The 72,089-nt window shown below is 32.8% G+C and overlaps 2 protein-coding genes and 1 long non-coding RNA gene across 4 annotated transcripts; 2 read left to right on the top strand and 1 right to left on the bottom strand.

Moving 5' to 3' along the window:
- The first annotated feature begins 14,868 nt into the window (after window positions 1-14,868).
- Window positions 14,869-16,458, top strand: LOC120078348. The gene is made up of 2 exons (XR_005481988.1): window positions 14,869-15,026; window positions 16,027-16,458. It is a non-coding gene; the product is annotated as an uncharacterized LOC120078348 (long non-coding RNA).
- A 16,590-nt stretch (window positions 16,459-33,048) lies between these two features.
- LOC120077112 (cold and drought-regulated protein CORA-like) lies at window positions 33,049-33,806 on the bottom strand. 2 transcript variants are annotated; one of them, XM_039030998.1, is made up of 2 exons: window positions 33,642-33,802; window positions 33,049-33,521 (listed from the first exon to the last, which is right to left on the bottom strand). In XM_039030998.1, the coding sequence occupies exons 1-2, from the start codon at window positions 33,751-33,753 to the stop codon at window positions 33,283-33,285; spliced, it is 351 nt and encodes a 116-aa protein (XP_038886926.1). In that variant the 5' UTR covers window positions 33,754-33,802; the 3' UTR covers window positions 33,049-33,282. The 2 variants fall into 2 exon arrangements, with proteins under 2 accessions (XP_038886926.1, XP_038886927.1); XM_039030999.1 differs by having other exon boundaries at window positions 33,070-33,509; window positions 33,642-33,806.
- Window positions 33,807-46,128: 12,322 nt separating this feature from the next.
- Window positions 46,129-47,355, top strand: LOC120077372 (polyneuridine-aldehyde esterase-like). Its single transcript, XM_039031257.1, has 2 exons — window positions 46,129-46,377; window positions 47,287-47,355. The coding sequence occupies exons 1-2, from the start codon at window positions 46,129-46,131 to the stop codon at window positions 47,353-47,355; spliced, it is 318 nt and encodes a 105-aa protein (XP_038887185.1).
- Window positions 47,356-72,089: the final 24,734 nt, after the last annotated feature.

Here is a 72,089-nt window from a genome sequence, read left to right as displayed (position 1 = left end):
GCATGCACCCTAGAAATAGGATATGATAGTATGCGGTCAGTTTGTTTTATGTGTGCATCATGCATCATCGCATAGACAAAAATAGAGGCTTAGACATAAGTCCTATTGACTTTTTCATATACATCGCATGCGTCCTAGAAATAGGGATTATGGCATTTGCATTGACAGATGACATGCTGTTGTTTGTGTGTAGCATGATCGTATAACTCTCGATTTCATCAACTCTTCGTTCGAACTCCATCGCATAGGAATTTTTCTTTATCAAAACACCATCCAACTTATTTGTTTTCACCACCACAAGAGAATCAAAGTAGCTGTCGCATACTTACTCAGTAGTTCTTGTGTTCGACCCTGGACTTACCAGCAAACCTAGTGAGGCTTATACTTGGGTCTTATTAGGAAAACTCTCATGTGCAACGCATAACACATCACCGCAAATTCACACCATAATCGCATCATAATTCACAACGCATCAATGGACATGGGAAGCGTTACTTCAAACGGAGCGTTGCAATGCTATATACAACGTCGCAACGATACCCTGTACACTAACATTCTGTTTTTTGGCGTCAGGCTAGTGTTGGACCAAGGAAAGGGGTGAGTGTTACGACGCTGAAGTAAGGGCATTTTGGTCTTTTTGCTCATTTGAAGCCCAGATGCTCAAATCAACTCCAATTTGCTTTAAATTAACCTCGTTTAGCTCCAAATACTCGGTTCACTTCTTGATTGGTCGGTACCTAAAAAATAGGGCAATAAACACATAAAATCCAATAACAAGCCCGAATTAAGCTAGGAATAATAGCTCTTTTTGAGCTATCAAAAAACCCCCAAATTAATTCTTGCTCGTCCCGAGCAAGGTTAAAACACACAATCAAATAATCATGAATCACATGGTTGCTCTAGTTGCAAAGTTGCTACTTTGTACTTAACATTCAATTAGAATAGATCGCAATCAAGAACGAAATTCAATTGCAATCAATCAATTAAACACGATTTCAAGAATGATTCTTAATCTATTCATGCATGAGTGAGCCTAGAGTTTTGCTAGTTAAGCTTGCATGATCCATAAAAGTTTTATAAGGTCTTCATTCTGTTTTCCCCTACTCTGGCTTGGTTATAAACCTCAGACATACCAAACTTGCAAAAAAGAAGGCAACGCTAAGACAAGGGTGCCTAAACACACACACAAAAAACATAATGGGCATTTATTTTACCTAGAGGCTAGCTTTCACACCCCACTGTCAAGAACCTATCTACTCTTTTCTCGTGGGGTCCTAACTAGATACGGCGGAGGTAGCTCTTTTCACCTTTATCCATGCACTCACACACACTATTTTTTTTTATTATTATTTTGCAGGCAAGCTAGCTATTGCCTCATATTTAATTTTATTTTTCTTTCAGAATTTGCAACTAATTTGATTTTCTTGCTTTTTATTTTTTTTTAATACACAATAGATCCTATTTTATCCATTTTGTCTAGTTTTTCTCTAAAACAGGTAAGGTTACTCCTAAGTCAAAGGTGGACCTTTCGAGGTGACAACATAAGCACAAACCAGATAACCCAATTCTAGGCATGCAAAACTTTAATTTCGCAAAACAATGACTTAAAGATGAATGAGAGGAAAGAATTTTTTTTTTTAAATTGGCTAAAAATCATGATCATGCTTTCCTAACATTCTTTCATGAAAATTTTAGTACAAGAAGAGTGCGTCATAAACCATCATAATAACAATAGAGTAACAAAGCAAACAAAACAATCAAAGCACACAAAGTATAGTTTGAGCACAATGCTCAAGGACCCCAAGCTAAGATAAAACTACCCAACAGGTACCCCAACCCCAACTTTAAAATGATACATTGTCCCTAATGTATCTCAAGTAAAGCTAAAAAATAAAAAAGAACAAAGAAACAGAAAACATCCCCTGAAAACACAAGCGCATATAGGATGGTAGTGGTAGTAGGGCTCGCCTCTAAAAAAGATGATCTTCTCTTCTAGGTCATCCCTACAAAACAAAAACAAAAAATAAAAAATAAAAACAAAAGCAAAAGAAACCTACAAAACAATAAAGAAGTTAGCAAAAACTATAAGAAAGAAGAACTACAAACTAAAATAATAATAAAAAAAAAAGAAAATAAGGAAAGGAAAAGAAAAATACTGTCAAAAGCATGAGAAGGAAGGCTAGCCTCAATTGAAGTCTAGTGAGTCTGGTTCCCTCTGAAGGCCGCTCTGAAAATCGATGCTAGCGTAGTAAAGACAATTCTGGTCATAAATGTAGTTTACAATCTATTCCATACGCCTCCCTCAGCGAGCAGTCTTCTGAAACACCCTCAGGGACTCAGTAGCCACCCTAAAGGCCCCAGTGAACATCCTCAAAGCCTGCTCCCTAAAAGACTCCTCTACTACTGGCACATCGTATTAATCCGAGGGATCAACACAGAAAAGATCCTCTGCTGCGGGAATATCCTCTTCATCCTCATCGTTTTCATCCTTCTGATCTACTCCACGCCCATGGAAGGCGGCTACTGATGACCTACAAATGGGCACCCGACACTCTATCTGTTGGGGTTGGTGCCCTAAAGTCTCGTGTCCTGTTGTTTATAAATAGTTTGTACGAACGCTTGTGTTGTTAATATATGATATTTACTTCACATCTTGTATTTTTTCTCGGTTACTTGTTTTATTTGCTTTACCACAAACCAATAAACACCCCCTGGGTAGCTTGGATAAAGTTGAGAACCAGTATTTGGGTTAATTTGAAATGTTCAAATTGACAAGAGGAAGTTTGATTATATATGATATAATAGGACTGGTTAATTATATATGATATAATTGGCTAAATGTATGAGATACATTATTTTGGAGGAAATTAGATATAAATATGATTTATATCAAGTANGATATAAATATGATTTATATCAAGTAGAGGAGAAAATACTATAGTAGATATGTGATATCAAACTATAGGTTAAAAATATAATATGATTATATTTATTAAATAATTAATTGGTTAATTATATGATAATTAATCCAATTTTCACGTTCGGACATGGGTTAGTGGACAACGCCGGTTATTGTAACCGATGAGTTAAAATGAAAAAGGTTTTCATTTTGATCGCCGATCGTTCAATCGCAAAAAGAGACAAGTGAAAGCACGTTGGTGTTGTTCTAAGCGATCGCTTAAGAAAATTAAGAGATTATACGATAGCTCTTCTCCGCCTAAACGATCGTCCACCTCGCGCTAAGCGATCGCACACTGTCGCCAACACGATCGGATAGCTTCTCTAAATGATCGTATAGTATGCCGATTTTACTAAACGATCGTGTACCTTTTCCTAAATGATCATTCAGTAAATCCTACACGATCGTGTAACTCCTCCTAAATGATAAGCACTTCTACTATGCGATAGTGTTGTTTTCCCTCCCACTTGCTTATCGCCTATACGATTTGTGTTTCCTCCTTCCTCTATCAAATTCACCAAAGCCCACCCTTTGGGTTTTCACTCTGAGAATACCCGGGGCTCTTTAGTGGTGGTGTCGTCCCCGTTGCGGTCATGAGTTTGCATTGTTCGTGCTGCTACAGTTGACATTTCCGCTGGGCCTTGGTAGATCTCGTGGAGGTTTTCCGCTGCGTTGGAGTTTCGAAGTGTGAAGATTGTCTTCAACTTGTATAGAACTCCGTCCCTTTGTTAATTTGTTGTTCGTAGCATGCCGATAATTAGATTTGTTTGCATAACTGTATGTGTTGAATGTATATTATTGTATTTCGGTCAGTGTGAGATTAGAGCGATCCGAATGCGCTCATGGAACTCGACGATATAAGATCCTTCACTATCCTCTCCTCACCTTCAAGGATCTCCACCCAGGAACTCTAGCACAGCTTGGTAATCAAGCTCGGGTGCCCTAAGCTACTAGTGGTGTAGCAATGCCCATATCGGTGGATCAAGGCCCTAATGACCCATCTTACATTAACAGACATACCCTGAACTAAACAGTGTAGGAGCTTGGCTCGATCCTTAGTGACGTCAGTGAGGCATAACACTGGCATCAATCTGGGACATATAAATGCATGCCAGATTTGGCTAGAGACAGACATATCCGTCCCCCTAAATCTGACTATAACACCTCTCGACCTAGCCGACTCTACTCCAGGTCCACAAAGAGTCTAAATAACCTCCTGCTTCAGGAACTGTTGGAGCAGAATCTTCTATACTCATCGTTGAAGTCTGTCAACCCGAAGACTTCATTGATGTGAATGGACGAAAAGGGAACCCTAATGCCTCTAACTAACAAAAAAATCCCTATTCTCGTCAATGTTAGCATAAAACTCCCTAACTATGGGTACAACCGCCTCGCTAGGACGGTTAGCCAAGGCTTTCTAACCTCTCCACTGTATCTCAGTAGAGATATGAGGGTAGAAATCGACTTCTATGGTAAAGGCTCTCTCAGGGACTATGCTCCTAGAGGAAACGACATAATGATATCTATCTAGGGCCCCTTATGAACTAAACCTAGGGTGCTAAAAAACTAGCTCAGTGTCACACCCACCCCAACTAGTGCTACCGTCACTCCTCCTATTTTTTCTCCTAGGACTCATGAAATTCTGACTAAATGAAAAAGCTTGCAAAAATTGGGTTCTTACATTGGAAAAATCCAACTAAATCTTAAAAAATCAACCATCCCACACAAAATATATAGCAACTAAAATCAATTTCACCTGCACATTAAAAAAATCCCACAAGTATTTCAATTTGAACACAAATATCATCAACTAGATTTTCACTAAAACTAAAATTAAGCTAGATTCCACTCAATCTAAGAGATTCAACATGTACAACAAATGTATAGAAGAAATAAGCAATGGAAGGCTGAATAATTTACCTCAAATGAAGAAATCCCAAAGATTTCCCAAGAAAAAGCCCTAGAATTCGATTTGCGTGTGAAACCCACGAATTGAAGGTTGAAAAGTGAAGAAAACCATGAAGATTAGATCAAACCCAAGAAACATTGCAAGATGTTTATGATTTAGGTGAAGAATCGATGAAAGGTTGGGAGGTTGAGATAGAATAGCTAAAAATCAAAGGAGAAGGTGAAAAGGTTAACCCTTCTCACGACAGAACTGCGTTTTAAGTTCTACCTCGCAGCGTTGCAACGCTGCAATCATATCGTCGAGACGCTGCATCCTAATTTTTTTTAGATAGAAATTAAAACAAAATAAACCTAAGTCTACTTAAACAAACAAAAAAAAAAAGATAAATAAAAGAAACTAAACTAAAACTTCAAAACTAATTTTAAAAACTAATCTAAAAACAACTGAAAAATAGAAAATAACAATTAAAAGAAATTTTTTCACCTGGATGCCTCCAAGAAGCGTAAATTTTTAACGTTGGTTGCTTGACGTGACCTGCACCCTGTTAAGGTACAAAGAAATTCTCGTATTTCTTTAGTTCTTCCTTGGATGAGTCGATATGGCTCGGTAAGGCCATAAGAGTTCCCATCTTTTGAAAAGAGCCAAATAGGTCGAATTTGGAATTTTTAGTTTTTTTTAAGAAAAAATAAAAAGAAAGAATCAAATGACTCAAATGACCCAAAAGAGTCGAGATGAAGAAAAGACTCAACAGACTTTGGAGAACAAAGAGAACAAAACTAAAAAATATACGATATACCAGGCAGATGAACAGGGCGAGGTTTCTCAACCTCAAACTCCATCACTTAGAAATTGACAATTTTAGGCTCAGATTCTTCTAGTCCTCACAAACTGGATCTAGATATGGCATTTTATCCTCCAACTCATCTTCAATGTTGACATAGGATACCTCATCACTACACGCCTCGGTATTGCCATATGATGTGAGTAGCAGGGATTCACATCCTCTCTCAACTAAATCAGAAGATGGAGTGACCAAGTCTCTCAAACTCGGAAGATCAGTTCCAACCTCAGTCTGAAAAAAAAAAAGCTCTCCTGCTGGAGGTCGTGTATGTCCTGCTAAAAAACAAGTTTGTTAGTAGCAAGTTGTCTAATCACATCTTCTAGTGACATACCTGAGTCGGCAATGTGAGCTTGCATCGACATATCAGATGTGGCAAGGTGTGGATCATAGTGACACTAGTTTCATCCTAGGTTTTAATAGCCATAGGATTCATCCCATCTAAGTCCACAGAAATCGCCATCCATTTAACTAGGATACTCTCCCATGGAATAGTCTCGTAGCACAGGGCTCCACTGTAGGTTTGGACAAGCTTGCCTCTACTGTGGCTTACCTCCAACCAATTGACAAACCAGAGAAGTTAACTCAGCAAGTTGATCTGGAAGGTCAAAAACTTTGTCACTAGATCGAGATGCTCCATTCGATTGTCCCCATCCTTGTTGATGATATTTGTTCATGCTTACAATACTGACATAAAAAGGAAAATAAATCAAAAGCAAAAAAATACTTTAACTAGAAACTAACTAACGAAACGAAATGGCTCCCTGACAACGGTATCATTTTGATAGGACCAAGACTTACGTCGTTAATAAGCCCTAGACTTGGTCAAAAGAAAATTTGTAAAAACGTAGCAACCATGGTAAGTCTGAATCGATCCACAGGGAAGCACAATTTGTTTTGTTAAGCCAATTTTCTAACTAGAACGGTAAATGGGGGGATTTGGTGTGGAAAAGATAAATACATAAAATTGAAATAAAAGGGTAAATGTAATCTAGGATAGGGGTCTATCTAATTTCTAGAGGAAGAGAGAGTATCCTAAGAAATTTCTATCATGGAAATCAATAGTTAAACAAACATTCCATTCTATGCATGCACGAATCCTAAATTGATTTGACTTAATTAATCTCTACAAAGGCCGACAATCAAATAAATCAAAATCAATCAAGCATCCTAATTATTAATTAAGGTCGAAAATACCATACCCTAACTAAACTTTATGCTCTTAGTTCTACTAGGTTCTCAGCGATCATATAGAATGAAAAGTCATATACATTAAGAATTAGATTCAATCGCATCGATTCAGGGTTAGGAAAAGCCATGTTCAATTAACCAAATTATTCTTCGAATCTAGATTAAACATGCATTACCAAGATTCAAGGTCAGCCTGTAAATCTAAGCACTCACATCCAATCTTTTGCTATCACGGTAAATTCAAGTATAGACGAACACAAGGAAATGCGCGAGCTTGAAATTAACTAGCGAAGACATGCAATTATGATAGGGTTATCAATCCAACACACAAATGCAAATCTAATTATACCAAGATTAAAAAAAAAAACATAGAATTGAAGAACATCAAGTTTAATTATAGAATTCTCAAGAAATTAGACATAGGTCTCTTGTTCAAAGAAGTTAGATAGAAATTACCTCTTAATTAGACAAATCCAAGATAAACATCCAATCCATTGATTACAACCCAAAATAAATAGAAAAACTAATCTAAAGATACTAAAATTTGAAGGGAAAAGAAGAAGAATGAGAATCAAACTCGGCCTTCATCAATTCAGACTCAAAAGTTCAACACCCTTGACCTAAAGTCGCAGCGTTGCAAGCTGACTTGTGTTTGGGACAAAGAAGACGCGCGCGCGGACAACATGGGAAGTGTTACTCCAATCGGAGCGTTGCAATGCTGTCCTATACACCAACATTCAATCTTCTGGCGTCAAGCCAACGTTGGACCAATGAAAGGGGTGAGCATTGCGACGTTGTAGCAGAGGCATTTTGGTCATTTTGCTCCTCTGAAGTCCGAATGCTCAAATCAACTCCAATTTGCTCAAATTAACCCTGTTCAGCTCCAAATACTTGGTTCTACCTCTTGATTTCTCGATACCTAAAAAATAGGACAATAAATACATAAAATCCAATAACAAGCCCGAATTAAAGTAGGAGTAATAGGTCTTTTTGAGAGCTATCAATATACTATACTAAAAAAAGGATAGGATTAGGGTAAACAAAGCATAGCCTAAATAAAAACCAAAACATCATGGAAATAAATTATACTTAGAAAAGGATGGGACTGGGGTAAACAAAATAGATCTCAAATAGAAAACAAAACATACATTCATGAGTCATGTAAATACACTATACTCAAAAAAGGAAGGGGTTGGGGGTGAATAAAGTAGAGCAAAAATAAAAAACAAAATATAGATTCATGAGTCATGGAAATACACTATACATACCCAAAGGGAAAAAAAGAAGGGGTTGGGGTATACAAAATAGAGCCCAAATAGAAAACAAAAGAAACAAACAATCTACCATCTATACACGTTATTTAGTGGAGGAAATTTTTGGGTTGAGTTGATCAAATTTGTTTGGGTCATTGGATTGTTTTAACACACTAATTTCAATATTGTGTATTTTCTTTTCATTCTCAAAATTCAAATTCTAACCAAATATTATTTCACAAAAGAAAAACGACAACAAGCAAGTACAACACATCCATTCAACCATTTAATATTCTTCTGCAAAGTATAACTCATGCATTGCCTTCTTCCAACCCAAAATCCAAATCTGAAATTCGAAGCTCAATAATCGTAATCGCAATAGACCAACAACTAGAGCTCCAAGCAAGGAATCCATATCGACAATGGCGATGATGCTACTCTCTGTAATAACCCTTCTTTTTTCTTCATCTTTCTTCACCTATTCGAATCGCTATTCTTGAAGCCGAAAAGACTTAGATCAAAGGTTCATAAGCAAGGAATCGACCATCTTCACCTTCTTTTCTCCTTGGAAAATTGCTCGAAATCAAGAACATTATAGCCCTAAAATCACAGTTGGGAGCTTGAAGTTGCTAACCAACTACCGAGGAGAGATTTTATTGGCAGAGATATACCCAACCATAATTTAAAAGTTATCATAGATTTTGCTAAAAACATGGAAAAATATATATGGTCGTACTTAGGCGTTAAATTTTGGGGTAGAATTGGAAAATTAAAGAGATGGACTTTACACATTATGTTTTGATCATAAATCAAATAATTTCTTTTTTTTTCAATTGAATGTTTCATTTTGGCTATTCTGTACAATTTCTCGTTATTTTATCTTTGTGCTACATTTACAATTATCTTGTATTATATTTACTATTATTTTGAGTGTAATTGTAGAAACCAACCTTTTTTAAACATCATTTAGCTTTTATGAGTTAATTAGCTATAATATTCTTGATAAAAAAAAAAAAATCAAAAGTTTGAATTCCAGCCTTAAAATTTAACACATTCAAATGAATAGGCGTTACATGAAACATGTGGACCTATCTACTTAATAGGAATATAAAAATATGAAACAATTGAAGGACTAATGTAATATTAGAAACAAATATCAAAATCTAATAGATACTAGCATTTTTTTTTCTAGTTTGTTTTGTTTTTCTTTTATCGATTTATTTAGCAAGAATTATGTCATGAAGTCTTTTCTGCAACTGTAGTCAAATTTTGAGGGGAGAAAAATTTTATTAGATGATTTTGAGTTGATTTTTGAAATGAAATAAAAATAATAATAAATCATTAACTAATGGTCTAAATATTGACCAAGTGAATTTTAGGCGATGTTTGAAGGTGATTCTAAAATAGATAAAACCACTTCCGTCATTTTCAAAATTACTATGAAATATATTTTAATTTTTCAAAATTAATTTTGATGATATGAAGATGGTATAGTGTAAAATTTAATATTAAATTAATTTAAAGTAATTAGAAATATATTTTAGAGTGATTTAAAAAATGACAAAAGTGATTGTGATGATTTTAAAAGCATTCCTAAACGTGTACTTAGAGTTTACAACTATTAGTTTTTGGATTTAATTAAATACAACTCCCAAACTTTAGGTATATAATTGATTATTTCTTATAAAAACCAAAGTGAACATAACTTAGTTGTAAATAATATGTACTACCTCTCGTTGGCATTTCAAAATTCTCCTACCCCATTTGTCGTATTAAAAGAAAAATTAAACCCTAAAATTTCTTAATTAAGTGAATTCATTTAGATCATCCATTAACATTAAGTTTTGAAACTATTAAATGCAAGAATTAATGTTCTTGCAACTAAATAAGTAGTCTTGTTTAGGAAAATAGGAAAACAAGCAAATGAAAAGTCGTTCAAATATAATAAACGATGGCAACCTATCTATATGACTCCTATGTTTCTCTTTAAATACTTGTTTTATTCTATTTTCTCTACTTCTTTTTTATACACTTTGGTGGAACTTTTGTAGAAGAAAACTTATTTACGGCATTTTAAACTTAATGATTTAAAATAGAATCAAATGAAAAATAGCTTTAAATCACTAACAAATGCATTTAATTTGACTCACGTATGAAAGTTTAAGTTTTTTTTTTTTTTTTTAAATTTAACAATAAAGTTGAGATTTAAGTTGATATAATTATTATATAGAATTTTAATTGATACAACTACAAAGTTTAATGATATCAATTGTTTCTCATTTGTCAAATTAAAATGAATCAAATGTTTCAATATACATTTTATAGAGACAATTGCAAATATTATTGAAATTAAGCTCAAAATATTAATAAATATAACACAATGGAAACAAATTTATAGATATGACAGAATTTATATTCAATTCTCTAAATCTATCATGATAGACTATATCGATGATAGGAGTCTATTAACGATAGAGTCAATCATTTATAGATTTTGCTATATTTGCAATTCCTTAGAATTTGTTGTTATACACTTAATTATTAACCCTGAAATTGCTACACATTGTAATTATCCTATTTTATATTAGGTCTAAATCCTAATTTGAAACCTAAATATCCAGATTTATTTCATTTTTGTATTGGAATTTTTTAAATGTTTATTTTTAAGGGCTTCTTGGGGATTTGGCAAAATAAGTTTAAAAAATTAGGCTCATAGCCCAGACTTACAACTTTTGTAAGAATAACAAAAAAATAAGCTCAACCCACATGATACACTTGATAACATGATAGACTATTGATATACACTTGATACACTACTGATATACATCTGATACACCTGATACTCTTGATATACTTAATACACTACTAGTATAAGCCTGATATATTTGATACACTGCTGATACACACTTGATATACTATTCAAAGATACTTGATATACTATTAAAATACAGTTAAAAATGACTAGTTATTTAAGTATTTAAAAAAAATCATAAAAATGATTATAAAAAAAAAAAAACACTTTTTACTCTAGTTATTCTCAAACTGTCAAAATGAGCATGCTAAATGGAGTGTTAGTAAGCTTTAGATTGAATATCCCCGATCATTATACATTTGTACTTAAAAATGAAAGAAACAACATCATTTGAAAAAAAAAATACAAAAGGGATTAAAAAATGTAGCAAATACAAAAATAAAAGTGAGTATATAATAACTCATATTGCTACAAACAAAAATACAAAAAATATACAAATCAATGAAAAAAAATAGACAACTGATATACTTTAATCGTAGTATATTAATTGACTGATACACAAAAAACATAGATTTGTTAAAATAGCAAAATTGAAATACGGGATAAACTAAAATTAAAATTTGAGAATTTTGTCATATCTACAATTTTTCATATGTTGAAGATATGCCTCTAATTGTACATTTTGGATTTTCCACCCATCGCAAATTCTCTATTTTTATTTTCAAAAGTATGAAAAAGCAATCAATTTGGTCCTTTATTTTATTCTGCTAAATTACAAAAATGACCCTAACTTTGTCCAAGTTGAAAAGTATTTCCATATTCTTTTAAAGATTGATGGAGAAATTTCTAAACTTTCATAAATATCTCATCACGACTATTATAATAGAAATTTGTTAAAATGTTCGATAAAAATTGAGACTTAAAAATAATATTGAATGGAATTTAGGCCTTGGAACATCGATCGGGTGTGCACAGTAACCATATTATTGTGATGGCGTCTAATTTCTATTTTAGGTTTCATACATACATACATATAATTTTTTTTCTTTTTTTTTCTTTTGGCAATGCATACGTACATTATATGGTTGACAATTTGGACATACAAAACCACACCCATTTAAGATACCACCCACTACCAATCTACTGTTAAAAGTAACACAAAAATGTGCCAAAATGAGTTTACTCTTTAAGGTCATATTTTTCTCTCAAACTTGGTTGAGGGAAGTTGGGGCAAACATAGAATTTTATCTCAATCAAGCTCAAATCCAATTAAATATAGTTTCGATTACATTAATGCTACATATATACTAATTAAGTAATATTCATTTGCCAAACTCTACCATACCATTAAAAAAAAGTCACTAATTCATTATATTTTTTGATATATCAAAGTTTGGTGCAAAAGAAATAAACTTGGAAAAAAGTCACTAATTCATTATATTTTTTGATATATCAAAGTTTGGTGCAAAAGAAATAAAGTTGGTGGGTTTATCGATGCGGTGGAAAGTTGAAAGGATGAAATTGTTGCAGTATCTGGCGAATTTAGAGGAGGTAATTGTTGCGGCGGCGACTATGACAGAGTACTGGCTGAAGTAGTTGATACAGTGATAGACGACGAAGATAGAGTGGAAGGAAAAGTCGGTGATGAAGTTATTTAAGCATCAGTGATATTTGTCTTGATATCTTTAGTTAGTACAATTGTTCAACCACCAATATATTATCTTTTCGATGTACTCTTTCATTGGAGTTTATTTTTGAGAAATAAAGTAACAGATAGATAAAGAAATATGAACTTTACACTTGAATGTTACTTTGTTAAAAAAAAAAAATACAGATACATAGAAATTTAGTTCCATAAAAACATTTCAATTATTTTATATATTTATATTTGCATTTGATAAAATATCATTGACACAATCAATAAAAAATTAATCAATTAGTAAATTGAAGGTATAAAAAATAAAGAAATGAAGGTGAGCTCATAGGAAAAAATTGTACTACTATTATAGTATTTACTTCTTCAATATATATTTTATATATTTTAACACATTATTAATTAATATATTAATTTATTGCATGAACTCTATATTGTTCTTAAATACTCCCATTATTATAGAGAGGTGGTACCAACATGAGCATAGTTCAACTGACATAGTACTTATATTATTGATCTTGAAGTCAGAGACTCGATTCTCTTACCCACACTTTAATTACAATACCTTTGAAAAAAAACTACCACATAAATTATTTTTTTTTTTAAAATAGTTGATTTTTAGTCTATGTTACGAAAACGAAAATTAAAGAACACAAAAAGGAATGTAAAGATAGAGAAGATCGACCCACAGATATACGTGGTTCACTAACAGTGTGTTAGCTACGTCCACGGGTAGAGGGAGAACAATATTATTTGAAAAAATGTTTTCAGAAATTACATCAAAACGGTGCCTCTAGGGTTAGAGAGTTTATATAGCGTACTACTCTAAACTCTAAGGTCAAAATTGTAAATAACTACAAATAAATAAATATGTCGAAGCGTACTTGGTTGTTTGAAGCGCCAACAAACAGATTCAAAATATTTCAACAGTCTATAAAAAAAGATCGTAGGATTAACTGCATCTGATAATTGTGTTTAAAAGAAAATGCTACTCGATTAGCATTGTAAATTACTTATCTTACCAAAATATATATTGAGATTTTATGATAAAAACAACTATTTGTTAAAGTTAACTTTTTTTCATTTGTTTCAAAAGTACTTCTTACTATCAAAAGTTGTAATACTACTCTTTAACTTTTCATATATTAGACAACTTTTCATATATTAGATGGAACAAGAACATAGCAATATTACAATTACCTAAAACAGTTGACAATCCAGAATTTAGGACATTGCTATATCATTTGATATTTCAATTTCTATTCAAAATTCTAAAGAATTTATACTCTAATGAGTTTTTTTTTCTTTGAATGAATGATACTTTATTAAGACATGTGAGAAACATACAATATCAAAACAAATAACAAGAAGAGATGAGAAATTTAGCCCAATACTGAAAGATGATAAGCGTTTGTGAAAAATTTTGAATTAGTAGATAAAAGGCCTATTTAGATTGACTTAATAAAAAATGTCTTTGGTAAATTCATTTTCATTCAAAACACTTGCGATAAAAATATTTAAAAAAAAATATTCATGTGTTTCACAATTTTAAAGAGTATTTTTATATATACGTTTGTTTGTGTTGTGTATATATTAAAAGTGTTTTTTTATAAAGAACGACAAGAAAACACTAGAAACTAATAATTTAAAATAATGACCATTGGTTTGTCATTTGGGTGGCTGAGTGTATATATTATTAAAAGTATTTTTATTAATATGTGTATATATTAAAAGCATTTTTATTAATAGGAGTAAGAGTAACTTAGGCTTCTCGATCTAACTTTATATTTTTAGGTTTAAACATTACTTTGGTTATTGTACTTTTAAGTTTTTAACTTTAGTCCCTTTTGATCATTGTTCTTTCAAGATGTTCATTTTGATTCTTTCCTTTCTACTTTAATTCATTTTGATCCCTATACTTTCAAAATGTCCATTTTGATTCTTATACTTAAAAAGTGATCGTTTTGGTTCCTTCATTTTATTTTTTTATTTAATTTTTATTTTAACTATTTTCCCTCTCTAATATTATCTTCACTCTCTTAATTATTTCCTCTTAAATATATAGAATGTTTTTTTTTTCTTGTGTGTGTGGTAACTTGATGACTATTTTAGAATCAAATATTAATCATATTAAAATATGTTTAATTCTTTAAAATGTATTTTAGAACGTAAAGAACTAAACATTAAAATTATTAATTATTGAATAGTTTCTTGAAAAGTAAACCTAAATAAATGGTATTCACTAAAGTATGGGGCAGTTGAATTATGCTAATCTCTCATTCTTATAAATAGGCACACACGAGAGTGCAACTCAACTCAACCACCATCACCAAAACTTAGTCTCTCACTAAAAAGAAAATGAGTTCTTCTAAAGCTTTTGTTTTCCTCTGTCTTCTCTTCGCCATTATCGTTCTCATCTCGCCGGAGATGGCAGCCAGAAACCTTTCTCCGACTTCCATTGACCACATCAGTGAGATTTCATTTTTCATTTCATCATCTGCAAAAGTCTCGCTTCTAAATTATATATATATAAAAGATTGAATTTTATTTTTATTTTTTGGTTTTTGAAAACTCTGTTTGCTTTCTTACCATTTTTTTACCATAATTTTCATATGTCCTAAACTAAACACTTGATATTATAGTCAGTTTTAAACAAATAAATATATATATATATATATTAAGTTCTCAAAGACTTTTGAGGTTATTTAAAACACTTCTTAAAATGGTAGATAACAAAGCAAATAAATCAATAGGTGGAAGTAGTGTTTATTAAACTTATTTTTCAAAGTGAAAAAAAACTAAATAATTATCAAACGAGATCTCAACGTTTTTATAGATTTTTAGAGTAAAATATGCTAGCGGTTTTTGAAATTTCGACTTTGTTTCTTTTGGTCACTAAATTTTTAATACTAATACTTTTTGGTCGTCAAGATTTTATAATAATCTAGTTTTTTATTTGGAAGTTTTAAAAGTTACATGGTCGAGTCAGGTTTGAATATGATTTCTAATTGGTTCTTAAAGTTTAAAACTAGTGTATAATTTACCTATATATATGAAAACAAAATAATTAAAAATAACTTTCTAACTCATAAAAAAAATGAAATTAACAAAGTCTAGTTATCATAATGATATCATTCGGTTAGGTCAACTAATTAACAATGAACTCAACACATGCAAACACCATTTTGAAACCAGTTTCAAGTTCAGGGACGAGTTCATAAATTCAAACGTTGGGGGATCCACTTCAAGTAAAACTAAAATTTTGAAGACTAACTACGTTATATTTTAAATCTCGAGAACCAAAAGTGTTCATCTTCAAAATTTAGAAGCCAAATAGAACTTAAATTCAAATTCGAGAGACCAAAAGTTTACTTTACCCTACCCTACATCTAGTAATTTAGTTCAATGTAAATGTGTGCTTTATCAGATAGACTCTTAATCTATGGTTATTCTTCATAATAATGTTGAAGAGGTCACAGAGGAGATAAATGCCGTAGAGGATTTCGAGTATGGTTGGGGACGATACGGTGGAGATCAATACCCTGAACGTGGCGACTACGCTCACCCTGGACATGGTCGAGTTCATTGCGGGGTCGATCATAGTTGCTGCCGCGAGCTCAAAGGGTGGTGCATTAAGTGCTGCAACCTTGCCGGAGAAGTTGATGATACAAAAACCTAAGGCAGCTTATGGGTATGGGGAGAAGAAAGGGTGGACAAAAAGGATGGACACAATTTAAAAGTTTAGGTTTGGAAAACTATATATAAGGTAAAAGTTGAGAAATAAATATGCATGGGGATCAATGTAATGGCTGGCCTAATTTCTTTTACTTTATTAGATTTTGTACTTGCAAATTAATATAATGAACCATGAATAAAAAAAAAATTATTCAATGTGACTACTATCCTGTGACCATTAGATCATGCTTTTTACTTAACCATATAAAACTTACATTAGATACATAAATGGTAGGTCATCACATGAAATAGGAACATATAGTTGGATGTGGAGCGGGTTACTCTTTGTTTGGCTCACGTGCTTTACAACACATGACAATAATTTTACTTCATCGATTTCAACAATATTCACTATTTGAATCTTACAATTTTATCGGTCGAATAATTCAATCTTCCACTTATTTGTCTCCTCATCATTTTCTCTCTCCCTTGATCTCAGATTTGGGATAACTCATCGCACAAAATAATGAAGAAGATTAATAAATAAAAAGAACTTAATTTCAAAGAAACTTAGCAACTTAGAATCCTTATTAAGATTAGGATTTTTTAATCAAATTATAATCCATGAATTAATTTGTATTTGAATCAAATTGAATTTGGGCATAGTTAAATGTTTAGACCAAATGAAATTCCACAAACCCTATATTCTAATTCTATTCGAATTCTAAATAAAAAATTTAATGGAATCTTATATTTATTTGAACTAAATTTGAACATACCAAATTTTATTCAAAATACTAAAAAAAGATATATATATATATATATATATAAATTTAAAATTCAAGCTATTTGAAGTGATCTCAAATTAGGAAATTTTGGTACATTCATAAATTAATCTCAATTCAAATTTGAGTGATATTAGAAATCAAAAGTTACACAAATAAGGTAAGAAAATTCAAAATAAAATTTTTTTATTGAAAATTTTGATTACAATATTGCTCTAATTGGTACAACAAAAAAGAAATATAGAAAGGAAAATAATGAACATACATAGTCTAGAATTTAGGTTAAACAACTATGCACACAGCGCTGTTCTAAAATGTACTTTAATTAATGTGAATGAAGTTTGTCAACTACTTAACTATTACAAAGACTCGACATTCGAGATATTCACGAGGCGGGAAGGGGACAGGGGAGCCTTTCCTGTCTCCAACCCCGCCCCCTTATTTCAATCCTCATCCCCGCGGAAAAAATTCTCCATTTGTATTTTTTAGTTTATTCATTTTGTAAAATTTTATTCTCAATCTTATAAAATTTTGTATATTTAATCGGTCATTTTCAATATACTTTTTTTTAATTAAAAATAAATACTATAAATTTTCTTGATAAAACTATATTATTTTATATGCAAAGATATAATTAAAATATCTAATCCTATAATTTAAAAAAAAATTAAAATTAAAATATTATAAAACTTTCCACTTAAATATTACAATATTTAGATCTTAAGAGTAATAGAGTCTTAATTATTAAAAAATGTATACATATATTAAAATATAAAACCATTAAGACGAAAATTAGAAAATAATCATTGAAAAATTTTAAAGTAAACTAATTAAAACTAATAAAAAAATTTAATTAAAATAAATTCATAGTGCGTTTATATAAACTTACATGATGTGAGTTTATATATATATATATATATATTTCATTACAAAAAAATATACATATATAAGAAAATAATATATATGTATATATACTATAAATGAGAAATAGAAATATATTTTTCTATCGGGGCAAGGGTGGGGTTGGGATCGAAGATGGAGAATGTATTCTCCGTCCTCATCCCCTTTTGGTCAACGAGGAGAAATTTCTTCCTGCTCCCTCCCCCATTCTCCGTTGAATCGGGGATTCCCCACCTTTTTCACAGCGGGTCCCCACGGGGCATCGACCTCGTAGGATAAATGGATATCTTTCACTACAAGAAAAATGAGTTCTCCCAACACCTAAATAGAGCGTCGGGAGTTAGGTTATCGGGAGAGACGGTCTCTCCCGATAACGTAAAGGCCCGTCGGGAGTTCCCCGATGCCGTAAAGGATCGTCGGGAGTTCTCTGGGGAACTCTCGACGATTAAAATAGGTGTCGGGAGTTCCCACCGTTTGGTAGCCATCGGGAGTTCCCCTCCCGACGGCTCTCCTGACGCCTGTCGGGCGACGTCGGGAGAAGGGTATGGTTCAAACCCCTTCTTCCCCCATTTTCCCCCCATTTTCCCAAAATCTTAACCCATCTTCCCCCTAACCAGCGCCGCCCCTACATCTTTTGCCTTTCCCTCTTAAATTTTCCCCTCACCGTCGCTCCTTTTCCCATTTTCCTCATTCTTCTCCACCATTCTCCCTCCCTCTCCCCATTTTCTCATCCTTTTACACGTTGTCGCTGCCCCTTACCGCCGCCCTCGCCATGTCGCCTCTCCTTCCCTCCCTCTCCCATTTTCCCCATTTTCTGTTGCCACTGCCGCTCCTCCCTTCGGTCAGCAACTGCAATCAACTACCTGCCACTGCCGCCGTCTCCTCGTCTCGTTCAGCCACCGTCGCCGTCGATAATCTTCTCATTTTATTTTATCTTGTATATTTATTTAAATAATTATTTCACATCCTTTTTACAAATAATGTCATTCAAATGTGTTTACATATTGTATTCGCTTTTGTTAAGATCTCGTCAATTTTGCATAATATATTTGTTTTACAATTCTCTGAATTGTTGAGAGTAATTTATAACGAACATGTCATAATTCGTTAGTGATAAATATTATAAAATTCTTTTAAGTTTCAAGTTGATTATAACACTATGTTTATGTCTACAAAATGATATGATGTTGGTTATTTTGAGCCTAAGCATGCATGATTTAATATTTTGAACTTTCCTTGAAAGGAGAAAGAAAATTAGTACATAGATGCTATGTGCTATTTTTAGTATATGAACTTTTTATGCTTATATGTTTGTGTCTAATAAATCTATAAATCTAAAAAATATAAAATAAATCTTTAAACCTCCAATTTGATACTTAATAGGTCCCTAACACATTTAATACTTTAAAAAAGTTTAAAGAATTTACTAGACAATAAAACTAAATTTTGTGTCTAATAGAAAATTGAACTTTAAATTTTGTGTCCAATAGGCTTGTAAATTTTAGAAGATGTTGAATAGATGAAAGGCCTATATTAGACATAAAATTGAAAGCTTGGAGACGTACTAAATAAAACATTTGAAAGTTGTTAAGACAATTTAAACGGTCTAGGGATCTATGTGTTTATTTTGCCTTAAAAAATGAAAATTATGAAACTCAATGCTTAATAATACTTTGTTCTTTGTCCTCTAACCCAGGTTATTGTTTTGGATTACAAGTTGATCATAAAATATTTATTTTTAAGGATGAATAAAGAATGGATTAAACTAAAGAATAAGTTATCAGTGGAGTATAGAAAAGGAGTATCACAGTTCTTAGCAAGGTTTCATGTTAATGATTCTAGACGAATAAGATGTCCATGCAAGAATTGTATGAATTCAATTTGGGAAAAGATAGATATTGTGGAACGACATCTATTAACATATAGAATATCTCACTCATATTATGAATGGGTACATCATGGAGAGCCAGTAAACTTATCTAGAAGTCATACAAGTCATTCAATACAGGATGTTGAAGTAGATAGTATAGAGAGTAATGGTGTCGAAGAAAATGAGATGTTTGTGTATTTATGAATGTTTACGAAGTTTAATGTGTTGGGGGGGAAGTTAAGATAAACCATTTTGGGGACAAATTTGAGTTTTATGTGTGTGGTCATTCTTGAGGTGTTTTGTGTGTTTTTTATGTTCGGGAGGTTACATGTTTGTTGTGGGGGGTGGGTAGAGTTTCATTACCACCCGTATTGAAGTTTGAACGTGTTGTGGATGTTTATCGATATAACATTTGAATGTTTTTTTTTTAATTGTAGAATGCTATTCGGAGATGAGCTGGGACAATTGTTGAAGATGTTGTGTTCGAGACGTGTTCTAGATGTTGTTTTGATTTTATTTATTTTATGTATTTATGATATGAATGTTTATGAAATTCTAGTATCGACTTTGTTTGGATATTGTAATTTTTATTTACTTGGACTTCATTTTTGTTTTTTAATTATGTGAATCTTTATTTGGTTTAATATGTTTTATAGGTTTTCAGATCAAATTTTAAAAAATTACAAACGATATATTAAATTTTAATACTCCCCACGCATATAGTATCTCCCGACGAATTAAATAAAACCGTCGGGAGTTCAGGAACTCCGGACGCATAGAACAACCATCGGGAGTTCGGGATCTCCTGAAGCACTTTAAAACGATGTCGAGAGTTATTGTGGGAACTCCTGATACACAAACGGCGTCGGGAGTTATGGGGGAACTCCCGACGCACAAAAAGCATCGGGAGTTATGGGAGAACTCGAGTTCTAAGAACTGCTGACGTCGTATATTAGACGTCGGTAGTTCTTGGAACTCCCAGAACTCCCGACGCCCTATATGTGCGTCGGGAGTTCCCCTATAACTTCCGACGCCGTTTTAAAGTACGTCGGGAGATCTTCTCCCGATGGATCTCTCCTGACCAAACTCTCGACGACCGTTTATTCATCGGGAGAGGCTCTCCCGATAAATTTTCCACACTTTTTCGACGAAATGTGACGTCAGGAGAAGTCAGATTTCTTGTAGTGTCTAACTATCCCTAAAAGCGAGTAAGAGTAAATACCGTCTTGCACCCTATGTCTCCAACTATCTACCCAGTCTTACCCCTGAAATAGGGGGCTTATTGAGCTGGTGCTGATGAGCCAACTCTCACCCATGAAAATCTAAGGATAATCCCGAATAAACAGGATTTCATAGTTAGCTCAGGATTAAGATCAAGTTACCTAGGTTATCGCTTTGAAATAGTCAGTCTTAAACAGTAAACAACGTTACAAAGTAAGAGTGATTTATTTCTCGGTTTGATCTTATACAAACTCTTTTCATAGGATGACCCACTCGTATGTCTCCACGTGAATGATTTAGGATTACATTGTTTGTACTAAATACAAAGTGGGTCGCGTATCCAATAGTGTTTCTAGAATAAGGTACCTAGCCTTATCTGTATACTATAGACTGTTTTGGCTATCTACTCGAACTTGATCTACTTTTATGTCTCCATGTAAAGTCCAAGTACTCGTGTAATAGCCATGGATCTTTGTTTATTGGAATTAGTTTTTACAAGTACAATTTACATATTCAATAACATATTTTTATTGAATAAATCTCAATAACTTCTTTATTGCAAATAGGATATGTTTAATTTTACTAACTGCGAGTTTTAGGACATACAACCTAATATTTCTTTTACGTGAGAATGAGTTGGTTGGAGAGAGAGTTAAAACTCCACTCCACCAACTCATAATAACTCCCAGTGAAAGTTATTATTTTAAATTTAAATAATTTATATATTCAATCAAATTATAATATATAATTAAATGAATAAATATAAATTAATTAACAACTAATAAATTAAATATCATATATTTCATTTCATTTGAGCAATATTGAAATAACATTCTGATGGCTTGTGAATGTGATGAAATAATGATGTGAAATTGTGGTGGTGAACTATGCGTTGCACATGCAAGTTTTCCTAGTAAAATCTAAGTATAAACCTTACTAGGTTTCCTGGTAAGTCTAGGGTCGAACACAAGGACTACTGAGACAATATGTGATGGTAAATTCTTGGTTCCTTTGCGGTGACAAAAACAAGTATTTGGTTGGTATGTTGTGTAAAGTATAAATCTTATGCGGCAAAATTGAGTAAAGAGTTAATGACAGCGAAAGTTACAATGAGTATGCGGGGAACGGTTAAGAAGGGATTTAGCTAATACTTCCTAAGATTGTGTTCAAGTTATGCGATCATGCTACACACATACAACAACATGTCATCTCTAAATGCAAATGCCATGGTTCCTAATTTTAGGACGCATGCGATGTATATGATAATGTCTATAGGACTTATGTCTAAGCCTCTATTCTTGTCTATGCGATAACGAATGATACACATACACAAGGTGACCGCATACTATCATATCCTATTTCTAGGGTGCATGCGATGCATGATAGCAAACAGAACTTATCTCTAATTCTATCTCTTGCTCATGCGATTCTAATCTGACTTTCTCAAGCCTAGATTCTAACCTGACTCTCTCAAGTCTAGGTTCTTTCTTTAGACTCCTCTCTCAAGTATCTCTAAAGGGTGATGGACGCATACATAAGACAAGATGATTGCATAAAATGAAGATCTTAGGTCATGTTAGCTAAGTGCTTCTCAACCCATTCAGAAATTTAGGCACTTATGCACAATGTGAAGAGATTGAACAAATGTAGAGATGCAAATTCCATATTATAAATAAAATCAGAATACAAAACGACAATGGAAAACAAGGATAGAACGCTTAATAGCAATGTCTTGCTCCCCGAGGCTTTTACACTGTGTTATACTATACTCTTCTCAAAAGAATGTTCTTGCTTTCGCAAGTATCAACCCTCTCTCCGTTCTCAGCACTTCCCAGCAGTCTCTCGAGCTAACCTGGAATGATCTTTTGGCATCTTCTTCTCTTCGTTCGCCTCCGCCTTCTAAGTATAAGAATTGCAGACTACGACTATCTTTGATCATCTTTTATGAGTATGATGAACTATGTATATTTCGAGCTCTACAACTCTGAACTGGAACCCTTTTGACGAAGGTGGCCCTTGGTATTTATAGAGCTTCAAGGTGAAGAACTTTTCTCTCAAATGATTGCAATGATGGGCAGTCATTAATTCTTCTGTCTGATGCGCCGATTAATGGTCACTAAAAAGTTGAATGTACTTACTGCAGTGTGTCGTTAACGGCTTGTCAACTAAATTCGGATTCGACCGTCGTCAGCTTTTCGTCCCATCATGAGTTATTATGCTCTCACCTTGATGTGCTGTCTTTATGCGGCCACCTACTTGAACAGATCTTCGCAAGCGCATACGATCACATAGCTTTGCGGTCGCAATCTTCTAATGCGCTCGGGCGCCGAATTCCTTGGATCGTAATTTTCTTTGTGCCATCGAATTTTCCTACACAAAATAAATAAATTAGTTGCTTTAATGCAATGGGCATATGCGAACGCAATGTTCTCAACTTAATGTTTTTGGACACGATTTTACATGTTTTTACCATCACATTCCCACATTGTTTTATATCTTTACGTTGTTATAACGTGTATTTCTACTCGTTATCATATTTCATCTCATAATCTATAGTTTTAATATGAATATCATTCATATTAATTACGACCTATAGTTTTAATATGAATCTTATTCATATAATTAATGCTTGAATCTTATTCAAATATTTATCTCCCACATACTACAAAGTATAATTTAAATCTTATACAAAATTAACGTTATGTTATAATATATCTATATATATTATATTAATTGTATATTATACAATTAATTCTCTTATTTAATTTGAACATTTCAAATTAATCCAAAATTAATTTAGTATTGTTTTACCCTTAGTGAGCTAGCAAGGGATCTTATGGACCTACAGATTGAAAACTTCAATGATATGAAATTAATTAATTAAACTCTTTATTTAAATTAATCAACATTCAATAATTGCATGTCACTCCACCAAAGACACACAATTGCACTATTCACATTGTAGATATATTTCTATGTCCATGGATATAATCTATCAATAGTAAGTTGATCATTTACGAATCGCTCGTAGCTACAACTTGGTCAATTATCGTTTTACCCCTATAGTTATATCTAACTTCTTGAGTACCACTAATCCCTTTAATGAACAAATAGTTTATAGTCCAACTATTAACTGATCCCTCTCGGACCAGTGTAGGGTTGACAACGAGACCGGGACGAGGCGACGGAGCCCATCCCCATCCCCATTGGGGGAATTTCCCCATCCTTGCCCACATCTTCGATGGGGCAGAGATTCCACATCAGGGAAATGGGTCCTCACTGGAATCCATTCCCCGTTTCCCTTATTAATCTCGTGGGGATCCCCCCTTGTTAATTCCATGTGGGGATTCCCCATTTAAATTGTTATATCTTTTTCTTTAAAGTTCCTTATATTTCACTTTTTTTCATATATGTAATAACATTTTTTTAATCTGAGTCACTTTGTTTAAAATTGGACTAGTCTATAGAAAATAAATAAAATTTAATTGACGAAAATTCATGAAATAAACACAATTCAAAAGCTCATAAATCCATGATATAAGTTTAGAACTTATATTAAATAAAGTTCAAATAAAAGTTTGTAGTAAAATAAAGTTAAATGTCTTATACAGCAACCATAATCATAAACATGCTCGCTTCTCTCTTCACCAAATACTTCATGTTTAACTTTTTCTCCTTTGTCGACATCATTTTGTCCTTAGTTATGAGTATTATTCCTATATCTAAAATATAGTTAACAAATAATATCATAAAAATAAGTGGACAACAAAACCACTTAAAAAGATATCATAAAAAAATAATGTTAATACTCGAGCATACCTCAGTTTCCACTCCTCTTCAGCAGAGTCGTCTACATCTTCTAAAAAAAATTCTAAATGTTCAAGCATTTATTTTCCACGCTAGTACCTTAAATGTTAAAGATAGGTTAAACAACGTAAACAAACTAACACTGTCAAAACTTCAGTTGCAATCCAATTTTAAGCATACATCAAAGCATCTATTGTCTTCGAATGAAGTTTATTACAATGTGGGCTACTCCTACCATAGGTACTAAAAGTAGACTCCGATGCAACATTCGATAACGGGATGACTAATATCTCTCTAACAATTTCTTGTATAATGGGATATTTAACCCCATTCAATTTCTACCTACTCAGCATGTCGATAATCAGTGTAAGACAAATTCATATAAATATGCATCAAATTGTTGCTTTTGATTCATCTTATTGGAATTTGGTACAAACAAGTCATAATCATTAAAATCATTGAATTCTATATTCTTTGATGCACCATCTAAATTAATTTTATAATTAATTAACATTGAATTCTATATTCCCAAAACATTAGGCCCTTACAACTTTAAACACTTTAAAGCAATAAATCTGCAGGTCAATTTTTGAAACATCCAAAGTGCAAACCATCCTTACATTCAAAATGCATTGAAACAACCTACCAATTATCTGAATTTAAGTTCAAAAAATAAATTCAGAGACACAATCTGACTCTAATACCAATTGAAGGGATTGGAATTTTCACAGCAGAAGCATACGAACACCTTTCTGTCTTAGAATTTAATTTGAAACTCTTTAAAACAGAGAATTATGGAAATAGAGGATAAACATCATAAACATAAGTATGCTTTCCTACAGAAATTATAGAGAGAAAATGAGAAAGGGAACTAACCATTGAAGAACTGTTCTTCTCGTTTCCTCTTGGTGAATAATCCAAACTTGATTTGATCTAACTAGCCTGTACAGTGGCGGAAAACTAGCATGAACCTAACCAAGAAAGTGTCCTATATATTAATTAAGGTCGGAAAGGCCATACCCTAATTAAAATACATGCTTCTAAATTCTACTAGGTTTGATAGCGGCCAAATAGAACAAAAAACACGTGCATTAAGATTTAGAATTTAATTATATCAATTACATGTCAGGAAAGCCATATTCAATTAACCAATTTTATCTTTAAACCTAGCAATTAGCACATCCTAGGAATAGCCATCAAATTCCTAATTTACTATTGCTACTTAGGACCTTTGCAAGACTAAGAATTATTAGCAAGCACAATAAAGCGTGAAATTTAACCTCAATAATCATGCTTGAAAATTTGAATATATTCCAAGAAAACAAAATTTTGAATTGCAAACATCAATTAGGACAAAAAACTCAAGAGATTACAAGGAATTCTCATAAGAACTAGATAGAAAATTACCTCATTAATTCATGGACAAATCCATAAGATACGGTCCAATCCATGCTTACAATGCAAAATTAAACTAAAAACTAACCTAATGATATTGAAAATATCAAGGGAAAGGAAGAAAACAAGGCATCTTCATGACCTCCATGAATTTCAGCATATATTTTTTTTTACCTAAAACTGAAAAGAGACTTTTATATAAATTGTTTGCAGCATCTCAATGCTAGGAGGAGCGTTGCAATGCTACCTTGTGATTGGGCTAAAGACGGAAGCACGCACAGGATTGGGTTAGCGTCAGACGATTCGGAACGTTGCAATGTTGGCCTGCCCATCAGCATTCTGTCTTCAAGTGTCAGGCGAGCATTGGGGCTATGTATGGCATGAGCATTGCGACGTTGTCCAAGGCCATTTTTGTTCATTTTTACTCCCTCAAAGCCCGGATGCTCAAATCAACTCTAATTTGCTTCAAATTAACCCTGTTTAGCTCCAAATGCACGGTTCTAGCTCTTGATTGCTCGACACCTATAAAATAGGATAATTAACATATAAAATCCAACAATGAGCCCAAATTAAGCTAGGAATAATAGCTCTTTTTGAGAGCTATCAAACACAATCATATATTATATCTCATATAATACATAACTCATAGTTTATTTATCACATATAATATAACCCGTAGTTTAAATTATCTCATACAACCTATAGATTTGATATGAATCATATTCACATTAATTTTAACATATAGTTTTTATATGAATCATATTCATATAATTAATATTTGAATCATATTAAAAATTTTATTTATCTCATTTAAACTTTATAACGTAATGTGTCACATACATTATATCAATTATATCATATACATTATATTAATTATATCTCATATAATTATTCCCTTTAATTAATTTGAACAATTCAAATATCCAATATTAATTGATTCTCATTGATCCTTATTGAGCTTACAAGGGACCTTATGAACTTACAGATTAAAAGTTTCAATAATACAAGATTAATTAATTAAACTCTTAAATTAAATTAATCCTCATTCATTAACTGCCAGTCACTCCACTAAAGACCGACAACTGTACTTTTTGCACTGTAGATATATTTCTATGTCTATTGGATATAACCAATCAACAGCGCATTGATTCTTCACAAATGGCTCGTAAGTATAGTTGGGTCAAATTACAGTTTTAACCCTGTAGTTACATCTAACTTCTTAAGTATCACTGATCCCTTTAATGAACAAATATTAGTCATAGTTCAACTACAACCAGACCCTTCTCTAGACAGTGAGAGGCTGAGGGGCCTCATTGTTCAAGATCAGAATCAACCCTTAAGGGAGCAATTCATCTACTAATCCTAACAATGTGAATTCCATCTTGTGTAATCGAGTTTCCAGCTCCTCACTTAGACGAATCCCCAAAATGGTAGGCATATTGAGTCAACGAATCTGACCACTCTCACCCATGAAGATCAAAGGACCATCTTCATAGGCAGAAGTTCACAACTCACTCAGGATTAAGCTCATGTCACCTATGGGCATCCTAGTGAAATGTAAGTCTCTTCAAGTAACGACGTTATAAAGAAAGTCTAATCATTTTGTGATTCAGTCTTATACAAACTCTTGGTATATGATACCTTCACTCATATGTCTCCATGAGAATGATTAGGATCAGATCATTTATAACACTTTACAATAATTGTAATAATTACAAAGTGGACTATATCCGTAGTGCCATCAGGATAAGACATCGAACCTTATCCATTTACTACATACCATCTAGGTTATTTCTTAAATATGATCCACCTGTATGTCACCATATACATGTTTAAGCTACACAAGATAACCTAGGATCTTAGTTTATTTGATTGAGTTCATGCACATTAAAATAATGTTTATTTTATTAATAAAAATTTATTTATTCAAGTTTACAAACTACGATAATAAAGAGATTTAGGACACCAATTTCAACAATCTTTCACTTGTCTTAAAACTAGTGCAATGAAGTGTACTATACAAATAAATTATATAATACAATAAAATAGGGTATACACTGTTAGGGTTGATATCCTAAATCACGTAGGGTCTTGTAGTTTGTAAACACGTGCATGAATAAACATTTGTGATGTAATAATATGAGATATTTTCTTCACTATTGTCTATGAAATATGAGATATTTTAGTTGCATTAACCACAAACCAATAAACTAAGATCCCTAGTTATCGTTGTAACTTAAGCATGTATGTAGAGACATACAAGTGGATCATGCCTTAAGTGATAACTTAAATGGTCTGTAGTATATAGATAAAGGAGGGAAACCTTATCCTGGTGACACTATGGATACAGGCCGCTTTGTAGATGTTGCAAGTGTTGTAAAGAGCTACAGATGGTCTGATTTTGATTATTCATGTAGAGAGATGTGAACGAGAGTATCCTATACAAAGGAGTTCGTATAAGATCGGATCACGAAATGCTTAGTCTCGTTATATAACGCCGTTCATGATAAGGACTTTCATTTCACTAGGATGATCATAGGTAACATGACCTTAATCCTGAGTGAGTTAAGAACTTCTGCCTATGAGGGCGGTTCTTTGATTTGCATAGGTGCGAGTGGCCAAATCGCTGACTCAAACCTACCACTTTGGGGATTCTTTTGATTGAGGAGTTGGGAACTTAGATACACAAGATGGAATTCATTCCTTCCCCAAAGTACGGGTAAGTAGATAGATTGCTCCTTTAAGGGCTGATTCCGAGGTTTGAACAATATGGCGTCACACATTTCCTCATGGTTCGAGAAGTGTTCATTCATAGTAGGACTATGATGTATTATTCATTAGAGGATTCAGTGGTACTTAAGGAGTTAGATGTAATTACAGGGGCAAAACAGTAAATTTGCCTAGTTGTACTTACGAGCGATTTGTGAAGGATTATCGTACTGTTGATTGGTTATATCCAATGGACACAGAAATATATTTGTAGTGTGAAGAGTGCAGCTGTCGGTTTTTAGTGGAGTGTTCGGCAGTTAACGGATGGTGGATATTGTGATTAAAGAGTTTAGTCAGTTATTTACGTACCGTTGAAGTTTCAAGCTACAAGTTCATAAAGTCCTCTTGGTAGCTCAATGGATTGAAGTTGAGAATCAATTTTTGGGTTAGATTGAAATGTTTAAATTAGCAAGAGAAAATTTGATTGTATATGATATAATTCAATTAATTCAATTATATGTGATATAATTGATTTGATGTATTAGATACATTAATTGGAGGAATTAATATAAATATGATTTATATTAAATAATAGAGAAAAGAACTATGGTTTATACATTACATATGATGTGATATTAAAACTATAGGTTATAAATATAATATGATAAATTAGTTATTATATTTATTTATAATAAAAACAATTATGTGATAATTGTTGATTGGTTTCTCCTTTAATCGTGCGTGAAGTGAAAGGTTATTTTCAGTTTTAATAACTAAAGAATAAAAGTGAAAAAAATTTTCATTTTTTATAATTGCAAGATTAAGCGCATCACATTAGATCGCATGAAAGAAGAGCTATACGATAGCCCTTTGAGAGACGAGTGAGTTTACTATATGATTGCTCCTCGTTATTAGACGATCGAGTACCCAATGTCTATACGTATATACATCCTTCTTCCCTCTACCGAATTCACACAGAGTCCACACCTCCTAGATTCTCACACCGAGAATACCAAGGTAACTAAATGGTAGTGTCGAGTGTTGTTGTTCGAGAGGGTCGAGGATCGAGTATTACTCGATTGGGTTCGAGGATCAGACAGTTCGTGAATTCACTGGTTGTTCATTGCGTTCGTGCTCGTGATTGAGTTTGTTGGGATGCCTAACTAGTATAGATCGAGGGAATACTTGAAGAAGAGTTCTTCAAAGGTATGATACTCGATTCCTTTTGTTTTTAATTGAAACATGTTGTAATTTACTCTATAATGCATAACTGTTCTTGTATGTTTGTAAATGTTTTATTCTTTCACAATGGGTTTGGAACGATCTTACTTCCGCTCAATGATTCTCTTGAATAAAAGTTCCTTCATACACTATACCAGTAATAGCTTGAACCCAATTAGTTGAGCATATAGGATAATTGAGAAATTAATTAGTGCATTAGGGCCTTTAGTTTTGGACTTCTAACTAAACAAGCCAAGAATAAAGTTAAGTAAGCAATGATTTTTCAGTGTTCAATGAACAACCAAGTAGATGAGTGGATTCCGAGTTTTCTAAGTTAGACTTCCTTAATTGAACTAAAATCTCTTTTAGATTACATTTTTACATTCATGCGATTTATTTTTTTTTACAATTAAAACTCTCTAAACCCCCATGTGACCAGTCGAATTTATCGGTTAGCTAAAATTCAAAGATTCCCTGAGGAGACGACTTGGTCTTGCCACTCATACTCCATTGTAGTGTAGGTAGCATAGATTAGAGTTAAAAATTTATTTGATTAGTAAAGGTTTGTCGGTGACGAAAAATTTGTGCTATTAGCTGGCTTTAATGATAGACTTCTATAAGTGGTTATTAACTTTGAATGAAAACCATCAACTTTGAAAGGTTAGACTATAAAGGATAGAAAACTATTAGTAGTTATTAATGAAAGATTTCATTAGTGACTACCAACTTTGTTAACTTTGAAAGATTAACACTCGAAGCTATCAATAGCCATTACTAGTAAATTTTTATCATGACTATCGATGATAGACTTTTATCACTAATATCTATCTAAGTTTAATACCACTGATTCATGAATATCACTGATATTTATTTAATTTCTATCACCAATATCATCGATAATTGATATCACAGATACACAGATATCACTGATATCTATGTAAGTTATATCACTGATTCATGTAGTATGTCAGTGATAGGAACCCTATCACTGATAAACCAAGTCTATTATTGATATCACTGGCTATGAGTGATAAAAATTTATTACTAATAGACTTCATACTTTTAAAGTCTTACAAAAAAAAGAATGGGTCCATTTAATAATATTCCCATTTCTCATTTCGTTTCTAAGAAAAAAAATCCCAAATTTGAGAAATTGGGAAAAATAGTTTCTTTCAGTTTGCTTCCATTTGGTATTTATATATAATGTTCAATCTTAATAATCAAATCTAATAATTGGTTTGTTGGTGTTAAGGCGCTTCTGAAATGATTGAGTACTCTACAAAATCTTGGCTAAAAATAATTAACAATGAAAAAAAAAAGTAAAAAGTAAAAAGTAAAAATAAGCGATGAAAAAGAAACAACAAAAAGATTGAAGCCAAATAATCAAAATTAACAATAAAAAGAGAGAGAAAAAAAGAAAAAGAATGGAGAACATGGTAGGAAGAGGAGAAGAAATAGAGAAAAAAAGAATAAAAAGGGGAAGAAGTAGGGAAAAAAAGAAAAAAAGAAAAAGAAAAAGAAATGTACAACACGACGGGGAGAGGAGAAGAAATCGGGGTAAAAACGAATAAAAAATATTGTTTTAAAGATTTGTTATATTCGAAAATCTTTTTAAAAATTGCTATATTGATCAAACTAAATTCTAGTTTGTCATCCATTAAAATTATTTTTTTAAAAAATTACTATTATACATACATGGTAATAAAATAATAATAAAATGTCCCAAATGTAAGTACAATATTAATTACGAGTATTCTGACTTGTTTAAAAAATGTAAAATATTTATTTAGTAGTTTAAATATTTTTTTAAAAATCAATATAAATTTTCTAGAAATATTGATGGATATCAATATGTTATTTATATTTTCATTGATATACCCATGAAATTGAGACATCCATATTTTAGACTTTCATATGACTGGTAAATTTTAACCATAACATTTATATTTATCTAACGAAATTAAATTATAAAATTGAATGAAGAAAGATTAATGTAGAGTTAAATTTCTCTCTCTTTGAATATTTATGGCCATAACAGTTAATTACTGATCGGACTCTGATGACATGCCAATTTTAAATGAGTTAGGCAAACAAACATTAACTTGACATTTATTTTTTTCTTTCTTAAGTTGCATTTTTTTTCCTTCGTTATTTTATCTCTTTTCCTTTTCTTCTTTATTCTTCGTCTTTCTACTTCTCCTTAGTATAATTCGTTATCATCGTGTCGTCACGTTAGCCATTCCTGTTCCCGTCTCCGTCTCCGTCCCCATCCCGACATCTCCCTCAACCTATCGTGTTTCACAAATACTTCATTCCAGAATAATTACAGTCTAAGAGAAGTTGTAGAGTAAAAACAATTTGTCTCTATTTTAATTAAATCAATATATATGTAAAGTTCAATAAGAATCTGTTAATAAGATAATGTTTTTACTTGGTGAAAATACTATTGACAATTGCCAAAAACACATATGCATCTTTTTTTAAGTTGAAAGTCCTCTCAATCTCCCATTGATATTTGATCAAAACTCCAAAAGACACCATAAACTTTAGAAAATGCAAGGTGAACAAATATATATATATATATATATATATATATATATATTTTTTTTTCTTTTATCATGTGTATCTAAAATTCATTGCCACCATATATCAATTTATTTTTCTCTAAACAATCAAACTATTATTATTATTATTATTATTATTAGTTACAATTGTGAGTTTTCGACTAAAGATGTGTTCGAGTGATGAAAATGTGCTATATATATGTAGACTTAGTTAAAATATTTTAGTATACCGTCTGATCTCTCTTATATTCAAAAGTTTTTAAAAAAATTTTAAAGATTAAAGATGAAAAAGATGAAATCTCAATATTCGAAAGAATATATATATAATTATTGAACTAGTTCAAATTATCGAGATGCAAATAACGATCGCATCCAAATGAAAATATGTTGATATTTATAAAAATTTGCAAAAGCAAACTTGTAGCAACATACTGAAACCCAAACATAGGGAAAAAGAAAAACTACAAGCTAGGCCCTCCCATTCCCCATGCATTTATTTCTCAAACTTCAAAGTTCACACATTTAACTAAACACAAATTTTAAACTACTTTATTATTTCAACCCATTCCAAACGTTGTCTTAAGGTTTTGCGCCCTCAACAACTTCACCAGCGTAGCTGCAGCACCTGTACCCGCACCGACCATACCGGCAACCCCTTCTGTAGCCGCCACCATAACCACCACGACCACCGTAGCCACCATGTCCGTAACCGCCATGTCCGTAACCGCCACGACCACCACCATAGCCTCTGTCGTACCCTCCTCCATACTTGGCATCCTCTACGCCATTGGTCTCCACCGTGACCTCTGCAACATCATCTTAATTTTATGGAAATATCGATCGTATAAATTCAAAATCTTTATTAAACAAAATTGAATAATAAGTATACATTTTACCCTTTTTAAATGAGTGAAGGGTTCTTATTATATAGAACGTACCGTTGTCCTTCTTGGAGGAGGTCTCCGCGAGGTCTCTCGCGGCCACCTCCGAAGAGATGAGGAGAACGAAAGCGAGAAGAAGACCGAGAAAAACAAAAGCTTTGGAACTCATTTTCGTGTTTAATAAGAGATTTTGTTTTGGAGATGGGATGAGAAAAATATGCATCCTTGTAGATGTATTTATAGGTACATAAAAGAGTAAGAGAGATGAGAATGGAGACCATGGCAATTAAAGACTGACCCATAATTTAGTTGGGTGTTGTTGATGAACTGATTGAGAAATATTTTGAAATGAGAAGGAGAAATTGAGTCAGCTCTCTTCAAAAATCTTATCTTTAAATTGAAGATAATGATTCATCATTGTTCTTGATGAGTCAAACTCTTAGTAGTGTAACCACATCAAATTATTCAAAGGGCTTCTTTCCAATTATATCAATATAAATTAATAATAATAATTTAAAAAAACTAAACATGTTTTCATCTTCTATTCCTAAACTTGGTATAAAAAATTATGTCTTAAAATTAATCTTTTTCATAAATTATTTAACAAATCCATTAAGTAGATATTGTAGGTTAAATAAATACTTTCAAAGTTTAGATTTTTGTTTAATGGTTGATTTATTGATGATAATACTAAAATAGTTTATTTTATAAAATTTAAAGAGAAAAAAACAAATAGCAGCTTCCCTTGAACCCAAGTTGGACAGGGATGTTACAAGTTGAAAGACAATTTACCAAATATCATCGATTATATATATATATATATATATCGAGGTGGGGATTGAACATCCGACTTCTTGAAACGGAAATCATTTCAATACCGTTGAGTTAAACTCACTTTGGTTATGGTATATAAGAGGATTTTCAAAAATAGAAAATTGAAGAAAACTATTTACACAAAATAATAAAATTTAATCTTTTTTTATAGAGGTTGATAAAAATCTATAGTGATAGAAAATTGATAGAAGTTTATCATTGATACTATATGATAGATACTGGTAGAAATTTTTCTTTTTTTAATGCTTAAAGGAAATATATTTATATTTATGTGAAACTCGTCAACTTATATGAAAATGTCAAAACAACATTTATTTATTTCATACTATAGTTTTGTAATAAATTTAAGAGACCACCTACATTTGGAGTTTTAAAAACCTAACTCTCTCAAACTCTATAGTATACTGATGTACCCAACTAAATGGACTATTTTCGTTGGAAAACCACGATTTAATTATAGTGATCGACTGGAGTATAGTTCAATTGAAAAAGACATCAATGACCTCCCTAAAAATTAAAGATTCAAATATTTTATTCCTACGTTACACAAAGAAAAAAAAACTTTAAAAAATTTCAAGTACTACCGAAAATATAAATTGTAGAATGAATAAAGAAAATATGATACTCTAGTGATACTAGACATTGTTTTGTAAGGGGGTTCTTGCCTCAAACTCTCTTGTATGCATTTCGTAGAATGAGATTATCTGTTCTGGATTCGAGACTTGATAAGGATATTAAAGATGTGTCAACTTAGTTGAGATATTCAGAATCATTATCCTTTGTGTCACAGAAAAAGAAATTTGTAAGGGTGGCCGACATAAATTTCAAGAATACCCTCGAAATCTCTGGATATCTAACCCCAACACACACATTCTCTTTCTTCCTTTCAATTCAATCAATGAGGTATTAAATTAAGAAGTGGATGCTGAAGATTTTTTTTTCCTTTTTTTTTTCCTGTTTTGAAAGTAGTAGTGATAATTATACTCTCAATCTTTCTATCGTTAAAATCAACTCTCAAACTTATATAATTATAGAAATTATAACAAGAGTTCAATTTTATATTATTTTCGAATCTAATTTCTACAATTATTATAAGTTTGAGCGTCTAGTTTTAACACATAAGTTTGAGGATTCAATTAATTTTACAATTGAAAATTTGAGAGTGTGATTACAACTATTACCTTACTCTAAATATATATTTCTTTTTTACAATTTTTTAAAAAGTAAATAAACCAACGTCGATTATATATGATATATTCGGACATCTGATTTTTTGATTGAAGACATATAATGCAAGAATAATCATTTAACATATGCATCTAAAGCTAACCAAAGTGATGATTACCACACAAATAAAATTAATAGTTAGGATAACTATTGGCTGATGAGTAGATTGAAGAGTTGATTTTTTCAAGTCATTTTCATCTCTGATTTGTGCTTGTAAATGAGTGATGAGAAGGGAAGATCAGTTAACTTGGTTATTAAATGCTGGGGCACCATTTTCAAACTTTCAAATTTGCAAATTCATTGTGCTATTCAGAATGTGGATCCTTTGCATTTATGGAGTGGGGTCTAATTCATCTCTGTTTGTGTCAGATCAAAGCTTTTTTTTAGGGGATATATATAATATTTCATTGGCAAGGAATGGGGGTAACCTCTTGTGTAACATTGGGTCACTTTTCAATTTTTTTTTAAGAGTATTATTAACACTTTCATTTGTATCGATCTTTGTGCAATCCATCCCTCTAATTACACAAGAAAAAAAATATTAAAAATATTTTGAAGGATCAAACTATGGTTAGCATTAGTAAACATTGATGTAGTCTAAAATGGACTTAAATATTTTTCTTTTAAAAGTTTGGACAACTTGCCAAAACCACCCCTAAATTTAGTCTATGGTGATAATTGCAATTACACTATCAAATATTCAATCATAAAATTTGGGTTTTTAAACTTCTACAAATGTTAAAATTGGACACTCACAGTTACAATAATGATAGAACTGGATTCACAAATGATAAAAATCGTACCCTTCAACTTATACAAATGTTACCATTTATACAATTATGTAAATTTGAAAATCCAATTTAACACAATTCCAATATTTATATAATTTTTGGAGGGTTCAATTTTTAAAATCGAAAGATTAAGGGATAGTTTTTGCAATTTATCCTAAAAAGTTATATATGTTCATTGATGTATGTGATAATTAATATTTGTGAGAAATTTAGTTTTTACATTTGGGTTGTGTTCTACAGATTTTCAAATAACTTTTAATTGTATGTCTAATTAGATATATTCTTTAAAAAATTTAAAAAGGTTTAATTTGTTTTTAAAATTTTATAGATAGTCGAACACGTTCCTAAATTCTTAATTTTGAGTCTAATAAATCATTGAAGAATAGAATAGGACATTGTTAAAAAATTTATAAACCTAATACAACAAAATTGAAAGTTTAGCATCTTATTTGTAGCTTATAGGTTTGAATATTTTTTTTAATAGGTTGATAATCTACCAGGCATATTAAAATTCCAAGGTATATTATACATTTTCAAAATTTATTGACTTATTAAATACTACATTAAAAGCCTATATGGACATATTTTAAAATCTTACCAGAGATATTATACACAAATTTAAAAATTTAGATTAATTTTTCGTTTTAATTTTTAGTTTTTAAAAATTAAGTTAGTAAACACTTCATTTGACTCTAATTTTTTCTTTTTTTTTGTCTACTTTCTACCAATATTTCAAAAACCAAGCCAATTTTTTTTAAAAAAAATTACAGTTTAAAAAAAACTTATTTTTGTTTTTAGAATTTGATTAAGAATTCAACTCTTTTATTTAAAAATGAAAAAAACTCCAAGTTTTCCCCATGATATATAGAGCATGACAGTTTTTATATAAAGTAAGTTCGTGTATCTTCTTCCTTAAAAATATTGTTTTGATCTTTGTGCTTAAAATTAACTTAATGAGCAGAGTGTTTGTGGCAGACACCACACCAATGTATTATTTTAATTATTTTATAGGTGACTCCATATATCCCCACAATATAAATTAACCGTAGCTGGCACATAAAGGCGAGATAAATTCTCTTTAAAATTTAAGTATAAATATCAATCTATATGACTCTTGTCAGACATAAAGTGCAAGTATAAAGCGTAACAAATTGTTGCCCAATTAATATACAACAAGATCATAATATCAGAGTTGGTAATCCAGTTCTCAGTGTAAAATCACTTGTACATGGAAGCTGGAAGCCCCAGGGAAAGAAACTTCACTAATGACAAAGTTTAACAATTACAACATAGTTTTTATTTGTTAGATACAATCTTTTCCGACGAATTGTGACGTCGGGAGAAGTTAGATTTCTTGTAGTGTAACAATGACTCACGAAAACTAATATCCTAATTTCAACTTAGGCTTCCCTAAGTATGAGATCTCCTCTCTTCCTAAACTGCTGTCATTAAAGCAGATTAACGAGAACCCCTCAGCTAGAACATTTACGCTCGACACCACATAAACTATTTCAACATCATCTACTAAACTTCCACCTTTAGTTGAACAAATATACAATCGAGGTGACTGTCTATTACAAACTCAGTATATTGTAGAGATATTTTCTCAAAGTAAATGATAGTCACAGCCACACAAACATGAAAGCATCACCTAAGTATATCTTCGGATTGCCATAAAAAACATAATCACAAACAACAAGCACCATATTTTGCAATCAATAATACCAAAATAATTGATGTAAACATATAAGTCTGAAAAGAAAATTTATTTAACTCGAACATAAATGAATTGGTTAAAGTATTAATAGCTGTTCTAATACATCCCAAAAAGTAAGTTAGCATAGTCAAATCTGGTTGGCGTGGTAGGAAAAAGGTGTCAGGGTTCTTCCATTTGTACAATGCAACAAAAGAGTCTGTCCCAATGAATTTGAATGCATAATATGAATGCACTTAATACTACTCTATATAGGGGAGAAAGAAAATGTGCATAGATTAGACCATAATACATATATAGAAATGTACGAATTAGATTGTCGGTGTTGATTTAACGAACAATTATACATGTTTGGTAACTATTTTTCTAATATTATTTTTTTTTAAAAGGTTGGAGATGTAAAAAGGAATGTTAGAGAAAACAAAATAGATGTAGAGTATAGAAATAAAAGCTTAGTTAGATAGATAAATGGTTTAAAATAAAACCTTGTAGAGATAGAGAAAAAGTTGATATAGAGAACAGAGGTGGGGGAAAAAGTTGATTTAGGGATTGAAAACATGAGAATGAGAATAAATGTTGGAGAGATAGAGAAAAGATAAAGTTTGAGAGAGATTTTAAAGAGAGAGTATTAATTAGAGAAAAATATCAAAATATCAAAAAGATAAAAGATAAAAATAAAAGAATTATAAACATTTTAGGACGAATATTGGTTATAGTATAAAATAGAGATATTAGATGTACATATGTATAAAAGAAATTTGTGTGAAATATATGTTTTTGTTTTACAAATATGTGGGTGGAGAATCGAATTTCTGATCTCATTAGATTGATAGTACAATTTTATGTCTATTGAGTTATGCTCGTAGTGGCATAAGAAAATATATGTTAGATGGTCAAAAAAGACATCAGTTAAAAAGGAGAATAAAGATGGTATAGAGTAATAATTTTAGAGAGAGAAATGACATAGGGCAAAAGATGGATTACATGCAGAAAGAAAGATGAACTAGAAGCGAATGAAATTTTTGAAATCTTGGACGTGGACATTACAACTAATGTTTCGATTTGGTGTACTATCTTAATTTTTAAAAAAGAAAACAAATGGGAACAAATTTTCTCTCAGAAAACTTGATTCTCGTGAATTCCCCAAGGGACTCCACCCCAATCTTCGTATAAAATTTTTCGAAGATTGGAAATGAAATGGGGAGTAGGGAGCAGGGATAGGGAACCCATCCCTAGCCCACCCGCCCTCATGATATCTCTAAATGCTAGCCTTATAGCTACACTATAATTGTTTATAACATTGATGTCAAGGATGAATGATAGTGTGGTGATATAATATTAAATTTACTTAAGTTTTGATTTAATGTGGAATAAGAATAAGAGGTCTAAGAGGGTCTTGTGGTCCAAACCACTATCATGTTATTTTCTCTCCAATTAATATTGACTTCCATTTGTTAGGTTCATCTACATATTTCAAGTCCACAAGTAAGCAAAGTGTGTTAGGGTGTTGATATAATATTAAAATTTATATTCACTCATAAGATAACTTCCCACCCCCCATTCTCTGGTAAAATCAAAGAGAGTGTGTGTGGGATTATATAATTATATAATTAAATATAATATAATATAATATAAATATGTAATTAAATATAACATAATTTAATTAAATATCATATATTAAATTAAATAAATATTTGTATCATATTCAAATGTATATCTTTCCGAACCTGTAGTTTTAATTTGAATCTTATTCATATTATTTATAACCTACAGTTTTAATATAAATATTTTATATTAATTTAATACTTGAATCTAATTAAAAAAAATATATAAATCTCCCACGATATATGGTTTAATTAAAAATTAATTGTATATTATAATGTATCTCCATGCATTATGTTAATATATATCAAATACAATTGACATGTATTCCCTTAAATTAATTTGAACATTTGAAATTATTATTTCAAACTATGGTCCCTATTAATCCATCGTAAGCTAGCAAGAAGACCTTATGGATCTACAAATTATAAGCTTCAATGATACGAAATTAATTAATTAAACTCTTTGATTAAATTAATCAACATTCATTAACTATGGGACACTCCACTAAAGATCCATAGTTGCACTCTTATGCACTATAGAACATGTTGTGTCTGTGGATATAATCATTATAAGTTAGTCGATCATTCACAAGTTATTTGTAACTACAGCTGGGTCAAATTACCACTTTACCCCTGTAATTACCTCTTTGTTCTTAAGTAGCATTGATCCTCTAATGAACAATTTGTTTTATGGTCTAACCATAAACTAAATCCCTCTTGGGTCACTGAGAGGGTAGGGCCCCATTGTTCAAATTCTCGGGTCAAAACTTAAGAGAACTACTCATCTACTTATCCTAATTGGAAAGGAGTGAATTTCATCCTGTGATATTATGTTTCCAGCTCCCTATTTGATCAAATCTCCAATATGATAGACTTATTAAGTCGGCTACTCGGGCCACACTCACTCGTACAAATCAAGGGACGAGCATTTATAGGTAGAATTTCATAAGTTACTTAGGATTGAGATTGAGTTAGATATGATCCTTTTGTGAAATATTAATCTCTTCAGTCAGCAATGTTATAAAGAGATTAATTATTTCGTGATTCAGTCTTATACAAACTCTTTATATAGGATACTCACACTCGCATATCTCCTCATAAACAATTTAGATCATAACGTTTGTAATGATTACAAAGTGAGTCATATTCATAGTGTCACCAGGATAAAATATTCATATACAATACACCCTTTAGGCTATTACTCGAACATGATCCACTTGTTTGTCAATTACATACATCAAGTTTCATGTAATAACTTTGGATTTTTACTGTAATGGATAATTTATTATTGCATATTTAATAATTAAATCAAAGACAAAATTAAATAATTAATTAACTATGAGGCTTGAGGCTTTAAGATACCAAACCCAACAAATATAAACCTTTAGAACCTAGATAATGCAACAATTTTTATTTTAGCATTTTCTTATTATCATTTTTTCATAAGAAAAAATTTTATGGTACAAAGGAAAAAAAATAATGAATAGGCTAGTATTTAAAGTATCAAATAAGTATGTATATAATTTGGTATTATAACACAGATCATGAAACAATTTTTATTTTGATGTTTTCACATATCTGTCGTGGAAATTACTATCATACATGAAAGGATTAATTTTATTTAAAATTCTCTTTATGAACACCTCTTTGAAAACTTTTAGCAACTTTTTAAGAATTTGTATGCATGCATTTGGTCCTTAATATTTTAATTTAGCCACTTTATCTTAATTTTATATTAAATTTCTTAATTAAAAATAGGTTTACAATTAGAACAACCACAATAATTTATTCTACTCCTTCGCTCGAGGGAAGACGGTAATTTATATAAATATACACATGGAAAAATATATATGAAATGGGAAAAAAAATCTATGAAGCACAAATATTTCATGTGAGGTAAAGAATCCATATCAGATAGATATTAGATACCGTTACTTTCATATACTTCCCAGATACGTATCTGACACGCGATTTGATGTATCTATTTCTACATGTATTTTTTTTAAAGAAAAAAGATAAGCAACTCATCTAATCTTTCCTAATCTAAAACTAGGCAACCTATTTAAAAAGTTCACTACTCGAGTCAAAAACTAAAAAATAAATAAATAAATAAATAACGGACCAAACCCTAGACTAGAATCATCTAATCTCAATCTTCACATTTGGGTCCCCACAAAATCCACCAAAATATAAACCATTTGGATATCTTCAACAATTCAATGAAGTAGTTCTTCGTTTATTTTCATACTTCTTCCTCTAATCTTCTTCTTCTTCTTTGTAATATGAGTCACTTTTCTATTACATTTTATTAACTATTGTATTTCAAAATCTTAAATGTTACTTTTTTTGTATTGTATTTCCGTGTTTTTATTCCATTTTGTACTATTGTTATTAACTTGTATGCTAAAGTTATCTATATCATAGATTTTTTTTAAAGAAAAAGAAAATGTATCTTCAATGTATCAGTTTCCTCATTTTTTTAGAAAAATATTTAAAAAATATTTAAGAAATTGACAAATCGCCGTATCCGATCGTATCCATTACGTGTAGCCGTATCTGTGTCTATGCTTCATAGGAAAAAATTATATAGACAACTCATAATTATATGGATATTGCATAATCCAGTTTGTTTACAAAATACACATAATATATATATATATATATATATAAAAGCTTCGTTTGAGATTGTTGTAGCTTTTAAAACGGACAATTGCAGGCTGTTAAAAAAGAATATTGAAATTAGGTCCATAGTCTAAATATATGAACTTGGCATAATTGGCAAAATAACAAGTCGAACCTAATTGTAAATAGTTGGATGACCAAATTACTCTCACACCTAAAAATGTGTGATTGCACTTGATTATTGTCTGATTTCTACCTGACTACCATCTTGTTATCTAACTATTATTTGATTGCAATTTGATACTCTTTCCAATGATATCGATTGCTATTTGATTGTCAACTTATTACTATTTGGTACTGATTAATATTTGATTGTTATATGATTGTTATGTGATTGTTATTTGATATTGATTGTTATACGATAGGTAATGATATCGATTGTAATTTGATCGTTGACTGATTATCTGATATTGAATGCTATTTAATCATGATTACTATCTAATAGCTATTTGATATTTTTTATTATCTAATTGCTATCTTAGATATGTTGCTTATAAACTCATGTCTTAGATTGTTGGGAATGCGACCAAAGTCCTATATTGGTTAGATAAGAGGAGAATCATGGGTATATAAGTGAGAATGACTATCTCCATTGGTATAAGGCCTTTTAGGGTGAAACAAAAAACAAAGTCATGAGGGTTTATGCCCAAAGTAAACAATATTATACTATTGTGAAGATATTTTGAGGGTCTTATCAAGTATTTACTGATTGATGTCTTGTACACTCATGTCTTATACCTTGGAATATCATGTTTATAAAATGAAGCACATATGCTTAAATTCAAAATAATTTATTGGTTTAATGTTGATTGCTCTTAGATATATTGTTCATATACTTGGAATGTTGGTAATTTACCTTATATATTTTTTCATATATATAGTTACTAATTTATGATATTGTAATTTGATTGCTTTCTGATTACCATAACCTTCTATTTTTCGTCAATTAATTAGTAGTTTTTGATAGTTTTCTAATTGTATTTCATCTAATTACCTTCTAATTTTTGTCAATTAATTAATAGTTTATGATTGCCTACTAATTTCCATATAATGACCTTCTATTCTTTGTCAATTAGTCTAGCTTTTTAATGTCATTTGATTACCTTCTTTTTTTTCTTTTTTTTTTTTGTAAATTAGTTCAAAAATTGTTAGTGGAGATCAAAATTAAAAAAAGAAAGAAAGAAAAACAATAAGGAATGAGAATAGTGATTTGAGGTTGGATTTGAGTCGTGAAGAAAGTTCATCACAAGAAAAATCTTCTAAACTATCTCACTTTCAAACTATCACCACTTTTCAATAAAATAAAAAACATCGCTTCAATTGCAAATCAAATACAAAATATAAGTAAAAATTGTTGCTAATTTTGATAATAAAAATGAATCATACATCTCATTCTCTCCTATATACAGAAACAAATATTAGCCAAAAATTAAAAAAATAATAATAAGAATCTTCAAGCATTATCCGGTGAAGAATGGTTGGGAAAAAATGGTATCACTACAAAAAAAAAAAAAACATCACTTATAATAGCATTAAAAAAAGCTATCATAGACTTTTCATAGTATTTTGAAAATGTTGTCGTAGCCCATATTATTGATAGTTGAAGAATATAAGCTCATACATCAACATCAAGAAGTTGTTTCACATTTCTTTAATCTTTACAGTTAGTTATTGTAACTACTTGTATCAGAAATAGTATATAAACTCATCATTTACAAATTTTAGATACAACAATTACATAACTTCAAGAAAATCTTGAACAATTTGTAAAGAAAAGGGTCTGTGACTTAGCTTCTTAATAAAAACTCTCTCCTTCCCGTGGACGTAGGCTTTCATAGCCGAACCACGTACATCACAATGTATTTCTTCTTCTTCTTCTCTTTTCATCGTCTACAAAATCGTTCCTCGTTTACCTTTTTTTCTTCATATCGTCTAGAAGAACAAAAAGATCGTCTACCTTCCTTCAAGCAATCGTCTACACGATTGTGCGATCGTCTACCTTTCTTCGAGCAATCATCTACACGATTGCATGATCGTCTACATCTTTTCTTCTGCCATCATCTACCCGACTGCAAGCATCCTCATCATTTACTCATAAACAATCGCACGGATTAAACAAAAGGCATTAGGGTTAGAAGAAAGAAAAGAATACAGAAAGGCAGAGATCGAGAGAATCTGAAAGCTAGAAAGAGAAAGAATTTTTTTTTTTTGCATTAAACACCCATCAGAAATCAAAAGTCTTTTTTCATTTTCCATCAGAAAAAAATCAGTGGGTTCATCCACGTGTTAGCCATCAGCTGGAAAATCGTGGGCACTTCTCAACCAAATTCTCTACCTACCAAAGAAATTTGGGGCAAAGATCAGGGCCTCTTGAATTGGATCAAGGTAAAGGGCCTCTTTATTTTTCATCATTTGGGCTAAATAGTTTTTTCTTTTGCAGAAGCAGACCCATCGAAGTGGACACAGGCCTAACAATAGTTCATGACTTTCCATAGCGTTTTTTCAACGTTATAAAAAAACGCTATAAAAAGTCCGTTTTGGTAGCGCTTATATGATGCCTATAAAAACTTTTCATAGCATTAAAAAAGGCTATTAAAATGTTTTGATATCATTTTTTATAGCGTTAGAAAAGCTGTCAAAATGTTATTGAAACGTTTTGATATCGCTTTTCCAATGCTATAAAAACGTTATCAAAATTTTCAATTTAATAACATTGTAAAAATACTATAAAATAGTTTTCACAACGTTCTATAAATGTTGTCGTAGCCGATGTTATTAAAAGTCCTTGACTTTCCATAGCATTTTGTACAGCTATTAATAACGCTATAGAAAGTTGATATATGATAGCTTTAATTCAATCTTATGGAAATATTTCATTGTATTGGAAAAAATACCATCAAAAGTTTACATGGAAATAAAAAAAAATGTTATAAAACACGTTCTATAGAAATTTTATACATGCTATTGAAAGTTCCTTATATTTATTAGTATTTTTCATCATAATGGAAAAAAAGCTATGACTGTCCCATCTTCAAGCATGAATTTTAATCTTAATGAACTTTCTATAGTATTTTTTATAGTAGTAAAAATAATACTGTAATTGATCTTTAATAGCACATTTTAATAATATTTTTTTAGATTTTACCATTTGTATTTTTAAGGATGCAAAATAGAAAGCAACTTTATTCAGAATGTTACATAACAACTCCATTTAGTACAAGAATTTTGGGCTTTAATGTCGATTAGAAAAAGTGAAATCGGATGTATAATGTCGGTTTTGTTTTTTTTAAAAGCGGATCTTTAATGTCGGTTTTAAATTGACATTGTAGGGATACCTTTAATGTTGATTTTAAACCAACATTAAAGACCCGCTTAATTTATCCTCTCACTTTCTATTTTCGTCCCATTTTTTACATTTCCTTCTTCACTCTCCCCCTATTTTCTTTTTTCTCTCATTCTTACACTTCCCTATTCAGACCTTATTCTTTCTATTTTCTCCTCATGTTTTTCATTTCCCTCTTTTCTTCTTCCTCTTTCTTTCTTCTACACTAACCAAAACGAAATCAGATCCGCCGTCCAGCCCCGGTGGAAAGCACTTTGTTCTAGTTCATAGAGCTTGCCTTGGCGCCTGGTCATGGTACAAGCTATCCACGCTGCTCCGATCGCCTGGGCACCGTGTGACGGTGTTGGACATGGCGGGGGCCGGAATTGATCCAAGGGAGGCGAAGAGTCTGAAATCGTTTAGCGAATACGTTCAGCCATTGACGGATTTCATGGGGGAGGTGGCGGTGGAGGAGAAGATGATTCTGGTAGGGCACAACCAAGGCGAACTGTGCATCTCGAAGGCAATGGAGGATTTTTCGGATAAAATATCTGTGGCTATTTTTGTCATCGCCGCCATGCCTGGCCCATCCCTAAATGCTTCATTTCTACTTGAACAGGTATTATTAATATTATTTTTATTAATATAATATATATATATAAAGTGTCTGGCCTATCTGTTTTTCTTGGAAGAACATGTTTAAATTGGTTATTTCCTATTTTTTCTTTTTGTGTATGAGCTAAGAAAGAAAAATTACTAAAATAATGTCATCTTTTGTTGTTTCTTCTTCAATATTTAAGACACCTTTGGAAGAGACATGGAAGGCATTGTCGTCGTTCGCGTGTCTCCACTGCACGTGTTGCCAGGTTCGTTCTACTTTATACTTTTAGTGGTGTTGTTTGTGTGTTTTTTAGGTGTTTGGAAGGGGTGGAGATTTATTGTAACAGCAACGGATTCACATAAAAATTGTTCCTGGTAAGTGCATTTTTGAATGATTGCAATTTTAATCACAGTTTCTAAGTGTTTTCAAGTGGCTCTAATGATATGGAAATTCCTATTTGAGAAGTTATAGTGTGTTTATTTCTCTTTGGACCATATTGGATTAGAATGTAACACCCGTTTATGACTCATGGGTACTATTTATTTGTAGTTTAGATTTGATTCAAGGTGCTTGAGTTTGTGGGTTGCACTATGGTAGTTTGTGGGTTATTCATGCACTATGGTAGTTTTTGTGACAACTCTTGAGATTTGAAGTACATTGTGAGCTAAATTTTCTTATTGATGTATGTGTGCTTGAATATTCATTTTTTGGGAATTCTGATAGTTCTGTTGAGAACAAGTGGTTGTGAAATATTTTTGGGAGTGTGTTTCTTTGAACAAGTTCAAGGTAAATTTTTGGTTTTGTTGTGGTAGCATCATTATGCTGCCGAAAATTTTCCATCGTCTTCGTATCTCATATCTAGGTAACTAAGTTTCTCTTCTTCAAGTTCTCTCATTTATTCAACTATTGAGTTTTCTTATTTTGCAGATGCAACAAAGGTGTAAAGATTTTGGTATCTCTAAAGGAGTAAAGATTACAGCTAGAGTTTGTATATGAGATTACAACCAAAGGACGAAGGAGGGAGAAGTAGGGTTCCATGCCTAAAAAAAAGTAATAAATACCTTCGCACAAGGAAAATTATTTCAAATGGTAAAATGTTGAAAATATTTAAAGGATATAGCAAAATTTTAGAACTATCAATGATAGACGCTAATATAGCAAAATATTTAAAAGATATAGCAAAATTTTAGAACTATCAATGTTGATGGTTCTAAAATTTTGCTATATTTTATAAACATTTTAGTTTGTTTTTCTATATTTAAAAACAACCCTTCGCACTGGAATAACGAAGAAACAAAAAGTAGAATTTTAGAAAATTATCATATCTGCAAAATGTAGAAAGTAGGTACCATGCCTTCAATATTCTATTTCTAATTTGACACCGACTGCAAATTCTCCTTTTAAAATAATTATTCGTAACTATGTTTTTTTTTTGTAAATTTAGTTGTAATAGGAAGCGTATTATTATTTTGTAAATTTCAGCTTTATACTAGAACATGTTGGTTATAAAGTGTTTGGTAAATAAATATAAAATTGTCGTTTTTTAAATATAATAACTAAAATGTTGTTTTTTTAATTTATAACTTATAATTAATTGTTTAGATTTAATAACTATTGGATGCAATCCACTTTGTATACTGATACAAATGAAGTGATCCTAAATCATTCATGTGGAGACATGTGAGTAGAGGTATCCTATGCAATGAGTTTGCATAAGTGATAGCTTGTTGAAATACAAGCTGTTGCAACCTTTTACTTTGAATTATGAGGGTTGTTGAGCAGAATACGCATTAATATTGCTAAGAATTCATGTGAATAAGGAACTTGCGTTGGTCAGCACTAAAATTCCCCGCTAACCTTATATCATGTATTATCTTGCGTTAAAATGTCTATTTTTGTAGTTGTCACAGGAGTCGATCGCATGCATTGATCCCAAACCATTGCAAAAGTTGATCGCATGTGTTGATCTTAATGAAGAAAAGTTGGTCGCATGAAATGCCGCAACTATAGAGTGATAGTCGTGATAGAAGGATGATCGCAAAGTGGGTGGAATGCATTGATACTTCAGAAGAAACAATCATGAATGCATACCTCAGAAGTATCAAAGAGATAAGATTATGATGATATTCTCACCCACCGCATTAATAATGGCAGTGATTCAGAGCGAGATTACCAAAACTGTCGGCGTTTGAGTCCAAGATCAAAGCATCCAGGACTTCTGCCTTAGGCAGATTCCTATGATCACAGATGAGAGCATGAGAATAAAGTCTTGAGAGTTTTTCACTCCCACAACCTCCTCCGATTGACGACCGGAGCTTCGCCGGAGATACATCTCGAGAGGGACTACTCCATTGCCCATTCATTACATCACCGGTAGCCTTGAAACACACCTTATGGAAGCAAGAGATTGCTTACATCTAGCCATTCATCTCTTCTTTCCTTTGTATTGTATTATATTTTGGCTTAAGACATTAATATATTTTGTAATCAATGCATCTCTTTAATTCATTCAATATCATTTTCAACATCTACTTCTACTTTATCATCTTTTTCTTTCACCGCAATGAGTTAAGTGCAGATTGCAAGAGTTATCGCATACTCAATCATGCGACATAGAGATATGACACATGTAGCAAACCACCGAGAGATGTGCGTTGCACGAGTATAGTGAGTCACTCCTATTTGCTTAGTGTGAGTTATCGCAATGCTTGTCTATGAGCGGAGTAGCTATAACGAACTGCTTGAGAGGGTAAGTAGTGGAACCCACTAAGCAAAGTAAGAAGTGTTCCTAGAGATAGGAATGACCTTATGCTCAACGCAATCATGCGTTATAGAGATATAAACATGTTGCTGATCACCTCGAGTTGTGCAATGCATTAGTGTGGCGAGTTGGGTTACCCTTGTGAAGGATTTGGTGATATCTCCTCCACAACTTTACTTCTCCATGAATCTTATTACGCGCTAACAGTTGTCGCATCTCTATCGATTCTCATAGTCAAACTTCAATTGTTCAGTTTGTTTAGCTAGGAGTAAGAGTAGCGCATAGTTAATCAACTTCTTTCTTTTTATTTTTATTCTTCGCCTCAAACGCATTATTTTACAATCATCTTTTAGTTGCAAGTCCCTGTGTTCGACCTCGGACCATCCTGAGAAACTTGTGATATTGTTATACTTAGGGAGAGAGCAAGAAAACTTGTGATAAGAATGTATGATCATCACATGACCATCAATGCATCTCAATTAACGCAAAGCAAATTAATTTTCCTCCCAACAAGTTTTTGGCACTGCATCTCTACCGATTCTCATAGTCAAACTTCAATTGTTCAGTTTGTCTAGCTAGGAGTAGGAGTAGCGCATAGTTAATCAACTTCTTTCTTTTTATTTTTATTCCCCGCCACAAACGCATTATTTTACAATCATCTTTTAGTTGCAAGTCCTGGTGTTTGACCTCAGACTATCGCGAGAAACTTGTGATCTTGTTATACTTAGCGAGAGAGTAAGAAAACTTGTGACAGGAATGTATGATCATCGCATGACCATCAATGCATATCAATTAACACAAACCAAATTAATTTTCCTCTCAACAAGTTTTTGGCATTGTTGCCGAGGACTTGGCATCCAATAGTTTGTTTAAGTTTTGTGTTTCCACAGGCCCCCTTTTGATCTTAGACATATTGTAGCTTGTACAACCAAGTTGCAAACGATATTTGAGAGAAGGTGTTGCGCTCGAATTCAATATTGACCTTGAGATTGAAAGGCTATTTGTCGCATGAACTATAAGCAGTCTTAGAAGCATGGCAATCGTCATGTGGCCAATGATTTCTGAAAACTCTGGTGATCGAGACGACCTAGGCAGGCGAGTTCGTTCCCCTGCGTGAAAGAGTCCTTGCGGTGACTTCACTCCAATTTCTCCAAGGACATCTTCTACTCTATCTTTACTTTGCTTTCGTAGTTAACTTCTTTAGTTGATTTGTTTGATTATTGTCATTTTGGATTTATGGCTGCTTTTCTCGGGTGTGGTGTTGCACTCGCTCCATTTTGGTTGTTTTGAAAGAAAAATTATCTCCCTTATTCAATGCATGACTATTTCTTCCGCATGAATTCTAGCTATTGACGCAATCGACAATCTGTCTGCATTTATTCTTTTCTTGTCATCTTGCATGCGTTATCCTTTTGAAATTCTCTTTTTCCTGCTTACCTTCTTTTGCATTCATAAATTAGCATCCATGATGATACTTATGTAAATTCACTAAATCCAATCACTAAAAGTTGTATGGCTCACCTCGCTTTTGTAGCTTCTTCAGAGTTTGACAATTTTAAGTTTTATTTTGTGCAAGAAACCTATGTTTAAACCTCTCTTACCACATCTTGGAACAATTTTGTCTTTAAATTTTTGGCAAGGACCCTGCCACTCTAAATTTGGGGGTGGGATTGATCCGAGCAAATGCGTTCAATATAAACATTGCAATAATGCTTCAAAAAAATCATAATAAAAACTCCGTTATTAGCATAAAGGGGAAACCCAAGCTGATAAGAGTTAAGTTGTGAAAGGTACGTACCTGTAGTTGGATACTTCGCATGACACCCATGTAGGTAAGCCAAAAAAAAAGTAGGTGATCAAAATCCACGCACAATAATAACTCCTTTTTCTGATGTAAATTAAACTTAGCTAAGATAAGAGTTGAGTTGAATATGACATGCAACTAAAGTTGGATGCCTGCATGACACTTATGGAGGCAAGCCAAAACGAAGAGCGTAACCAGGTTCAACGCCTCAATCTAATAATGAGTCACAAAGCTTTGAATCATTTTGAACGATCGCTTAGTAAAGAGTTTTGAGTGGAGGCTTGCCAGAATTAAAACTTAGAAAATATTTCTTAGAAGAAGTGGCTAAGTTTGAGGATAATACTACTACCTGGATTAGAAGTGTAAATGAATTATATCCTAAGAAGTTAGTCAACGCAACAGAAAAATTAGAAGGCAAGTTTTGAGTTTCCTTAGTATAAGGCATGCTTGAGGACAAGCATGATTCTAAATTTGGGGGTGTGATAGCTTGTAGAAATACAAGCTATTGCAACCTTTTACTTAGAATTATGAGCATTGTTGAGCAGAACATGCGTTAATATTGTTAAGAATTCATGTGGAATAATGAACTTGTGTTGATCAGCACTAAAAATCCCCGCTAACCCTATATCATGCATTTGTTTTTTTTTTTTTTAATTTGAAATGAAAATCAAAGAATAGATAGGTGAAATTCTGCATTTTGAATGTTGGGATTTACTAAATAGATGTTTTGAATTTTGACACTTAGATTTACTGCTTTAATGCGATTAAAGTTGTAAGGGCCCATTGTTTTGGGATTTAATTTTTGCTATCAAGTTTGTAAGTTTGTGTCTTCATCTTTGGCAAGTGTTACCGATGAAGGAAAGCAAGAATGAAGCAAGGCGGATGAAGATCAAAGCAAGAACTAGCATTCTGTGCTGGAGTGTAAGGCACATCGTTGTGACGTCGTGCTTTACATTGTGGCATAGAAAGCTCAACGTAGCTACACTCAACAATAGTGTTGTGATGCTAAGACTGAGTGTAACCATGTTGCATGAAGCGTAGCATACGACAATGTGCAAGCCAACGTTGCTATGCTCTGACGACTGACGCATGCATGCAGAGACCAGTAGATCGTTGGTTCGATCCACAATGCCAATTTTTGGGAGCAGTTTTATGTATCTTATGTATTTTATTTTGATTAATTAAATTGATATAATATTGATTATATTGGTTTAATTATTTTAGAATGCCAAAAATTGGTCATTTTGCTATTAATTTAAGTTATGCATTTGATGTATAGTTAAATGTTATATGTTGCATAAAGTATGTCATGTTGTTTAAAATCCCATTATATGATAAACATTAATCATGCATCATATTTAATATAAGTATTATTTTGTATAGTTGCATGATCTTAGCATGCACATGTATTATATTTAATATAAATGTTATATTATATAGTTACATGTTTCATGAAGCATATACATGCATTATATTTTAATATAAATGTTACATTATATGTTGAGCATGTATTATTTTCATTAGTAATTAATATAATGGTTATAATACATGATGAAAATGGTAATGCAGTAAGCATGATATTACTTAGTAAATATAAATGTTATATTTGATTAATATCATTAGATGCATGTTATAGGTTTTAATATTTAATTTATTAATAAAAGTTATAAGTTTAAGAATTAAATTAAAATCTATAATCAAGAGTTGTAGGCAAATATAGATCTTAATCAATTTTAAATGATTTAGAATTAATTCACCTAGACTTATGTAAAAAATATTTTTGTATGATTAGAAATAGGTCACTCTTTTATTTTTCCTTTTCACATGATTAATATGAAATAATAAAAGACTAAATTTATAAAATATTTTTCTATAAGGGACCTTTGTCTAAGGAAGATTCTCTCTAAAGATTGAGGCATTTAAGCTGACGGAAACAGAACATCCTTACCTGGGAACCAACCAGAAGGTGAATTAGACAAATATTTTATAAGCATACAATAAATGATAGATTGAATACAATGTTTAATAAATAATAATCATATATTATCAAAATATTCAATATAAACATTATATTGAACAAATTAACAATGACTTAGCTAAATTAGTTAATCGTATTTACCTAAATTAATAGAACTTAAGTTTTAAAATATTTAGTAGGATGAAAAAGATGTATATGATATGTTATTAAACACTTTAAAGAGCCCCCACGTACCTTTGAAGAATAGCATTTATATTCTTGGTGGGTGGACCTGTAGATAGAAGCTCCAACCGTACATGAATAGCTGACTAAACTCTGTAGTCACGAGATCCACCATCCGTTAACTGTCGGGCACTCCACTAAAGACCGACAGCTGTATTCTTCTCACTACAGATATATTTCTGTATCCATCAGATATAACCAGTCAACAGTACAATAACTCTTCACAGATGCTCGTAAGTACAACTAGGCCAATTTACCATTTTTCCCCTATAGTTACATCTAACTCCTTTAAGTACCACTGATCCCTCTAACGACTGTCTCTTATACACATCTAGATGTGTATAAGAGACAGCACCCATACAAATCAAAGGACCACCCTCAGTGGTAGGAATTCACAACTCACGCAGGATTAAGGTCATGTTACCTATGGCCATCCTAGTGAAGTGAAGTCTCTGTCATGAACGGCGTTATATAATGAGACTATACATTTCGTGGTCCGGTCTTATACAAACTCCTTTGTATAGGACACCCCCGCTCACATGTCTCCATATGAATGATCAGGATCAGACCATCTGTAGCACGTCATAACACTTGTAACTATCTACAACGCGGGCCACATCTGTAGTATCACCAGGATAAGGTTTCCCTTCTATATGCATATACTATAGACCATTTTGGTTATCACTTATGGCATGATCCACTTGTATGTCTCCACATACATGCTTAAGTTATAACGACAACCAAAGATCTTAGTTTATTGATTCGTGGTAAATGTAAATAAAACATCTCATGTTTCATAGACAACATTGAAGAAAATATCTCATATTATTACATCACAAGTGCTTGTTCAATACAAATGTTTACAAACTATAGAACCCAACGAGAGTTTAGGGCATCAACCCCAACAACATTGCCAAAGAATAGCAAGGTTTCTAATTAATGGTGTCCTATGTTGGAAAAGTTCCAGTGCTCGTGAAAAGGCGTTGAGTTCGTGATCTAGGAGACGATTCACATAAAGAAGAGATTTCTACAAGGATAAACATTTTTTCATCCCTTTCCTCCCTTTAGAACAACATGCTTATAGCTAATTAATTGTTTATTGTAAACCCTGAACCCTAATTTCTTTACTTTTGTATGTTCCCGACTGAGACCAGTATGGTAAGTAGGTTAATATGAGAATTAATGTTTAATTATAGGGAAAAGGGTAAAATGTTAGAAGAAATATTTAAGTTTGAAAGCTTGACACTTGGGTGAAGCTAGAAAATTGGCTAAGTATAGCCTATGCGATGGAAGCTAGAAAATTGGCTTTGGCCTTGTGCTAGACGTTGGAGTTGAGTCAAGGGCGTTGGCTTTACCTATTTGAGAGTTTAGTTGGTCATTTAAGGAAGCCAAGTGTGGCCGAATGAAGAAAATCCATGCATTGGACAAGGCATGCGGCAACCAAGTTTTGGAGGTTAGCATGCATGCAGCAGAATCAGATGTGCGCGAGTGTGGGCGCTGGGCGTTGAAGTATTGCGCATACGGACAATCGTGTAGTTGTATGCATGCTAAACGATGCACTAGATGATAATGCTACATGATAGGCGATGGCATTAAACGATAAGCATAAGCACTAGGCAATGTGTTAGACAATGTTGCTACATGATAGGCATGAGCGCTCGACGATGGGCGTGATGCGTTAGACGATGGGGTCAGCACTACACGATGAGCGACACGAGAGCTATGCGCTAGGCGCTTAGCTAAACGATTAAAGCATACATTGATTATGCATTAGACGATGGGGTCAGCACTACCATCGACTAAGGGGTAGTAGCTGTCCTAAGCACCAGATTTATCTCCATTTAAGCTGAAGGTGTCATGCTAGGCTTTAATGGTAAGTGGTGGGAAGCAATGTAAAAAAGGGGGCTGAATTTCAAAAGCTCAGTTTGATCAATTCCTCAGTGCAAATTGAAAGATCTTGGTGTTGTTGGAAAGCTCTAAGAGTCTAGTTTCATAGGTGATGCTGCCAGAAGAAGGTCTCACCGAAATAAGGCTAGAGAAGGGAAAAAAATGGCCAGAGGTTCAGTTCACAGGTGAATTCAGGCCATTGATGAAGAATTGAGGCTCCACGATGAACCATGAAGAGTTGAAAGCTAAAATTTTAAGGTACGCTTCCTAAAAAATTCTAAACACATTTGTAGAAGGAAATGTCTTAAGATAAGCTCTAGAATTTGAGTTATTAATTCCGTAAATTGAATCTGGAATTCTATGAACAAGCAGGCAGCTGCTTGGGTTGAGTAAGTTGGTAGCTCAAAGTAGGTGCTCGGGCAGACTAAAGGTTGAGCACTCCTATGCATTGGACCTATTGTGTGGGTTGAGGAAGGCTTGCGTTGAAGTCTTGGACGCATAAGCAGCCTTTGTGGATGACTGTGTGTGGCAGAATGAGCACTTAGAGCAAGTGTTGGTTGCACAAGTGGGATGTGTTTGTGAGGTGTGGTTGGGCGTGTAGCAAGAGCCAAAGTCTTAAGGAAATTTTTAAGTACTAAACCTAGCGCAAGGTATGCGTTTGAGTGAAAGTCTTCTAGGGGAAGGCTAAACGCAAAGCTTATTTGAGAGTTAGTTTCAAAAGGGAGACCAATGTTAGTAGCTAAATATATGCTTTTGTGTCCACAGGATTGACACCAATGTTAGACGCATATCAACCTTTGAGGAGTAATCCTAAAAGTTGTGAGTGACTAAATATTTATAATGTTTTTAAAGAAACCATGTTTTAAGAAAAATTATTCTCATGCTAGCTAGTTTTACAAGGTAGTTTTCCAAGCAAACTATGAATTATGTTTTCAAACGCATGCCATGTATGAAAGTGTACTAAAAAACTATTTATGTGTTTAAATACACAAAGCATGCGTTAGAGCCTTTAAAGACATGTTTTCTATACGTTTTGCTTTACATGCTTTAAAGAGAGTCATAGTTTGACTAGTATTACTTTAAGCTCGATACTAAGGGACATTGAGAAGGTATCCAAGCAGCTCGATACTGAGGGACATTGAGAAGATATCTGAGCAGTAGTACCTAAGGTATGATGGTACTTATAATCATGTGCATGTAGGTAGTTTAAAGTTAGAGATTGAGCAAAAGGGCTATCTTTTGACTAAGTCAGAGATTGAGCAAAATGGTTCTCTCTTAACTAAGCAGTTGATGTTGGAGTTTAACCACAACAAGGTTATTCTCAACAGTTTAATGTTTTATGATGAAAACAGCTTTACATGTTTTATACTTGGAAAATGTTTATATTTTAATGCAAGGTTACTGTAAAGATTTATATCTCAATATGATCTCTTTATTGAGACTTATGCATGAGAATCAATTTTCTTTCTTAAGTCACTCACTGGGCTAGAAAGCTCACCCTGTTTTTCAAACGTTTTTCTTTTCCTCAGGTATCGGTCAAATCCTCAAAAGGTAGCTCTGCATCTGCTCTACCACTCAAAAACAAGAGTTATTGTAACCGTCAGCTACGTGGTTACTGTAAATATTGTACACATGTTATAGTTATTCATATAGAGACTAAGATTTTGGGTGTCGGGACTTATGAGACTTGTAATGTAATCTCTGTAAATGTTTTGTGTTTAATATTTAATGTTCATTTTAGCCATAGAGGTAGCCGTTGTGTATGAGATTTCATGTTGATATCAATTTTTTTTTTCACTAGAGTTAGTAGGCAGTAAGTATCATAAAAGGGCTAATACTGCTGCAGTCATGTCCTTTCTTAGGCTAAAAGAGTAGTCTAGGAGGGGGTATGACATTTATCTTGTGTAATATCTCTATGTTTTTCTATATATTTTGTGTGCTTTTCAAAATTGAAATTCAATTGCATGGCATTCACATGCTTCTGCAAGGAATTCAATTTCTTTAGGAACAATCCCCTTCGCCCTCTGCCCCCTAAGTAAATTTGATTAGAATAACATACTTTAGGGATCAAAGACCTAAAATTGTACATAGATTTTAAGGAAGAATTTAATTGAGTGTTAATACGAAAAAGTTGGACTCAACCTATGTAGCACGCGTTAGAGCAAGTTCAACTCATCAACCTTGCGTAGATCTACTTAGGGATTGTATATAAAGTATCATGCCTAAAAGAAACTTAGCCTACTTGTGTGAGTATTGGATGCATAACCTAAGGATTGTATATAAAGATCATGCCTAAAAGAAACTTAGCCTACTTGTGTGAGTATTGGATGCATAACCTAGGAGTTAAGGATACTGAACAAATACAACCGAGGAAGGTTATTTGGAATACAACTTAAGGAAGAAATATCTATCGGAGGCATTGGTGACATAAATTTGGTAATGCAATTATGCGTCGGTGGTCATGCTTTGGAATGGAAAGTATGTGTTAATCTCATATTCAATGACCATGCATTCCTGTCACAAGTTCTCTTCCGTTCTCGCCAAGTAGCTAAATGTTATGTGGTAATGTGTATGCGGCGAAGAAATAAAAGAATGATGAGGGTTATGGGCTATACACTACTCCTACTCCTAACTAACAGATTAAGCGGTGGAAGTAGGACTGAGAGGTAGAGACACGAAAACTGTTAACGCGTAGTAAAATGCATAGAAAAATAGATGAAACGTCGAAGTTGTCTTCACTGTAACACTAAGCTTGATCGCAAGGGTAACCCCAACCAACGTAAGTTATGCGATCATGCTATACACACTTGATGTAGATGCATGCGATGTATATGCGATAGTGTCGAGAAGCCTATTTCTAAGCCTCTATATTCTCGCTCACATGCTCTCACACATAAGCAAGATGACCGCATATACACCATATCCTACTTATAGGGTGCATATGCAGTGTAGTAGCAAACAGAGCTTATTTCTAAGTTCCCCATGCTTTCTTATGCGATCCAATCCATTCTCTCGAGTCTTAGATTTGGTTTTTAGACTACTCTCCCAAGTATGCGTAAATGATGAATGATATGCTCATAAGACAAGGTAATCGCGTAAACCTAGCTGATGTAAGATTATTCCTATCTCTAGTGAACACTTGCTTACATTGCTTAATGCGACCAACCACTTACCCTCCCAAGTAGTTAGTTGCTGCTAATTCTACTCATAGACAAGCATTGCGTCCGCTTATAAACAAGTATTGCTACAGCTTCAAACTAAGCAAATAAGTTTTTCTCATAACACTCGCGTAACGCACACCTCCCGGTGGTTTACTAAATGTTTCATATCTTTATGCCGCATGATTAAGTATGCAATACTCTAGCAGTCTTACTTAGTGATGCAATGAAAGTAAAGGATGCTAAGTAAATGAAGATGGAGATGGAATCGAAGGAAAATATAGAAATGCATTGATCACAAAATGTATTAATTCCTTAAGCCAAAATGTAATACAATACAAGGATAGAAGAGATATGGAGGGCCAGATGGAAGCAATATCTTGATTCCATCAGATGTGTGTCAAGGCTGCCGGTGGTGCCATGGATGGACGGTGGAGTAGACTCTTTCGAGCTCTAACTCCTGCGAAGGCTCTGATCGTCACTCGGAATGGTTAAGGGGATGAATAACTCTCGAGCTATCTTCTCACGCTTTCGTCTAGATCACAAGGATTTACCCTCAGGCAGAAAACCCCGGATGATTTGAAGTTCTGCTCAACGGTCTCTATTTATAGAGCTCGACTGTCGACAGCATTAATGGACCTGCTCTGAATCTAACACTCGCGGCGTGATGGTCCTTTTCTGAATCTCTACTGTTAACGGCGTGGTAGGTGAAATGTCAACATCATCTTTTTGATAATCCAGATGTATACGTTCATGCTTGTCCATCAACCTTGCCATCGCTCTTCTATTATGGTTATTATCTATAGTTGCAATATTCCTACGACGACCGCATTCGCTCGATAGCGCAATGTTTATGCGATAGATGCATGCGGTTAAGGCCACAACGTCCATGCGTCGAACGTATGTGTTTGCCTCTACGATGGAGAGATTCCCTGCATGTAGTCGTCCTTGCGATAGCCTAGCTTCCGCACATGGTTCAATTCCTATGATTGCTACAAAAGATAAACAATTGAACGCATAATAACGCATAATAGTGGGTTAGCCGAGATTCTTAATGCCGATAGACGCAAGCTCATTTTCTCATGAATTCTAAGTATAATCGCCACATCTTCTACTTAACAGCCCTCATAATTCTAAATAAAAGGCCTATAATAACGTGCATTTCTGCCCGTCATCGGGCATCTTCGTGATTGGATGCATGGTTAGGTCATGTCTTGAATGAAAGAAGTAACTTTCACATGACCTAGAAAGGATTTCCATTGGACACATAATCTTAAGAAAGTAGCCTTGGACATATACTCTAAGATGAAGGAGAGGATGTATGGGATTCATCACCCTAAAGGTTAGCTGAAATGCATAAAGGGACATCATGGACGCCTATATAAGACAACAAAGAGTTTGGTGGTAGGCTACAAAAACCTAAAGAAATATGGATAAAATATAAACCATGCATTAAGAAGCCCAAATCAAGGAAGTTTGGAAGATGAAAGTATATCAGAGCATGGAGGTGAAGGAGCATAAACGCGTCCTTATGGTATATTCGTTCATTGTGGATTGCTTAAGGAGGAAGGCTAAGTGGATAGCGGGTGTCAAGTAAGTAAGGCTTGGAAGTAGGAGGTGGAGAAATAAAAAGGAAATTTGACTAAGTCCAAGTAGAAGGTGATAAATTTTAGAGCAAGTTATGAATATAATAAATTTTGTTTAACTACCTCAAAGGAGAACTATGTATGGGTTGTTTTGAGGAAGACACTTAACCAAAGGACTAAGTCGAAGTTGTCAACATAAGAGTTAAGGAAAGGGTTGAGTAGGTCAGATGCATGGGCTATATAAATGGGAAGGTGTTAAAGTTGCCATGGAGAAATCTCTCATGCCAATTTTGAAATTATTCAATCTAAGTTATAGAGGTCGAGTAGGGAAGGAGATCATGGGTTGTCAGAAGAAGATTCAATAAAAAAGGTGAGTTTTAGAAGGGAAATATGTAGCTGGCTGACGTTCCCTCGCAATAGGAAAAAGGAGACGAAGTTATCATTGGTTTTTCCAAATCCTTTATGCAATGCTGGAATTTCTTCAAGGAAGTTCAAGAGAATTAAGTAAAGAAGAATACCTAGGCTGCCATGAGAATTAAAGTCTGTGAAGATTGGTAAATTTTGTAGGAAGTGAGGAGGGTTAGGTTGGAGGCTGACGTAAAGGGCTGACCATCGTCAAGCACCCTCGTATGAGCACCTTGCATCCATGTGCATCATCGCCCACGTACACATGCGGCCCCACTCTTACACCTCGCTCGACGCCTACCCATGCAACAGCACGCTCAACGCATGCCTCACCCCACCAATGTAATGGATACATACACAACGGAAGCAATTTAGATCTAAAACACTCTAATTTGATTAATTAATAGGAAATAAGCATGCAATTTCAAAACTAAAATAGTCTTAGAATATACAACCTCTGTAGTACGAATTCCTTCTTGGTTTTTTTATCAATTCTTCTCATGAACGGTTCCTAAACCACCACGAGAGTCTTCCGGACTATTCTCCGGCCTTAGAATGGGATGGTGGGACCGATGATTGACCAATTTGGAGAGAAATTATATAAGGGTTTGAGAGAGAATTAGGGTTAGAGTTTATAAAAAAATCTCAAGAATTTCCACTTTGCCAAGAAGATTAAACTTCATAGAACCATTTTATTTAGAGACAAATTCATGCAAAGTTGAGTAAATAAAAATTTGACACTCAAAATTCCATTAACTCCAAGTGGAATAGTGTCTTCATGTGAGATGAACACCTATCAAGAATATTTTAATCAAAACCACAAAAATTGGATTTTTCCACTAAGTCAATCTTGGATTTACCCACTAAGTTGGTCAAATAGCTTTGACTTTGAAAGACTAATGTAAACATTTTGACTTTATCTCAATTTTGATATAGTTAACAAATTTCACTTTTGTTCCAATTTTGACTTAGTCAACAATTTTAACTTTTATTCCAATTTTGACTTTCAATCCAATTTGACTTAGTCAACAATTTTGTCTTTTATTCCAATTATGACTTCTTTAAATTTAAAATTAATTTAAACAATTAATTTTAAATTAAATAATTAATTTAAAACCACGGTAATCACGATCAATCTTGATTAACCGTTTTTGAATCCTTATTTAGTAAAATCTGATATTCAAATCTTATTTAAATATTTTTTTTCTCTCTCTACATGTTTAATTCATAATTAAACATTAGATTAAATATATTGAATATATTTAACACTTTACTCCAAAAATTGGATTAAAAAACTTCAAACTCATTTGTCACAAGTTTAGTCTGATATGAGCTAGTAGGGGGACCTAATGGACCTACAGATCATGAGCTCTAACGATCCGAGATTAACCAGCTAACCAACATTCATTAACTGTTCGGACACTCTACTATAACTTAATAGTTGCACTCTCCCAACTGTAGGTATATTTCTGTCCACTCGATATAACCATAATGAGTAAGTCAACCCTTCATAGGTTGTTTGTAACAATAGCTGGATTAAAAGTTGTTTTATCCCCGAGATTACATCTTGCTCCTTAAATCCCACTGATTCTCTAATGAACATTTTTTTTTTGTAATCCAACCATCAAACCGAGTCCCGTCAATGAGAGGATGGGGTCCCTTTTTTAAAATGCGGAGTTAGTACTTAAAGGAACAACCTCTCTACTATCCCTAAAAGTGAGTAGGAATGAATTCCGTCTTGCACCCTATATCTCCAGCTATGTACCCGGTCATACTCCTAAAATGTAGGGCTTATTGAGCTGACGCTGTTTAGCCAACCCTCACCCATGCAAATCTAAGGATAATTTCGAATAAACAGAACTTCATAGTTAGCTCAGGATTAAGATCAAATTACCTAAGTCATCGTTTTTAAATAGTCAATCTTAAATAGTAAACAACATTATAAAGTAAGAGTGACTTATTTCTTGGTTTGATCTTATACAAACTCTTTGCACATGAAATCTCTAGTCTCTCCACATAAACTATTCAGGATTACATCGTTCGTACTAAATACAAAGTGGTTTGCATCCGATAGTGTCTCCAGATAAGGTACCCAACCTTACCAGTATATTAGAGACCGTTTAGACTATTTACTCAAACTTCATCCACTTTTATGTCGCTACATAAAGTCCAAGTATTCATGTTTTAGCCAAGGATCTTAGTTTATTGGATTCAAGGTTTTCTAAAACGAAATGAAAATTCATATATTCTATAACAACTTTATTGAATAAACCTTAATAACATCTTTATTGATAAAAGAATAAGTTTATTGTTGAAAAATCACGAGTTTTAGGACATAAAACCCAAAAAACTCCCACTTGGACTAAAACTCTATTGATAACACATATAAACACATAATATTGAGTTGTTGAATTTTTAGAGAGAAAGACAATAAATTAGGGCATCACATACCTATTGTTTGTCTTCACTAGGCATCATATATCCACGGGTGTTTCTCCTACTTGCCCGAGATTATACAACCCGTAGTTATAGACTCACTAGGTGACCCCAAACACTGTAGACTTCTAACTATCAACATATAGGGAATGCATCTTATATCCTCAACTTCTTGAGCTGTGTTAGGACATTGTTCCTTTGATCATCCATTGTCTAATTGGAGGTCAATGGATTTTCGACGGCATCAATAAGTATTGATGACATGAGTTGAGGCTGAACCCATGTTACAGCTAGGCTATCACAACCCTCCCACTACATCAAGGTACTCTCAACTCTTGAGAAAGATGCATTTGACCAGTTCTAACAACTCGTATTGTAGGACCAGTTTAATCAACAACTCTTGCTGATTTTCTGGAACTTCTATAGAAACTTGACGCAATACTAGCTTATCACAAGGTTGATGACCTCTTACGTGGTCTTCTTCGAGAAAAGTAGCATTTGTTGATACAAATACTTTATATTCTTCTGGTTTGAAGAAGTATTCAGCTTTTGGGAAGACTACGAATAGGCATATTTTTTAATGGCATTCCAATTCCTTAGGGTTTTGCACCAACACATGTGCTAGTCGTCCCCAAATTCTGAAATAACGTAAACAACCTTTACGTGTTGTAAACAACCTCTCCATAACTCATATAGAGTTTCAGAAACACTCTTAATGGAAACTATATTCAAAGTAGTATATAGCAGTCTTTACTACGTCCCCCCAAAATAAATTAGGCAACTAAGGATAACTCATTTATCAATTGAATTATGTCTAATAAGGTTTTGCTTCTTCGTCCTGATACACCGTTTTGCTGAGGCACTAGGTGTAAAGAGTTACGACTAGATTCCATGTTCTATCAAATAGTCTTGGAATCTTAAGTCTAGATACTCTCTACCTCGATTTGATCGAAGTGCCTTAATCGTTTTACCTAACAAGTTCTTGAACTTTTCAAGTGCTTCATACTTATGATGAATTAGCTAAACATAACTGTATCTTGAATAGTCATCTATAAAACTGATGAAATATTCATACCTTCCTCGTGCTTTAACATTGATTTGGTCCACAGAGGCCCGAATGCACAAGTCTTAAGGGTTTTTTTGGCTCTAAGACCATTTCTAGAAAAAGATCTTTTAGTCATTTTACTCTCAAGATAAGACTTATATGGAGGTAAAAAGTTGTCTTCTAACTAGTTTAGATGACAACTTTTAACCAATCTCTCAATTCTATTGAGATTAATGTGGCCATGTCTTAAGTGCCAAAGATATGTACTCGAAGAAACATTTTTGCCTTTTGTTTTTCATTCTAGCCGTTTTGAACATCTCGATATTTAAAATGGCATTCTCTTTCGTTGGTTACTAGTAGAACAAATAAGAATACTTCTTTTGCTAATGAACATTTCATTTATGTCAAAAGATACTTTGTATAATTGTTCTAGCAAGAGATAGATATAAGAATTCTTTTCATTTCAGAAATAAAAAGTAAATGAATTTATCACTGGATAACAACTCCAGAAACTCCCACTGATTTTGCTGAGACAACCTCTTTTGTTCACAACCCTGAGAGTTATCTCATCTTCCGCAAGTATTCTTTAGAAATTAGTTTCCTTGTTTTTCTTTTTCGACTTTCTTTTCTGCAAGGTACTTTGAGCGGTTTCTTTTCCAATGCTCTTCTTCATTGCAGTAGAAACATTTTCCTTTATCTGAAACTTCAGTCTTGCCTTTGTGGCCAGTAGAAGTCTTCCCTTTCCCCTTACCCTTTTTCATTGGAACACTCTTGTTCTTAGAATAAGAAAGGCCAGAATTTGCCCTAAAAGACTATCCTCTGTAGACTTTATTTGTGGTGGCAACACTTACCTCTGCTTCCTATCCATTAGATTTTAAGAGGAACTAATAAGTCTAAAGCTCATTGAGAAGAGTAGTCAAGTTATATTTTATCTCGTTTATCATTACATTTGTGCGGAACTGCAAGAAGCCCTTTGGAAGAGGCTTTAGAATAAAATTAACTTCGCTCTTGTCATTAATGAAAACTCTGTTTACTTCTACCCTATTAAAATGGACCATCATGTCCAGGACATATTCTCTAATAGAGATCTCTTCTTCCATACGACAGTTATAAACGTACTTGATGGCATCATGTCAAAGGGAGAAGGAAAGTTATCCAAACATCCCCCACATAGATTCCATAATCTCTTTAGTGGTACGCATACCATCGTGTTTCTTAGCCAAGACATTAGATATGTTGGTAAGAATGTAGACTCTAGCTTTTTCATTTGCCCTTGTCCACTTGTCATATGCATCCCGAACAGTCTAATTTGCATTTGAGCCAGAGTTTAAAGGACGCTCCTCAATTAAAATGAACCTAAGATCATCGATTACTAGTATTTTAATCAAGTTTGATTTTCATATAATATAATTGTCCCCATTAAGTTTCTCAAAAGCAAGTAATTGTACTAATGAGTTTGTCATGCTGAAAATATAAACAAATTCTATTAATGAATTGCTATTAACCTTTTTAATATTATCCAATCAGGTTTAACAAAAATAATAATGTACCCATCATTATTTTTATTGCAACGATACTTCAGAGATTTAAAGCAACATTCACCGAGGGGAAATCTACTACTCCTCCTCAAAATTGAGATAATCTCAACTAATCACTATTACTAGAGTAACTCATAGTCCCTTAGATCTTTTAGCAATCATTTTCTTGGTGTAGAATATACTAACACTTAGTAATTTTCAGACCCCAGAGATCAGCCCTTACAGTGCTACCAAATTGGAGAGTCAAAGTTGGGTGTTCGATGTAAAAAATGATGTCATTAATTCAAACTTAACCCAAGACAAATAAAATTTGTAAAACTCATACTACTACTAACAATAACAAATAGTAATCGTGGAAGTACGAGGTCGATCCATAGGGAACCTCTTTTAATTGGCAAAATCGGCTTTTAAAATCGAAATTTGAGTGGGGTTTTGTTGGTTTTTAAGAAACAAAGTAAAACTAAAACTTGGATTGATATGAATTTTGTAAGTGACTAATAGTAGAGATCATAAAAGAATTATTGCTAAGATTTCAATATAAAAGATCTTGGAGAATTATGTTGGTTAGTCTAATTCAATCATTGGCTTAATTGTACTTATGCAGTTTAATTGTTCCATAACCCATTAGAGAGAAGCCCTAATGTCCCAATTAGTTAATTAACCTGAAATTGTCAATTAAACCTAATTTAGTTCTAAAGTGCTTCCTAAAGACATTCCACATCAAATTCCTAAATTGCATTAATTCTAGGGTTTTCTAGATTATGACATGCTTGAAATACTATAGAGTCAATTCAAAAATGATTTATTTGAATGTTCTAAACTAGTCACACTTTCACGAAAATTGGAAAAAGTCCAATTTTTCATTTACGATTTCTAGTTCTCGCAACTTCATTACAATTATGCTTTAGAGCCACGTAATTTTGCATACAAAAATTTAACAAATTTGAGGTGTCAACTCATTTTTATCAGATTTTATTGAGATTAACAATAAGAACATTCAAGAGAAATTATTCACATAGGATGAAAATATAAGAAACAGTCTCAAGAATTTACTAACCTAACAATTTCCTTTAGAAAGAAGATTACCTGGCTATTAAGTGGAAGATTCTTGAAGAAATTCATTGAATCAAACAAGAAATTGATATAAGAATTAAAAAAATTGCATAAATTGCTCTCAAAATCGTAAAATTGGGTCTCTAAAAAATGGGTCTCTCTCTTGTTCTAAAATGAATTTCATGGAAAACTAGCTTTTAATGGCTGTAGGTCGCAGCATTGCGACCGTGGGACGACACTAGTTCGACACTCACTTGTGTAAAGGCGTGCGCGCATTTTTTTAATTTTTTTTTGTCAATGTCCGCATCGTTGCAATGCTAGCTTATATGGTTGAACTAAGCATGCTACTGTCTTTCAACGTTGCTCAACGCTGGTTGGAGGGTTGCGACGCTGCTTCTAATGACATTTTTGTAATTAACATGACTTCTTCAATTAAGATGATTTCTTGGTCCTTGTTTATCCTTTCTAGTCTAAATTTCTTGCAAAGACTCCAAAATAGTTTCGGGACTATTTTACCTATAAAGTCAACATTTAAAGCAAACAAAAACATAAAATTGATTCATTAAGAATATAACTCTTTTCATGACCTATCATTGGGAATCGACCTAAAAGACCTTATCCATTTATGGAGTTTGAGTTATTCTGAATCCTACGTTACAATTGTAAACTTGTAAAAATATAAGTTATTTGTGCCTTTTTCTTAGAATATGCGATAACAAAGAGGAAGAAAATGCTCCAATGATGGATGAGTTTATATAAAATAATCAAAGTGTGCTAAGGTACTTAAAACACACCCACTGACCGAATTTCATGGGCAAAGTGTGCCAAAGTTTGTGTTTTGCAAGAAAACAGGAATCATCGCATCCACCAATCCTTCAAGGAAAAACGCAATCAATGCATGCCTCGGGATTCCTAAAATCGTACAATAGATATTCTGGCGTACTTCCTGATCGTTAACCATGATGCAGCACTGATATTCCCACCTATCTTGACAGATGATAGCAACTAATCAGAGTGGGAGTTCCAAGGCGAAAAAGTGCAGGGCTCTATAAATAGAGCCTCAGTGCATCAAATGAAATAATTGGAAGGCCGACAATCATAGAGAACATTCCATTCCAAATTTCCACTCATTTCTTGGAGGATCATCGGAGGAAGATCTTGAGAAGGGCTTTCACCACTCCATCCATCACATCAAGCCGACAGTCTTTACCACCATCTATCATATCAAGAGATTGATATTGACCGTGAATCCATTTAATTTCTTTTGTATTAATGAGTTGTAGAATTTGCTCGACTGATCTTTTAGACAACTTGTATTTGAATGATTTTCCTATCTCAATACTATCACCATGTTCATCTATACTTTACTTCATGTTCATGCATTTGTCATTTCTTTTCTAATGAATCACTAAACTCTTAAGGTAGGGGGGAAGGTCAGTCTTATTATTTAAATCACATCTTAAGATGCTACCATGTTTTCTTAACATATGTTTGAAAGTATACTTACCTGTGAAAGCAGAGACGAGTAATATAATCAATTCCTCGAAAGAGAAAAGTTGATAGAACCTGTTAAACGAAGCAAGAAGTATTTCTAGAGATAGAAACAACCTTACATTCTATAGCACTCCTATTTACACCTCATAGAAATATGACCATTGAGGCAACCACCGAAAGATGTACGCCAATCGAGAGCAAGAACCGTGGTAGTATCTGTAGTGAGATTTATTGATTCTTTAGTTACCTTCCCTTTGGCCTTTCCATTTCCAAATAGTCCCTTTGTTTAGACTATGGCATTACTCACCCATTCCCATCTCACGATTATCAGGCCTTCAGTTACTCAAAATTTCATTAACTGCATTTAATTTATTTTCATTGTAACAAACAATGCATATTTAATACGATCGCATGATTCACCTTACTTCAACATTATCGCATCAAATCCCAGTGTTCGACCTTAGGTTGTCTTGAAACACTCATTACCAGGTTTCACTTGGCTTGTTAACGAGAAAACATGTGATAGGCACATGTTCATTAAGTTTTATCGCATACATTTATCATCGCATAATCTTTGTGAATTTCAAATTGCCGCACCTCTTTCCACACAACAACAATCCATCGAGGGTATAGTTGATGAAAAGTGAGTAGCTAAAGCCACCTAAAACCAACAGTAAGCGCAACATGGGAATCTCACTGTCTAACTTAATGGAGAAGACTTGAAGATGTGTTGACACATTTCCTTCATCCACTTACTATGTGTTAGGAAATGTCCTAAAACTCGCAGTTTGTAATCTTTTAATAAATTCTATTTTACAATAAAGATATTATTGAGATTTCTTTCAATAATGGTGTTATTGAATTTGTAAATTGCATTTATAAATTCCTAGTTCCAATGAACTAATCCTTGGCAATAACTTGAATACTTAAACTTTTTGTAGGGACATAGAAGTGGATTAAGTTTAACTATATAGCCTAGATGGTCTATAAATATATGGAAAAGGTTGAGTACCTTATCCTGAGGACACTATAGATGCGACCCACTTTGTATATTGATACAAACGATGTGATCCCAAAGTTGTTCATGTGGAGACATGCGAATGGAGGCATCCTATGCAAAAGATGTTGGCATAAGACCGAACCATTAAATAGTCATTTTCTTTATAACGACCATTTACTGTTAAAGCTGACTATTTCAATTTGATGACCTAATGTAACTCGATCTTTATCTTGAGCAAACTATGAACTCCTGTTTATTTGGGATTATCCTTTAATCTATATAGTGAGAGTGGCTCAATATCGCCGTTCAATAAGCCTCCCATTTTAGGGGTAAGATCAAATAGATAGTTGGGGACATAGTCCTGCAAGATGGAATTCACTCCTATCCGTTTCAGAGTTATTAGATAGGTTTTTCCCGTAAGTCTGACTCCTAGTCTTGAACAAGGGGCCCCACCCTGGCTAAGAGGGACTTGGTTTATTGGTAGAACCATATACCAATTATTCATTACATGATCAGTGGAGACATAAGGAGCAAGATATATTACAGAGGTAAAATAGTAATTTTGACGTAGTTGTTAATACGAACAACATGTGAAGGATCGACTTACTGATTATGGTTAAATCAAGTAGACAAAAATATAACTACAGTGAGAAGAGTGCAACTACTGAGTTATAATGGTATATCTCGGTAGTTAACGAATATTGATTAATCTAGTTTAAAGAGTTTAGCCAATTAATCTCAAATCGTTGGAGCTCATGATCTGTAAGTTCATTAGGTTTATCTAATAGCTCATAAAAGGATTAAACCTTAGAATAGTGTATTGAGAAAATTTGAAATGTTCTAATACGGTGTAGGATTTGGATTTTTATATGATATAATTAAACATTTAATTTACAAATTAAACAGAATTGGAGAGTTAGAAATATTTAAATTCAATTTAAATATCAAGTACATGAAAAATGATTCATGTGTGGATTAGGTATTTTGTTAATTTAATATTTGATATTAAATTAATTATTTAATTGATTTTTTTAGTTAATTGATTATTTATTTAAAATAAAGTATTTTAAATAATTTTGAATTTGAAAATTCAAATTCAAGAAAATAGGGTTTTATCTTTTTAATTTATTTTGATTTTAATGACAATTAAAATTGAATTAAAAAGAAAATCTAATTTTAAATTAGAAGAGGAATTTTCCAATTTTTACCATCTAATCCACTAAAAAATTACAGAGTTGTCAAGCTCCGCTTTAATTAATTGTTACATGATTTTATTGTATGAATATAGAGCTAATCAAATTGGATTAGTTGGACGCAACAAAAAATTCTGAAGAAACTCTTGATGTTTTCCCTCTTCAAATCAACATCCAAAATTTACACAAAAAATTCTCTAAATTTGAGTTCCACCACTAAATTTAAGGCTTGAGATTAGTAGAGAAGACTCTTATGGTGGTCTACTGCATAGATTGAAGAAGAAATTTGTGATGAATTCGAGCAGTTCGGAGGAATCATCAAAGGTATTTACTTGAAACCCTAATATACTAAAACAATGTACATGCATGCTAATTAACTAAAATTGATGTAGTTAGAGTACTTAGATCCTTAATTGCTTATACATATTGAATGTAAACTCCAATACCATGAACTAATTCTCCTATTCATCTTGCTATTGACCCATACAAAATACTTTCTGAATGAAGCAGTCCCGATAAAAGCGACACGAAACTGAACATGGACCTCACAATGTGAACTCTTAGGGACGTGAGAGTTGAAAACAATATATCATATATATTATAAATCTCCCACTAAAGTGCTTTATTTGTTTTGGGTAAATGTTTACTTAGGTATTCTGGCTAATAAAACATATCCTAAGTCTAGGTGATTTTTCCAAGTATAACGTTTATACTAGATTTTAATCTATGATGTCTAGGTGATAAACCTGTTAAAACCTCACATCATTCACGCATGCTCACAAAACCGGGTTAACCTAACTCAAATGCCAGCTTGATCTCCAGGAAGCAGGTGTTCCGTAAATCGTCAACTTAAATACCTCCAGTCTTAGACATGATCTTGCCGAGTGAATCATTCTTGTAACCACTAGTTTTACAAGATATTGACCTATTTTAACTATTAAAATAGGAATTTTCTTGGTGGTTAACCCTAAGTGAGCATGCATTTATTTTCTTTATAGGTTTTAAAGTTTGTTTCATTTTATAACATTTAAAATTTAGACAAACCCTATAGCATTCATCTAACATGTTTCATATAACAATTATATAAACATCCATTCCATGCAATAATACAACAAATAATATCATAACTCATATGGAACCCTAAACATGCTCCTATACATTATAACATTTATAACATACGTTCAATGCATGCAACATGCTTATCTTATGGTGGGATTTAAATCTACATGGCATATTATATGCACACAACAGACAAATTATTTAACTATACATCTACAATGCATATTTAAATAAATACACACTAAAATGGACTGGTTTTTGGCATACTAAACCAGTAAACAACTAAATTATCACAATAATAATTTTAAAAACAGCCTTGAACAAAACCCAAACACACTGAACCAACTCGAACCACTTGAAAAACCCTCGAACCGACACCAAATCACAAAAAATCGACCAAAACGGACCAAAACCAGCCAAAACCAGTCAAACCGGATTAGTCCAGACCATTTGGATCGACCGAACTAAAGCCGACCGGAGGTGGGTCAGACGGGTTTGAGACGAGCACGGGTGGTCGCCTTCACAAACCGGGTCAGATGCATGTCGAGGGACGGGACTGGAGCAGCTACACGTGACAAGCATTACTCGCGGGTCATGGGTCACCTCGGGTAGGGTCACAAGTCAGTTCTTCGGGTTTATGAGGTGTTTTCAGGTCTGGAAGCATTTTTTCTTCGAAAATAGAAGTTGTCCTCTTTACCGAAACCACTTAATTACAACCTAAGACCAACTCTAAGGACTCTCATTAGAAAATTTATAGATCATTCTAGAGACATTAAATTCCATTATATACTGGACAATTACAATAACTTTTACAAATTTTAAAAAATAAATATGCCAGAGACCAAAAATTCATTTTAGCGTACATGCATCCATCATAGGAATAAATACCCTCCAATTCAAAGTTAACCAAAATTGAGTACTTTAAGTATGTTCTGATACTATTTGATAGAATGTACACAAGTACAATAGAAGCAATTTAGATCTAAAGCACTCTAATTTGATTAATTAATAGGAAATAGCATGTAATTTCAAAACTAAAATAGGATTAAAATATACAACTTTTGTAGTCCAAATTTTTCTTGGTTTTTTATAAATTCTTCTCACGAACGGT

This window comes from Benincasa hispida, chromosome 5, assembly GCF_009727055.1.
Source record: "Benincasa hispida cultivar B227 chromosome 5, ASM972705v1, whole genome shotgun sequence".
In the NCBI taxonomy this organism is placed as follows: Eukaryota; Viridiplantae; Streptophyta; class Magnoliopsida; order Cucurbitales; family Cucurbitaceae; genus Benincasa; species Benincasa hispida.
The sequence above is the reverse complement of the archived record's forward strand: the minus strand, read 5'-3'. Positions and strand labels throughout refer to the sequence as shown.

Coding starts and splice junctions, on each gene's coding strand:
- LOC120077372 (XM_039031257.1), top strand. CDS start 46,129: ATGGCGGGGGCCGGAATTGATCCAAGGGAGGCGAAGAGTCTGAAATCG. Junction 46,378..47,286: donor CTTCATTTCTACTTGAACAG/GTATTATTAATA, acceptor CTTATTTTGCAG/ATGCAACAAAGGTGTAAAGA.
- LOC120077112 (XM_039030998.1), bottom strand. CDS start 33,753: ATGAGTTCCAAAGCTTTTGTTTTTCTCGGTCTTCTTCTCGCTTTCGTT. Junction 33,522..33,641: donor CTCCTCCAAGAAGGACAACG/GTACGTTCTATA, acceptor CATAAAATTAAG/ATGATGTTGCAGAGGTCACG.